The following is a 72089-nucleotide window of genomic DNA, read 5'->3' as shown; positions in this document are numbered from 1 at the left end:
CACTGCGCCACCAGGGAAGCCCCTGAACCTCTTTAAACAACCTATTTTTTATATATGTCTGCTTAAGATAATGTTGCACTATTGCGGACCCTACAAATTACAAATCCAACTCCAAATGTATGAGCAACTGTAATGGATAAGAAACTCATTTATCCAGTATTCCTTTTATACACGGAACCATATATCTTCCAGTCAACACAAGTTCTGTTCATTCAGTGGGCTGAGGTCAGCTATTTCCTTCCCCATTCCTTGCATAACCTCCTTGGTATCAACATGACCAACATATGGAGCATCTCCCTTATACTCTTTTTCCACTATAAGTCACTTGTTCATGTATCAATACCAATTAATTCCAGTCCCTTCTTGACATTTGGGAAATGATGTCAGCTGGGCTTGTTTATGCACCTGTGTTTAGCTGGCAGATCAGCTGACTGCTATATAATCTAATGTGGCCTCATTTACAAGTCTACTGGTTGACAAGGGCCACAGGAGCAACTGGGTCACCACATGCCTCTCATTATCCAGCAGGCTAGCCCAGGCTTATTCACATGGCAGCACAGGGGTTTTAAAAACAGCAACAGGGCAAATCCTGAAATGCAAGTACTTTTTAAGTCTCTGTTTGTATCATATTGTCTGTTGCCCATTAGCCAAATCAAATAACATGGTAAGCCCTAAGTCACTATGGGAAGGGGCTACCAAAGGTGTGTACAAAAAGATGTATGAACAACATGCGACATTACAGCAATCATACACCACAGCAGAGAAAAAGCCAGGATCATTTTGAAGCCTTTTGCCTAGAACAGAGGGTACATGTTTGGGGAAGCTTAGAAATTAGATTGGGACTAGATATAGATACCAGATGGTAAAATACTAGATTAAGAAATGTAAAGATTAGGGCTTCCCTGGTGGCGCAGTGGTTGAGAATCTGCCTGCCAATGCAGGGGACACGGGTTTGAGCCCTGGTCTGGGAAGATCCTACATGCCACGGAGCCTGCGCGTCTGGAGCCTGTGCTCCGCAACAAGAGAGGCCGCTACAGTGAGAGGCCCGCGCACCGCGATGAAGAGTGGCCCTCACTTGCCGCAACTAGAGAAAGCCCTCGCACAGAAACGAAGACCCAACACAGTCAAAAATAAATAAATAAATAAATAAATAAATAAATAAATAAATAAGTAAATAAATGTAAAGATTATCAGTGGAGAGCTGCAAAGTTAAAGGAGTCCTGCCCACAAGACTATACTCATTTCTGATATCAAATGCAAATTAGGGGGTTCCCAAGACCACTGTGAGACTCATTAATCTGCTAGAATGACTCATAGAACTCACTGAAAGCAGTTATACCCATGGTTATGGTGTATTACCCGTAAAGGATACAAATTTATATTCACTAAGGGAAGAACTGCATACAGCAGAGTCCAGGCAAGTTCCAGCTCTGAAACATCAAATTTTTCCCCTGTGGAACAGTGGACAGTGTTACTTTCCCTTTAGGGATGCGTGACTATACACCCAGAGTGTTGCCAATCAGAGAAGCTCACCTGAGCTTTGAGATTTTTATTGGTGTTCCATTGCATAATCATGGTTGACTGACCACATGACTGATCTCAGACTCTAGCCTCTCAAGATGGCAAGGAGATACCACATGACCCAAAGTCCCTGCACTAAATCACTCTTAGACTATCAAGGCCCCTAGGCAAACAAAGACACTCCAACAACCATGACACATTGGCTTTTTTCTCTGCAGAACCCTAACTGATACAGTAACTGTAATAATTTTAAGGAGGTCACCCTGGAAATAAAGTGAAGATTAGGATATTAAGGTAGGCAGAATAATGGGCCCCCAAAGATGTCCATATCCTAATCTCACAAACCTGTAAATATGGCAAAAGGGACTTTGTGGATGTGATAAAGTTTAGGAACCTTTAGATGAGGAGATTATCCTCTGTTATCTCAGTGAGCCCAGTCTAGTCATATTAGATCATATTAATCTCTATTTAAAAGTAGAGAATCTTTCCTGAGTGAGGAGGGTCAGAAAGATTCAAAATGAGTGAGATCTGACCCTCTATTACTGGCTTTGAAAACAGAGAAAGGAGGGCATGAGTCTAGGAATGTGACAGCCTCTAGTATTTGGAAACAACCCTTAGTTTACAGCCAGCAAGAAAATGGGGACATCAGTCCTACAACTACAAGGAACAATTAAATTCTGCTAACAACCTAAATGAGCAGAAAATAGATTCTTCCTTAGAGCCTCCAAAGAGAAGCACAGCCCTGCTGACACCTTTATTTTAGCCTTTTTACACATGTTCTAGTTCTAACCCACACACACAAGTTTAGAAGAAAAAATGTGGTGTTTTAAGCAACCAAGTTTGTGGTAATTTATTGTGGAGGCAATTGAAAGCCTAATGAAGGAGTCAGTCTTGGAATGTATGCCGCTTTCATCTTAGAAGCCAGTTTTCTAAAATTAAATATAAGTATTTGAGGCATAAGAAATAATGGAAAAGGTCCTTTTTTTACCTTTTCCTGGCACTGAGCTACTAAAACCCTTTGATTTCCTGAGCACACCTGAATTTATCTAAAGAGGTAACCTAGGGTGGGGTGCAGCTTCAGAATGGAGCTGTTCGCCAGAAAGAGCAAGTGATTAGATGGTTGGAAATTTCAGCCCCGTCCTGACCCTGGGAAGGAGAGAGGTAGGGCTACAGATTAAGCCTCATGAAAACTCTTGAACAAGGAGTTTAAATGAACTTCTATATTGGTGAATATGTTCACATGCTGGGAGGGGGGCACATCCAAGTTCTGCAGACCTCTCCCTATGTAGCTCTTTATCTTGCTATCATCTGTATTCTTGATAATATTCTTTATAATAAACTGGTAAATGTAAGTAAATGTTTCTCTGAGTTCTGTGAGCTGCTCTTGCAAATTAGTTGCCCCCAGGAAGGGATCACAGGAATTTCTGATTTATAGCCAGTTGCTCAGAGGCATATGTGACAATATGGACTTGTGATTGGTGGCTGAAATGGTGGGGTGGGGGTGGGGCAATTTTGTTGGGCTGTATGCTTAACCTGTGATGCTATCTTTTGGGTAGATAGTATCAGAATTGAGTTAGACTGTAGGATACAGTGTCCCCTGAGAATTGGATAATTGCTTAGTGGTGTTGAAAAACACATCTGAGTATTGAAGTTCATAGATATTCATAAGTGATACACCTGGAGACTTTCCAATCTTATAGTTCACCTATACCAAAGCAGCATATTAGTTTCCACATACGAAAGCTTAGAAAATATATGCTGATAGGTGTTGAATACAAGATCAGCAGAGGCCAGTAAAGAGAAGTTTCAATGCAGGTGCTGGGAAGATGTCTCAGCTCTTCCAGGAGCTGAGGCATCCACTCTCCCTCACTAATCTCCACTTGCCCAGATTGCATCTCACTCCACATCCTACTCTAGAGCCAAAAGCTGACGCGTCTTCTAAACTAATTGTATAAACCCATTCTTTTGTCCCTGTGATTGTTTCAGGGATGGCACTAACCTAAACTTAATTGAATCTCTCTGTGCATTTTTCCATCTAAAGGGATTGGTTCCCAGGTGGACCTAACTTGGAACATTAATCTTGATGTCCAGGATTTATACCTGATGGTTGGAGTAAGATAAGCTCTTTCTTCTTCTAGACCGTTTGTTGTACAAATGGGTGAACTAGAGCAGTTGAAATCATTTTACTGCCCCAGGAAAAACTACCTGAGTCTGAAACATTCATATAAAAAAAGGCAGCATCAGAGGACACAGAGCACAGAGCTAAATAAAGCAATACAAAAAACAAAAATTCTAAAGAATGCATGATAGTCTGAAATTACTTCCTTTATTATTTAAACTGGTTTCACTTGAGTTTTCAATTATTCCTATCAGCAAGCAATTTAACTTTATTATTAGATTTTTCATAAAACTTTAGGGTCACTCCTCAAGACCTGGACTTAACACATAAGAAATTTACAAATGCCAAGCATTTATTGTGAAATGGTAGTCATGGAAATAATTAGGAAAATGATAAAGGGAGTTAATTCTAGTAACTGAAGGGCTACCCATCTGTATTTTTCTCTACTTCTCCTCAAGCACCATCTCACCCAGGAAACTGTCCCTGACTTCTCAGGCTAGACTGGAGCCCAGTCCTGTGCTTCCTTAGTAACCTGTGTGTATTTACATTGTGTAATTTAATGTGAATTGGAAGTCTCTTTTGGTATAGCTATCGTTTGCATTTGAATAAACTGAACTATGTTAGGATACCAAGCACCTATTAGTGTCTGACATATACAAGGTGTTTAACAAATACTGGTTAAATTGAACTACCATTAAAAAGTGAGTATGGCCTATTTTCTACTTGCTGTGTTAAGCTAATCATCTCATGTATAGATCTATAGAAACAAATCTATAAGGCATTTGGCCAGTCCCTGAAGCTTGCCTTAGCTCTCCTGAGGTAGAGACCCTAAGAGATTTACCTGGAACTCTTAAGGTGGCTGCTTCCACATTGAGCATTTTACCACTAATTCAAGATTCTTTTATTCAGCCAGATTATTTATAGAGTGTCATCAAGAGACCTCAAAGGCATGGTTGCCCATCATACTTACATTACAAATACTTCCCACTTAGAAGAAAACCTCTAAGTCCACTTCAGTTCTATTTTGCTTTTTCAAAAAAGCCCAGAGCTACAAAGGTTTTGCATTAAAGGAGAATTAGATAAGAGGACAAGGAAGTTGTGCATCAAGTGACCTAAATCTAGACAATAGAGTGGTTTTCTCTTAGGGTTTGTTTGCTTTTATTCTATTATTGCTATCACTTCATCTTTTACTTCAAACAAATCAACCAAATAACAAATGAAAAGTCCAGATTATTAGTGAAAGGAAAGCCATTCAAACAGAGAAAGGAGGAATTATGCTTCATACTTCTTTCAGCATAAAATACTAGGAATTCCAAGTTCGTAATTCAAATGTGATGTAATAGTTCTCTACAACCATACATTAAGGGCCAATAACTTCGCTTGTTAAAAATTACATAATCATGGGACTTCCCTGGCCGTCCAGCGGTTAAGACTCCACAGCACTTCCACTGCAGGGGGCACGGGTTTGATCTCTGGTCAGGAAACTGAGATGTCACAAAAAACAAACAACAAAAAAATTACATAATCACATAGGTCTATTCTAAACTAGTAAGGAAGATATAGAAAACATGAATAATATAGAGCTAGGATTTCAGAATTCTAAAATAGAGGCTAAGATTTCAGAAGTCAAGGTCAAGATAGGAAACGGTTCGAAATCCAGTTTATATATAATAAAATGTATAAAGTACTTTCCTGAAATTTTTACTAAAAGGAACTCTTAGATTACATATATATTACTAGTGCTTTTTATTCTCCTTTGTATACTATTTTTTAGTTTTTTATAACCTCTTGGAGCTTTTTTTGTAATAGGAGAATGAATGATTATATCCTATTTTGTTTATACTGGGAAATTATATTTGCATTGAGTTTATTTGCATATTTTATAAAATTCAATAACATGGCTAATACATTAATGGTTATTTCCATTAATATTTAAAACTATTTTTAATTGTGAAAGTAAAACTTAGAAGCAAAATAAAATACAGTCACTGAGTTAAATATTTTGAGTACATGCATGAGAGGCAGAGAGAGGAGAACATCCCCAAATTCATTTAGCTCCCTTTACCTTTTATGCCTCTATAACTATTCTCATATTTCCTACCTTCTGAACTAAATTTCTCCATGTTTAAACAAAGGCTTACATTTTCCAAAACAAGCATTCTCTTTCCTTTCTGCCATCTATAAAAATGTAAATGTCAAAGGGATGATATATAATTTACAAGATAAAACGTGCCAGTGATAAACCTGGGAGTCAGACACAGAGGTCTGACATAGAAAGAGTAAGATTTTTCATGGCATGAAGTGGCATGGAATAATCAAAATGCATCTTTATCAAGTCTCGATTAAAATCACTATAATAAATGTTGAGCCAATAATTTGGAACCAACATTTACAGAGAAAAATTACCTTCATTTTTCTTTGCATTTTAACACCTTTAATGGAATATAAATCCAGCACTATTTGCTAATGAACAAATCTGTGTTAATTTAATTTGCTTGCTTTTAAGAAGGGTACACATAAAATTATTTTTTAGGAAAAGTGTTTTCCAAATTGTAATCAATTATACTCACATTTGGATCAATCAGCTTCTGCTATAAGTTGGTTTTGGGTTTTTTTGTTTGTTTGTTTTTTGTTGTTGTTTTTTATTTCACTCATTTGCTTTTATCTGACCTGACCAATTTAGACAAGATATGTTCTAACTTAACTTGGCCAATTTTAGTCAGTCTTCTTTCCTCCCCACAGGTCCTTAGACCTTGGCTCACCCTTGAATTTAAGAAAGTATTGGAATTGGGAACAGCTCCTCCTTAGTGGGGTCTCCTGAGAATTGACTGGCCTCAGGGAAAAACATTACTGAATCAACTATCAGATCATGCTATCTGTTCATCCCATTCCCCCACACCCATTTCTTTCCAGCCTAATTTAATCCTCTATGGACAAGAGTCCTTTCTGCCTAGCCTTTGAGACAAGCATAGATCTTACCCTGGGAGTGTTCTCCCTATTACAATAGTCTATTTGAATAAAATCTCTCCTTACCTACATCCAGATTTCTTTTTTCTTGACAGTCTCTAAGGTATTCTGTAGTCAGTTCCATGCCACAGTCCAGAAAATGATGCACTGGTTTCTTGGAATATCAAATGAACAGGTCAACATCTAATTTTTTAAAAAAAAGAGTTACCTTGTGCCAGGTTCTTAACACAAACTGTTTCAATAAGACTGTCTGTAGCTTTAAGATGTATCCATCTTTATTAGCCTTTTTTTTATTGATGAGAAAACTGATGGGTTTAACATCCACTTAGACGGGAGGAAGCTCTAATACCTGTGCTCAGCCACTACACTATACTTCCTCCTAACTTCCCCCCAATAATCTATTCATTCTTTTTCTTCCTCCCAGTTGTGCTATCCAGGAGAGAAATACTTCCACATCATCCCTCAAAACATTATTGTGATGGGCTTCTTCTAAAATTCTGTTTTAATTTTGGACTTGAAAATTGAACTTTTAATTCAGTTTTTAAAGTTGTAGCATTTTATTTTACCTTACATACTTGATGTTAAACTCCTTTAAAGTAGTATGCAAATCGAGTAAATCTATATGTATATTTATGTAAAATAAAATGCAAATGTGTCTACCTAGTGCCCTCATAAACAGCTGGTTGCTTTAAGATAGAAATGATATTAAGAGCCTGCTCATTTGCTATAGTTTATCCATGGGTTCCATGTGAATTGAGAAACATAACCTAATAATTCCAGGTTTGGAGTTATCAATATAATTTTGTCTTCTCCTATAAAATTTTCTTAGGTTAAAAAAGTCAGAAAAGTAAGTAAATAATATAACGATTTAGATACCATATGATTATATTAGAATTAGCAATATATATTTTTAATTGTTCAGACCTCTTATACAAATGAACTCATTTACAAAACAAAAATAGAATCACAGATGTAGAAAACAAAACTATGGTTACTGGGGGGAAGGGGTGGGGAGGGATAAGTTGGGAGATTGGGACTGACATATACACACTACTATATATAAAATAGGTAACTAATAAGGACTTACTGTATAGCACAGGGAACACTACCCAATACTCTATAAAGACCTATATGGGAAAAGAATCTAAAAAAAGGTGGGTATATGTATATGTATAACTGATTCACTTTGCTGTACACTTGAAACTAACACAACATTGTAAATCAACTATACTCCAATAAAAATTAAAAAAAAATATTTCATACCTTTTAAAACAAAGAAATAAGGTATTACAGGTAAAATAGAGGCCTTTGTTTCTCTCATCAGTCCACTTCCCCTCCATCCAGACCCAGCTTGATTTTCATAAAATTGCTTTTTTGTTTGTTTCATCAATTTTTTAAAAAAATCTTTATGCTTGCATAAACAATGCATGCCATTTCTTTGTATGTTTAAAAAATTACATCTAAGCTCTCTTTCTGTAACTTGTTTTTTCCACTCAACATTGTGTTTTGGCAATCTATCTACCTTGAAACATATAAACTTGATAATTTTGAATGCTGTGTATATGGTGCACATAGACTTGCAAATAAGTATCTATTACCATATATATGGATATTTTTCCTCAGTAGTTTACTATGAAAAGCAATATAGAAATGAATATCATTATACCTATGTTCTGTTACAAGTACGCAATACTTTTTCTAGTATATTCCTAAAATGGAATATCTATCATAGGGTGTTAATAGGTTTAATTGTGTCCCTCTAAAATTTTATGTTTAATTCCCAAACCCAAGTGTACCTTAAAATGTGACCTTATTTGCAGATTGGGTCTTCAGAGAGAAATAAAATTAAAATGAGTCATTAGGGTGGACCCTAATCCAATATGACTGGTGTCCTTATAAAAAGGGGAAATTTAGACAGAGACACCTGCACACTAGGATGACATCATGCAAAGATGAAGGCAGAGATAGGGGTGATGCTTTTAGAAGACAAGTAACACCAAAAATTGTCAGCAAACCACTGGAAGCTAGGGAAGAGGCATGGAAGAGAGAACTGTGAAACAGTAAATTTCTATTTCAGCCACCCAGCTTGCAGTGCTTCGTTATGGCAGCCCTAGAAAACTAATAGATAAGGTATGTAGTTTTTTCAACTTTACTAGACACTACTAAATATCCTTTAAATCAATTTTACTTCTATGAGCAGTGGTCATTCTTTTTTTTTTTCCCCCAATATCCATTTGGGACAACTTAACTCACCAAAGGAATCACTAGGCCTAGAAGAGCTCACCTAATAGATACTTTTAAATGATAAGGTTGGTAATGAAAGGGAGTTTTTCTCTCTCTTGCCCCTTTTCTTTAGTACTACATATACCAAGAAGTTAGAAGAATTATTGCTTTTATCCCTTATCATGGTCACTGTCTTTCTTTTCTCTGAGCAAGGATTGCAGTGACATTTTCCTTTCTTATTCAACACATAAACATTTATCATATTACTACTATATTTGCACTTTTCTAAATACTTCACAAATTTAATTTTCAAAGCACTCCTATAAGGTAGCCCCTATTGCCTCTATTTTACGGTTGGTTACAATTGGGAAAGCTGAGGCTCGGAATATATTAATACATGCCCGAGGTCATACAAAAATGAAGAGGCAGGATATGAGCCCCATTTTTCTGTACTTCAAAGCCAATTCTCTTGACCATTACTCTAAGTATTCTTAGTGCCTATGGAAGACATAGTAATGCCTGACAAGGCTGTCCATGTTCTAATTCCCAGAACATGTGAATATGTTAGGTTACAAGGCAAGTGGAGAGTTAACTATGCAATTGGTATTCAGTTTACTAATCATTTGACCCTAAAATAGAGAGATTATTCTGGATTATTTGGGGCCCACTGTAATCACAAGATATTTAAAAGTGAAAGAGGGAGGCAGAAGAAAAGTCAGAGGGAGATGTGACCATGGAAGAAAGTCACAGAAAGCTGGAATGTTGCTGGCTTTTGAAGATAGAGGAAAGAAGGCACAAGTCAAGGAATGAGGATGTCCTCCAGTAGCTGGAAAAGACATGGAAATATATTTTTCCTTAGAGCATCCAAAAAAGGACATAGCCCTGCTGGACCTTGATTTTAGCCGAGTGAGAACTTTGTCAGACTTCTGACCAACAGAGCTGTAACATAATAAATTTGTGTTGCTCTATGTCACTATGTGCAATAATTTGTTGCAGCCTCAGTAAGAAAACACAGTACTCAACACTAATTCTTTTCATTTGTAAGTGACAAAAACACATTTCTGTCTAGTTTAAGAAAATAGTAATTTATTATCCCGTATCAAGTTTAGAACAGTGCCTATGGCATAACTGGACCTTAGACTCAAATGCCTTAAGTTTCTCCATCTCTGTCTTTGTTGTTTCTCTATGTATCAGCTTCCTTCTCTTTTCCCTCATAACTTTAAGCAGATCTCCACCCTATAACCCAAGGAACACAGTCAGAGGCACAGAGTGTTGAATTGGCTGAAATTTGTTACATAGCCATCTATCCTAAAACAAACAAGGACAAAGGGGCTAGGTTGTACTAACATCTTGACTCTTTAGGAAACCATGTAGATGAACTAAAGAAAGTTATAATATGCAGTTTGGAAGACCACTCAATTGTCTTAATGTGTTTTTGTCTTGATTGGGTAGTGATACATCTTACTGCATGGCCTCCTCTGCCTGTTGAAGAAGATAGATACAACTAGAAAAATAAAATAAAATTTAAAGTAACATGGATCAGATCATTTAAGAGAATCTGGACCATTAAAATTATTGCAAGCAAAGCTTACCTACTGTATTAGGGTTTTTTTTTGCTGCCTTAGCAAATGACCACAAACTCAGTGGCTTAAGCAACATCAATTTATCTCACTGTTTTGTATGTCAGCGAACTTGGCTTGTCTGCCTCAGTCTTACTGTTACCGAGTTCAAGCTCATTGTGCTTGCTGCAGGAGTGGCCAATAAATTGAGAGAAGAGGTGTTGGGGCAAGGAACAATGACTTTATTCAGAAAGTCACCAGACCGAGAAGATGGTGGACTAGTGTCCCCAAAACCCATCTTCCCTGAGTTATATAATTCAGGCTCCTTTTATACTGAAAGGTTGTGGGGCAGGGGGGGAGGGGGGGCGCGGTAGGGGGCGGGGGCGTGTTGGCTGGTTGTTGCAAACTTCTTGGTGCAGGAATCCTTTGTTCTTGCAGCTATCCAAGAAGGTCTGTTTACAATGTTCCTATAAACCTCCAGTAAAAACAGATGTTATTCCCTGTTCTGCAACTTTTTATCTCTGTATAAAAGGAAAAGTGTTATACCTTTAAAGGTCACAGCCTTGAGAATGGACGACCCTGTATATTTCAGTCTATAGGCAACATTTCTTTTACAAAGTTGCAAAACCAGCATGACCAAGCACAGGCAACAGAGCACAGGGGTTACACCTAAAGGAATAGATTCAATAAAGAGCCAGCTCTATTACATTTCAAGTTTGAAATAAGGATATCTGCAAGGCTTGCTTCCTTTCTGGAGCCTCTTGGGGAGCATCAGTTTCCAGGGACATTCAGGTTATTGGAAGATTGAGGTCCATGTGTTTGTAGGAATGAGGTCCCTGTTTTTCTGTTTGTTTTCCGGTGGTAGTCTTTTTCAGCTTCTCAGTGGCCCCCTTCCCCCATTTTCAAAGCCAGCCAAGGAGGCCCAGTTCTTCTCATAATTTGAATCCTTTTGCCTCCCTTTTCAGCTGCATCTGTGACTAGTTTCTTCTGTCCCCCTCTTCCACTTTTAAGGGTCCATGTGACTGCTTTGAGTCCACCTGGATAAACCAGGATAATTTCCCCATTTCAATGTCAGTAACCTTAATAACATCTGAATATGAATATACAATGTATTCCCAGATTCCAGAGATTATGGGGTAGGCCCTTTTTGTTGGGGAAGCATTATTAGGCTTACCACACCATCATAAATTTAGGTCAGATTTAAGATATAGTATGACTCTATATTTTACTTAACCATGTGTGAACATTGAAATATCAATAGATTGGGACCTCTGGTAGAACTAACATGTACATTACACCAATGCCCATCTTTATCTTAAAGACATCTTAAATTTTTTCAATAGTTATATAGGTCTGTGCTTATCAAATTCTTTATTTTATAATACATTATGGTCATTTCTATTACATATCTAATTCCAATCCTAATGAGGATGATATCCAGTGTTTTAATGTGCTTCTGTAGGAAGTTACAGTGTTTTTGCAATGACATACTTTCAGACTGAGATTCACAGAAAATGCCCATTCTCCTTTGGCTTAAAAGGCCTAATTTAGCTTTAAAATGTTAAAAGGAATTATACAAGCATAGAGATAGAGTTCCACAAGACTTTTGAATCTTAGTGCTGAAATAAACTCTGAGAAAGGGATAATTGCCAACCAAAAGGAAGCGGGCTCCTCCAGGGCAGAGAAAACTCACTTCCTAGCCAAAAACTGATGGAACCCACAGAGAGAAGGAGCACCCTGGAGAAAATGGTATGCTTTTTTGGAAATAAACAATTGTCCTGTTTTGTCATTTTCAATAAGTGAATAGATTGAATCTGTTTAAACATAATGTGGTTCCAGTCTCCCAGACAATAGCATACGGAACATTTAATAATAAGACGATGTAAATAAGGAAAAGTGGTCCTCACTTGGCCGTATGGTTTTCTGTGAAAATACAATTTTTCTCAGAGTTATGTTATTCCTTGTAGATTTCAATATAGTTTATTTCTTTTGTTAATGCTATTTAACACTTCTCCAGAATATTTATGTAATTGGAAAGGCATTCCAATGATTTTATTAGAACATTCTGATAATAAATATATCAATGGGAATTAAGAAGATGTCAAGAGACTGAAAACACGTGGGTGGGCTTATTCAAAGTTCCCATGAAACTGAGTTTACGAAAGTGAAGGGCAGCTACACAAGGAAGAGAATTCTTGCAGATGCCTGAAAGTTGAACAAAGGAGACAAACACCCTGCTAACCCATTCTCAGAGTCAAAGATGGCCTCATTCCATCCCCACCCCAGACAAATATTCTATCTGTTCAAAGGATACACTAGTCTATAGGAAAGACCTATAATCAGTGTTATCAGCAGTGGTTTCGTAGACTCCAATATGCACTATTTTTAAGAATTGTTAAGTTTTTAAATTCAGATATAATTGACATGTATACTGTTGTATAAGTTTAAGGTGTACAATGTGTTGATTTGATATGGTTCAACCTTCATCCCAGTGGTAATGAGGCCCACCTGCTCTTTGATTTTTTTTTTACTTTCAAGTGATACACAGTCTTTACTGAGGTGGTAAATGTGCTCTGTTTTACTAGTTAGCTATGAAAGGATTTACTTTAAAGGAAATCATAGACATATGGGACTGGAAGAAAAGAATGACTTTCCTTTCTGGAAGGTGAATAATTTTCAATCCTGTGGTGACATTAAATTCTCATTCAATAGATTCTGAAGTTGTGGAAAATTTTTTTTAAAAATGAGTGTGAATTAAACTCTTTTGGTGATGATAAGCATTTCCATTACAGATAATCTTTACTTTTCATTTGATAGCCTTCTAAATTTTACACTGTTTAAAACTCACTTTATTTATTTATTTTTTAAAATTGAAGTATAATTGCTTTACAATGTTGTGTTAGTTTCTGCTGTACAAAGAAGTGCATCAGCTATATGTATACATATATTTTAGCACAGTAAATCTTTATTGTGCTAACATGGAAAAATCTACAAAATATGTTATTAACTAAAACAAACAAGGTTGTGCAGAGAATGCTACTAATTGTGCAGGAAAAAATATATAAAAGCTTCTATAAGTAAGCAAATTTCTGGAAGCTTACATAATAATTTGTATCAATCAGGGTCCAAACAAGAAACAGATGGCACACTCAAATTAAGGTAATTTGAAGTAGGTTTATTTACAAAGAAATTAATTACAAACCTGTGGATGGTTATAGGAAACTGAAAGAAAGGGAAAGTGCAAGATTCCTGACTACTTGCTAGAGGAATGTTATCACCAGCAAAGGGATAAGGGGAGAGGCTTCCAAATGCCCAAAAGAGGAAGAATTTTATAGAACCAGCTGTCTTTTTACGGACAATGACATCCTAAGTGGCTTTCACTGAGAGGCAGCAAGTTGAATAAGGACTTTGGCCTCACTCTTCTTTCTCCCTTCTCCAACAGGGACCCAACACACCCAACCCAAAAAAAACAATCCTGAGAGCCTGAGAAGGAGTAGGAGGTGGCAAGAGGGTCTGGAGAAACACGGAGGAAATCTGCTGTATGACTGCTAACTTTGCTTCATTTAGTGTCTCATAGTGTGAATAGCTTTTCCCTCTACATTTGTAATACTTGGTTACTTATTAAAAATTGCTTATAACAAGTGTTTGCCAGTGAAGAATTAACAACACCAACAGAGTAAATAATTTCTTTTAGAAAGTGCTTCACAGTTTGTCTTCCTTGAATTTATTCATTAATATGAAGTCTGGAATTGCACTTGAGAGAAAACATTTTAATTTTTTAAGGATATACACCATCAAAATGATTTGGAAATACTTTCATGTTATCTTCAGGGAGAGCAGAGGAATTGCTCTCATTAAGAATATCAAACTAGTTTACCAATCCGTTGCATTTGTGGGCATGGTTCCCTTAGGAGGAATAAGCATGGTGGTTACCCAATTGGTTATCCCCATTTTATAGAAGAGAAAAATACATCATGTGTGCTAAATCTGAATCCAGTTCTGCTGATAATACTAGAATATTAAGAGATTTAAAAGAAGAAAACTTGATTTCAAATCTCTCCTCTGTCACATTAATTGCATATTTTTGGCAAGTCGCTTAACTTCTCTAGGCCTAATTTTTAAAATAGAGATTACAATTAAAACATTTTCTCACAAGGGCTGAAGTGAGAATAGAGCAGTACAGTATCTGAGAAAATAACTGATGTGAACTACAGCATATTGTTTCATGAATAATGCAGTTTAGGTTTCTGTTCATCTCTCTCTCTCTCATATACACATACACGCATACATAGACTCGCACACATGTGAATTCTCACAGCCTAATCTTAGAGTTGTTATCTGGTATATTTTAACTTCTGCCAGAGTAGACGCTGACTCTACTGGTCTTGCTCACGATGTAGAGCAAGTGCAATGCTTCGTAAGGCACTGCAGCCTTCAGTAGGTTTGTTCATTGGATTGAACTTCGGAAAATGTTTTAGCAAATTCCACCAAAACAGTTTGGAAATCAAATACTTTGTGTCCTTGAGAAATGTTTGAGACATCAATTTTTCTCTTTCTCCTTGCATTCATAATTTTTCCCCTCCTTTCTTCTGTTCAGATAACAGGCTCTGAGCTGCCTTTTCTTAAGAGGCATTTTTGTCAGGAAGGAAAAGCAGTGGTCTGCATGACACTCTCCTTATTTGGCATTTGTTTGCTAAAACCAAAATCCACTGAAGCAATCAGTCTAGGTTCCTAGAGGAAGAAGACACAAAGAAACATGAACAGAAAGAAAGGATTTCTTTCAGCCTAAAGGCAAAATCAGGAAATTGGAGAAAGCAAGCTGGGGTGCAGTTCTATGGTGAGGACAATCAGTGGGGCCCCTTAATCTCATGAGTAGAGATTTTCTAAGAAAATATCAAGAATTCCAAGTGGAAAAAGTAGTGTGGTTCCAGCCTTAGCAAAGATTTGTGAGTCAGAGAGGCAGCAGGGCTGAGAGAACTAAGGAAATCTTGGAAATAAACCTGCAGTTTTCTTAGAGGGAACCAGTGCACTCTGATGACAAAGAAGTACAGGAGACACCCCAGAATTTTTTGCTGCTGCCTATGACCAAAGTTGAATTTTCTACCTGCTAAATAGGAAGGAGAATCATAGTTAAAATTGGATTGTTTTTAAAATAACTAGGTTGAAATAAAACTATTACTTGCTTGTGGAAAGTGAGTCTTATCTCATACATTTATATCAAATACAGAGTCTGTGCTTGTGACTTGAGGGCCTTAGGAAGTGAGAGTTACAGGTAAGAAAAATATCAGTTTAGGTCAAGAGCTTTATGTCCTGCTTTTCTCCGCAGGGGAATAGCTAATGGGGCACTCCAGGCTTTGGAGACATTGACCTGCAAAGGTACTTTAGCAAGCCCGCACTGAGTTTTAGACATGGCACTCAGGTGCATTTGTTCGAGTTAAATAAAGATCCCTCATGACACTATTGGGTGATTCTCTTCTATTGTACCTTTATATCATCCCTACCCATTTCTTTTCTTGAAAAGCACAGCTTTTTTGAGGCAGTTGACAAACAATATACTACATATTTAAAGGTACGATTTGATAAGATTTGACATATGTATGTACCCATAAACCCAACATGAAACTCAGAATAATAAACATATCTATCACTCCCCAAAGATCCCTCACTCCCCTTTGTGATGTCTCCCTCCTGTCCTTCCTGCCCATTTACCATCCCACCCACACCCCTCTCCCCAGGTAATGATCTGCTTTCAGCCATGATGGATTAGTTTGCGTTTTCTAGGATTTTATATGAATGTGGCTGTTCAAATGTACTCTTTTTTTGTTGTTAGACTTCTTTCACCCACCATAATGATTTTGAAATGTATCTATCTTGTTGTATGTAGCAATAATTAAATTTTTAGTAAAAATAAAGAAGCTATGAATATTTGTGTGCAGGCTGAGTATAGATATATGCTTTAACTCCCCTAGAAGTAAAATGGCTACATTATATGGTGGGTGTATGTTTACCATTTTAAGAAACTGCAAAAATTTTCTTCAAAATGGTGGGAATATTTTATATTCCCACCAGATATATATGAAAATTCCAGTTTCTCTCCATCTTCACCAACACTTGGTATGGGTACTCTTTTTTTTTTTCTTCTAATTTTAGCCATTCTAATAGGTGTGTAGGGTTATCTTACTGTGCATTTCTGTGATGATTAAGGGTGTTGCAGATCTTCTCATGTGCTTGCTTGCCATCTGTATATTTTTTTGATAAAATATCCATTTCTTTCCCCATTTTAAAAATAATTTTTGCTGTTGTGTTACTACTGAGTTTTGAGATTTTATATATATATATATATAGGTTATAAGGCCTTTATCAGATATATGATATCCAAATATTTCTTCTTGATATATGGATTGTACTTTTATTCTTCAGTGTTTTTCAAAGAGCATAAATTTTAAATTTGGTGAATTATTTATGAGTTCGTTCTTTGCAGATCATGAAATAGGAAACCAAAAATTCAAAATTAAGCTAAGCTGATTCTTTGAGATCAAAGACTCTCTGACTGTGGTCCCAGTTGTAAGACCTGGAAACGGCCCTGTATCTTGAGGACTCAGCTACAACCCTGTTTGGTTTTGGTTCTGTCACCAGCACCATGCACCAAGGGACCTGGGAGTAGTCTTACCCACCTGTACCTTGGGCAATAGGCATATGAACCTCAGTCAATGCTGTAGACCCTGAAGTGCTACTCCTTTTCAAGAGCACAAATGAATAAACGTTTTCCTTTCCTTTTAAACCAATTATGGTATAAATGATTTGATTAATGAATGCCTTATTCAACATTTATTATTTGTCAGACACTATGATATTAGATGTACAAATTATACCAAAGGTTTTGAGTCATGGATTTCATGATTTCATCTTTTTCTACTGTATTTGTTTAATTCTGCATAACTCTGAGATGTATTTGTACAAAATGGGACATATATTTGTGTGTGTATGCATCTTCCCTTGATGAGAGAGATGCTCTCCTAAAAATTATTGGTCCCTTTTAAAAAAAAACTTCAAATTAAGAGAACGACTTCATCATACTACTCATGATACCATATCATTATTGGTCCATTCACATTTCCTCTCTTTTGCTCCAACCTCCCTCCCACTTTCCTTTCATTAGTCCCTTTCTCCCTCCTTCCTTTTCTCCCTCCTTACTTCCATCCCTTCCTTCCTGGATTTCTTCCTTTATTTCCTAGATATTTTTCTTCCATTCCTCCCCAGAGACAAAAATTCTAATGTTTATTATGCATCTTTGTTTATGTGTTCTTTTAAAACACATATTGATTATATGCAAGTGTTTTTTAAATTTACGTAAGTAATATTGTGCTCTGTATCTTATTTATTTATATATTGATTGATTGATGGATTGATTGACTGGTTGATTTATCTATGTATGTATATACGTATGTATTTAACTCAGAGCTGTATTTGTAAGATCCAGCCATGCTCTGTTATGTGTGTGTTTGTTCCTTCTTCTGCTGTATGATGTGTATCCACTACATTTCTCCAATCTACTTTCCAAGTGATGGGTACCTCAATTGACTGTAATTCTTCACCACCACTCAGGACACTGTATTGAACATCCTAATAAATGCCCACTTCTGAACTTGTGTAAGAAATTCTACATTATGAATTCCCAGGAGTAGAATTGCTAGGATAAAATATATGCATTAGAGCAATTTGACTGTGTCCTGGCAGGTTGTCATGTAGAATAGATTTCACAATCTATAGTGCTACCATCTGTGCTTGAGAGTTGCTATATTCTAACAGCCATCCACATACTTAGAATTGTCCTGTTTTTAAAGTTTTGCCAGAGAAATAGGTATAAGCTAATATCTCATTGTTACTTGCATTTGCATGTTTCTGATTTCTAAAGACATTGTGCATCTCTTCCTATCTTATTAACACTTTAGTATTTCTCTTCTGTAAATTACCATTTATAACCTTTGCTCATGTGTTCCTTGGAACTGCTGCATAATTCTTTTTGATTGACAAGATCTCCTTAATTTGGAGGGGTAGGAATATTCAATAATTGTGAATTTTGGAAATGCAAATATTGTCTCCCATTTTGGCATTCTTCTAACAATTTTTTCTATAGTGTTCTTCATTGACAGAAGTTATTATTTGTGATGGGATTCAATTAATCCTTTTTAAAAAGCTTTATTGGTGAGAAGTTTTGCATAAGAATGCCTTCTCCCTAGGGAAGAAATAATTTTCACATTTTCTTGTACTAACTTCATAGTTTTATCTTTCACTTTTAGGTAATTAATTCAATAGGAGCTACCTGGTGTCACATAAAGATAGAATGTTAGTTTGTTTTTTTTTTTTCATACTGTGAGCCAATTTTTATAGACTGAACAACCCACCCTCGTCCTTTTGATTTGCAGCAACATATTTACGGCATTTTATGCCCCTATACATATGGTTCTGTCTCTAAGTCCTTTAATCAATGCCCCCAACCAAACAACACTGTTTTTATTACTAGGGCTTTGTGGTATGTCCTAGTTATTTATCTCTGGCATAGAAAAATGCCATTAATTTTTATAATTTGATCTTTTATGTCTTAGACTTCCTTATATATTTTCCAACTCTATCCTTTCCTTAAGTTATCTGGGAGTTTTTCAATCTGATATTCCAATCCACTAATTTCTTCTTTACTGTATCCTAACTATTATGAGCTCCATCTACTTTGTTTTTATTTCAACCATTACATTTTTATATATAACATCTCAAATTGTTTATTTTCATTGCTAGCATCTTTATTTTCTTTAAAAAATGTTTGTCTCTCTGTTGCAATAATTTTGCTTCAAATCTTTCTGTGGGCCAATTACTTTTATGGTGTTTGTCTTCCTCAGATATCTAGTTTTTGGTCTATGGACTTAAGTTGCCTTCAGGTTGTCAGATATGGTCTGCTAATATGGATTGAATAAGGCTTCAAAGTCAGAACTCTTTTTTTTTTTTTTTTTTGGTGACAATTTTAGCCACTTTGATTATTCCCATTTTCTATCAGGCCATCAGGAAAATCTTATGGTCAGGGTTGAAGCAATAATACCCAAGGGGTACTAAATCCTCACCTGTTTTTGTCAACTCCAGGCTTTTCAATGCACAGATATAACCCAAGGAAACTACTACAAATGGCTTAGGTAATTGTTGTGGGGTTTTGTTCTAAAGATATAAAGTTACTAGGGGCCAAGATGGGAACAAAATGTAAAACATTTCTTCAAGCTATTTTCTCCCTGCAGGCTCCAGGTGTGTTCTTTTCCAGTTTGCAGTCACATATGCCTAAACACCTTGGTGTAAGAAAACACTTAGTCACTGTATAATTGTTTTAATTGTGTTGTTGGTTGGTTACTCATATTTTATTGTTATTGTTTGTTTGATTGATTAGTTCTTGGAGTCCATGTTTCCCTCCTGTCTTTAATTTTCCCAGAGTTGAGATTTGAGGAGGGAGTCATAAACTGCTTTGTGCCATCTTTGCTTGAAACTTGAGCTTTCTCCTTAATCATCTTTCTTATGATATTCATGCCAACTAGTCAAGGCAGAAAAAGTAGCTTATTTCACCATATACTCATAAACTTTTAATAAATTTGAATTCACTCTTACTTCATTTTGAGTTTATTTTTTAATCCCCAATTGTGGGTTTTTTTTCTTATTTTTAAGTAATATTTTATCCTCAGTTGTTCTCATAGTACCTGTCATGCCATATAAAAATTAAGGTGCATCTTCAATAACAATAATGATAATAATTGTAATCAGTATTTTGTTCTCAAGAATTATCTCATTTAGTCCTCCTATCAACCTATTAGTTTAGGTGTTATTTTTACCATTTCTTTGAGTGAAGAAATTATTAGAAAACTAAAGTTTCCTGGATCCCAGATTGATGTGCAAAAAGCTCTGAGAATTGCCCCAGAATCTGAGCTTGTAACCAACCACTACAGTCTTACTTTCTGATGCTAAGTAAATGCTGGCAAACATTTACTGGTAATAAGTAAGAATGTTAAAAAAGAAGCTAAAAGAGAAAAAAAAAAAGAACAAGCAAAGAAAGTTCATTTTCTTTACCTCAGTTTGCCATAGATCACAGTTCAAAACGTTTCTAAGCTCTCTCTCCCAACAGAATTAATCTACTTTGCCTTATTGACTTTATTCTCTCTCATGCTACCTGCTGGGCCAGCACCAGAGGCATATGAAAACAGAGACCTATCCTACCAGTCTTGATGAAGATGAAGTCTTCATACTAAGATCCAGGACCAATTAATTACACCAGGAATGCCCTGGTGTTCGTATACATGTTTATAGAGTATTGCATGCTGATAGGAACCGCTGTTCTACCATTGAATGTCATATACATTATTCATAACACATGGCAGTAAAACTGAATAATTAATATCTCAATATCACTGATAATCTACCCTCTTCTTCCACATGCCAATATAAAATTTGGAAATTCTTTTTGATGTATGCCCAAAGCGCATATCATACTGTGCAAGAGTTCTGCATTCTGAAAGATATATGCATTCACTATAAATCTGAAACATAGCTATTGTGAGTCTTATAACTCAGCAATTATTTCTTCCAAGATCCCTTAAATAAAAATGAGAAAGTTTACCTATATACTTTTTTGAAAATTGGAGAGTTGGTGCAAGTCTAGTAGAGTATTCATTTTAAAAGAATGGTTATTGAACTTAATGCTACAGCTTAATATATGTGAAGAAATTTTACCCTCTTGACAGTGCAATTTAAAAGCTGCCTTGTTACAGAATTAGACTGGTAAAAATTATAGGAAGGGATTTTTCAGGAAGGGATAGATCTCTCAGTTTTTAAATGACTCTCTGTGCCTGAGAATTAATATCTTTTTAAAAAAGGAGTTGGGCAGGGAGAACTTTTTCCTTCCTCAAGTAGATAAAAGTAGCATATCAGTTATTATTATATTAAAATCTAAGATTTAAGTTAAAAGATATTATCTGCTCCTTTTTAGCCAGTATCACCTTTTACCATTCATTAATATATCTATCACCATCAGTTAATATTCATTGAATACTTAAAGCGTTGATGTCACTCTAGCAAGAGATCTGATCCCTCCAGAATACTGACTTTTGATCTAGAGTCAAATAAGCTACTATTGTAATCATGAGATCACAGTTAATTACAGGAATAGTATGAATTATATATTTGTAAGAAACCGTCAGCGTTTCCTGAATTCCAATTGTGTATAAGGCACAGTCTGGTGTACTTATTATTCTCATATCTAGTTCGGATTACAATTGAAATTAAAAAGGCAGAAAATACGAAGGAATAGAGAGGGACTAGAAATGGAAACCCAAAATAGCACCCTTGTCAAAATGACTTTAAATTAGGGTGACAGGCAAAAAAAAAATAAAAATAGACATATGGAAATAGCCAAGTTGATTAAAAAATGGATTTCTGAATTAGTGCTATTTGGAGGTTAATGTCAAATTCTGATTCTGTTCTGTCATATTAGGAAATGTGTCATATATATATAATGGCACCCCAGGCCATTTAATGTCCTTTATCTAATGGCACCCAGGTTTCCCAGGGAGGTATTTTCATTCCTCTTGAGAGCCCAAAAGCCCAAGTCACCCCCAATAGAAAATCATCCCCAATATGACCAAGACATGATTCTTTCAACTGGTATGTACAAGAGAGCTCCCTGCTGTTCTCAGCATTGTAAGTGTCATTGTTGCTTACTCTCCCTGAAGTTGTAGAGGTGTTTTCTTTTTTTCCATTAACAAGAGAACATTTCAATTCAGTTGGTGTTCCTTTAGTTACCGAGGGGGCATTACCACCAACGTTAGCACTTTGAAATGGTTACAGTCAAGTGTTAGATCACAATCCTCATACCATTACTGAGGAGTAATGGTTTTCAAACAATACCACTGTAAAAGAGAGCCTGGGAATTGCCTGGGAAAGGAGAGGTGGGAAAGTAGCTCTATTGAAAGGTAAGAACCTCCTGTGACTGAAAAACTTCCTTTACTCGTTGACTGAACCCCAAATACCTTTCCTATTGACAAGCTAAAGGTATTTCTGAGAACGGGGTAGTCAAGTAACAAAAATTCATTTCCTCAAAACTGAAGTGAATTGCTAAAGCTGCTGCTTGAAAGAATGACCTCTCCACAAGACAGGGTAAGAAAGTTTAGCTATGTTCCTTCTCCAACTTTGTATAGTTAGCAGAACTGTCAGCCATTCCTGGCATCACTAGGAATAGCCTCTTTGAGCAAGAAAGGGAGAAGAGGTCCAATACTCTAGTATGATCCTGTGGAGAATCATTAAATACTTATTACTGCTCTCTTGGTCATTCAGCTTCATCATTTCCCAAATAATTTAGGTCTTTGTAAGGAATATATGGATAATTGCATGAGTTTAATTTAACATTTTACTTTTCACATAAGTGTAAAAATATAAGGTGTCAATGCCCCAAGTGATTCCCCATGGGGCTCTAATATGTTTACCAGATACTTGTACTATGCCATAGACTGATGGACAGTGTCTCCAGGTTGACACTTCTTCCTGTTATTTTGCACAGGTTGGCTCAAAAAGGTTAAAAAAAAGTGACAGTTAAACATTTCAGCATTCCTTGATCCAACTCAAAGCAAAGCTTAGAATTTGATTCACATTTTTTCCATTGTATGAATATGGATTCTCAGTATTAACTACGGTTTTCCATTATAATCCAAAGGACATTACGTCTGTTATTCTTAAAAAGAAAAAAAAAATAATCACATAAAACCATATGATAACATTAACCAGTTTCTCATACATAAATCCACCAGAATGACAGCAGTATGCATATCTAATCTTCGTGCATTTGTCTGGTTTTGCAATGAAGAGGTATGTCTTGATGGATTTGATTATATTTTCCAAATTTTATAATTGTTTCCTAGACATTAGAGAAGACAAGTACTCTCAGACTACTAAGAAATGAAATGAAGCTATTTCATCAAAATATTTAGGAATGATAAAAAAAAAAATCAATCACCTGAAAACTGTTGGTAATTCAGTCAACAAATGCTGATATGCATTAAGCATTTTGCTATGGGCTGGCTATATACAATAGTCTACACAGACCTGAACTATGATCCTTTCTAAGAACAAAGCACTCAGAATAGAATTTCATGATTATTAACATTCTGGATTTTAAAATTGTATTCTTCCTCTTGTTGACTATATTAATTAAATAGCTTGGACACCATTCCCAAATTCTTACTTAACTGTAACTTCCCCATTCAAGGCATTCTCTGAATCTGTATTAGTAACCAAATTGTTGCATGTTAGTCATGAAATGGCACAGCAATTTTTACCTACTCTTTTTTTGCTAAGATCCTTTCCGGGTTTAAATTTCTAAGGTGGACAAGGATAAGCATCGGCAAAAGTAAATTGAAGGTGATATTAAGCTAGTTTTTTTGTGCTAATTACTATGCTTCCGTAACGAAGGTCACCTCAATGACATTTAAAGTGGAAATGAAAGGTTAAGTTTGGGGTGAGGGCACATCAGTGTCAATGAAGAGATCCAGGGCTCCTGAGGAAAGTTTTCATTAGAGTTTAACATAAATCAGTCAGTCTTACCCAAGACTTTTTCTTCCAGAGGTTAAGTGAGGTACTCACTTATGATGGTGAGTACTATATGAGTTTGATCTTGAGCTCTCTTGACATGATTTTTGAGACAAATTATCAGTAAAGTGGCATGGTCAGGAGAAAGGCATCAAGGAGAACAGGGAAGGCTAATTTAATTGCCTTTGTTCCTCAGTGACATAGCTTAAATTGAGCTTGCATTTCTGAGAGCACAGGGATATTTGCATGCTTGGATTTTCATAAATGGAAAATGAACTCAAAGCACTTGGCCTACAGATAATGTATCACTTTATATTTGAAGGACAAAAAATACAAGAGGGAGTCAAGGGAATCTGAAAATTCCTGTTTTTTTCTCTCATTTTCTCCTGATTTTTTGGGGGGGATGGTGTCAAGGTTTAGTTTAAATGTAAAATAAAATACAGTGAATACAGTACAAAGGCTAAAAAAATGGGAAATCAAAATACATACCCTAAACCTATGTTCTTGAGGAAGAGCAATAAATAGCACTATAGGTAAAGGAAATCATTTCACTTCCTGATGATTCATTTATTGATGAATTAAACAAAGACATATTAAAGATCCTTTGAAACTGGTTTGTACCCAGATAAATTCTGGCTCTAAAATGTTATACAGAAGACACTTTTTCTATATGACTGAATTTACAAAAAATCAGGGAAATATCAGGATAATGATCCTAAGCTGTTCTAGGAAAATAAGGAAAAATTGGAATATTTCCAGTAGTATTCAAAGACTGAAAAACTTGGAACTCTTTCCACTAAAAATCTGGTAGTACTGTGTTCCTGGAAGTGGACGTAATTAGAACACTTTTAAAAAAAAGCAATTTACACTCCTGACTTCCAAATCATCCAGTAAATTTAGATGTTATTTGAGTTGACTTCTTCTGCACTTCTTGTAGCTTGTTCTCCCTAAAGTTTCCTATCTATGATCATTGTTTGAAATTTTATTAGTATTCAATTTCATCTAAGTAATGAAAAGTTAATAAAGCTATTATAAATATAATGAAAACTATAACTTTGCTATAGAGGTAAATAATTGTTTGTGAAACATGAATCATAATTCAGTGGAGTTTTTGAGCAATATAAATTTATAAAATTCAAATAAATGAAACATCAATAAGTGTTGCAACTTGAAAAAAGAACAATAAATAGCATCCCTTTTTTTTCTCCCTGCTCCAGTTGGAATCAACTGAGAGACACAGGGATCAGATAGATGGAGATCAAAAGACCACCAAGAATACTGATAAAGCCTAAATTGAAGAAATTGTCTTTCAGTTTGTTAACCATGTGGACTTGCTCAGATTATACCCTGAAATTGAACTTGCTCACCCAGTTTCAGCTGGGGCTAGAAACTTACAAGACTTCTCCACGGGGTCCTGCCCCTGTAAAATTTTAAGGAAGGTGATGCAGAGAGCATGTGCTTTCCTCTAGCAGGTGTATCAGAGAGAGAGAACGGGGCTGGGTCACACTTGTTAGTTCTCTTCTCTCAGTCTCATCCATGAGAACAGTGACGCTTCCTCCTGTGGTCAAAAGTGAATCTAAGGACAGAGAGAGGTCCATATTTTACTCTATTGGAAGAATTATTTTTTTACTGGAATTAAATAACAATAACCTCTTGAGTTTTGGAATGAAGTAGATTTGGAATGAAGTAGATGAACTATCTGAATATTTTCAGTTTTGCCCACGTAGTCTCAGTTTGACTTTTAGAGTAAGTAGTGATAGGATAGTAGCTGCTTCATGTCACCTTCTCACATGAACACTCCTTGAACTGTATTACAAAAGGAGACAGCAATTAATCAATATTTTAGCCATTGTTATTAAATGCTTAACAGCTAACCATATAACTCTAGACTCCTTTGTCTGCTGTGCTAAGTATATGCCAAGAGGAAGGAATGAGATATGCAACATAGATTGCACATTTAAAAGTTGTCTCTGCAAATTAAAACTACAGTGAGGTACCACCTCACACCAGTCAGAATGGCCATCATTAAAAACTCTACAAATAACAAGTGCTGGAGAAGGTGTGGAGAAAAGGGAACCCTCCTACAAGGTTGGTGGGAATGTAAGTTGGTATAGCCACTATGGAAAACAGTATGGAGGTTCCTCAGAAAACTAAAAATAGAATTACCATATGATCCAGCAATCCCACTCCTGGGCATATATCCAGACAAAATTCATCCAAAAACATACATGCACCCCTATGTTCATAGCAGCACCATTCACAATAGCCAAGACATAGAAACAACCTAAATGTCCATCAACAGATGAATGGATAAAGAAGATGTGGTGCATATATACAATGAAATACTATTCAGCCATAAAAAAGAACAAAATAATGCCATTTGCAGAAACATGGATGCAACTAGAGATAATCATACTAGGTGAAGTAAGTCAGAAAGAGAAAGACAAATACCATATGATATCACTTATATGTGGAATCTAAAATACAACACAAATGAACCTAACTATGAAGCAGAAACAGACTCACAGAGAACAGACATGCTTGCCAAGAGGGAGGGGGTTGGGGAGGGATGGAGTGGGAGGTTAGGGTTAGCAGATATAAGCTATTATATATGGAATGGATAAACAACAAGGTCCTACTGTATAGCACAGAGAACTATGTTCAATATCCTCTGATAAACCATATAGAAAAGAATATTTTAAAAAATATCCTTATAATCTGTCCCCATGGGCTTTTGCTGCTCTTGTATGTTTGATGGATCGAGGAAAGGTGAGACAAAGGTGTTGAAGGCGATGAGGAAAGTCTATGCTGCTTCACTAAGAATAATTACAATAAAACTCCATTATTTCTCAGGTGAGATTTTGAATAGAGACAACAAGATAATATTCTTTTAAAAACAATGCTGGGATAGGAGACTTATCTCTTAATGTATATTCTTTTGAGTGGTAGGAGGGATGAGTTTCAAGTGTGCAACACTATGAAAAGTACAAAAAACAGAAAACAAATGTGAAACATTTAAGGTTTATTAATCTTTTGGTTGTCGTATTAAATTGTAAGAGCATGACAGATATAGAAATCATCTTTTATGTTGTACGTAGAGCTCATTAAAGCTAAACAGATATGACATATCCATATTGCTTGGCTAGACTATCAGTGCAAAAGTAGATGCTGTATGAGCAATACATATACAAGACAATTGTTAATCTAAGTGAAAAACTGACACCACAGTGGTGAGAAATGATGTTGCTGTACCATAGACTTTGAGATGGGAAGATATTTGAGGCAAAATCCTAGCTCTTATTGGATTGAATGAAGATATTGTTTCACTTCCCTGTAAAAAAATAATTTATTTTCATGTTCTTGATTGTGTATCAATCATTCCAGGGTTTATAACATAGACAATGATTTAGAAAGAGTGAAATCTATGATATAGAATCATAAGAGTTGTAATGAAAGCACAGATCTCCACAGTAATAGGAAGACACATCTATTCTATTTTGCATTTATTCTATTCTGGGTGTTACTTAGCAGAACCACTTAGCTCCAACACTAAGTGACTTTTTCCAGCTTAGTCTTTATCAGTGGATGAGATGACATTTGGCCTCCATCTCCTTTTCCTTTGGTTTAGACATCAATTTAAAACATCTGGGCAAGGAAGAGAAGTGTTATTTATTGAGATGCATCAGAGACTTCAGCTCTTTTTATATATACATATTTGTCTTTCAATAAACCACTTTCAATACCTACGAGCATTCATCAACACATGTACCCAAATACATACTTACAAACACGTATTTTTTTATAGATTAACAAAATAACTTAAAAACTTGAAAGTCTGTATATTTTGAATCGTTTCTTATTTGGAAAGAATTGAATATTACTTTTTTCCCCTTATCAATGAAATGGGATCAGAATATAATCTCAGAGCTAAAATTAATGACCCAGAAGTAGAATGTGATTATGTTTTTTTCGCCCAATTTAACCTATGTCATACTGTGGCATATTAAAACTAATTTTTTTGCATAAATTTTTTCATCTTAGTATTTTCTGAATTTGGGCCTATTTTTATTTTAAAAAGCTTACTTATTTGGCTTCTGAAATCTTGAAATTCAGAAGATTTGGGATGATCACTGATACTCCAATTATAAATTATCTTTATATTTTAAAAAAATTATTAATGTCTGCTTGTTGCAATTTCAGCTAGTAGTTAATCTAATTGTTTAAAAAGAAATACATCTATGTAGTTGTGTGTGCTTAGCTTTCAGTCTGTCTGTTCACATATTTCTTTGGCGGCTCCCATTATAAGCTCTCAGAGAGCATTATAAGCAAAATGAAAAAATTAATCAAATACAACTTCCAGCTTGTGGCCTTCTCCTCATGCTTCACTTCTGGAAGAGAAATGTTATTCTTTCAGTTTGTTGAGACTACCCTACTCTTGGCCCTTGTTCTAGGGTCCTTTACTTAGCATATTAACATCAGTTCAGTCTTGTTGAGTATTGATTTTTTTTTTTTTTTTTGAGTATTGGTTTTTGAGGCTGCTCAACTTCATCCAGCATTAGTGTCCAACAGCACCATGTCCAACTGCAAAAGCAGTCTGAGATAAGCCTAAAACGTCATTGGAATCTCTAGAGCAATATCCAGAGGTAATCGGCCACTACTCCTCTATATCCTTACTTGAACAAAATGGCACAAAAATGGTAGCATTGCCACTAAACAGTGAGTAAAATGCTGAGGGAGTTACCTACATTCAAGTGTCTTACATAATACAACTCCTGCAGCTAAACGTTTAATAGGAAGTGATCCAAAACTGGAGACACATGTTCAAACCCCAAGGCTATTCTAATTCTTAATATGATCCTTGGCAATTATTTAAATTATTTCAGGCTAAGTTGGTTCATTTAAAAAGAGCGGAGAGGTGGGCTGTTTATAATAGCTATTGTGTATTGAGTACTATGTCTAGACTTCTCTATATTATTTATATCCATTATATCATTTAATTCTAATGATAATTGAGTGAGAGATGTATTAGTATTATTCCATTTTACATTTGAAGAAATTGAGTCCTGGAGAAGGTAAAATATTCTCGTGGGTGTATACCCAGTAAATGGTGGTGGCAGAACACAAATTCAGGTCTGTCTCTCTTCAAAGTCTGTGCTACAGGGATAAGGCTCTAGTTGGTGTTAATATTCTATGATTACCAGTTATTTGGGTGATGTGTGTTCTCCATGGGAAGTAATAAAGGGTCTTGACACGCAGGATGATCTAGAATCTCTTGCATTACTTACGTAGTTTAAGGCATGAGGAATAGTATTTTTCTTAATAGGCTATAAGCTAGATGTATTTTCATCTGTATCCTTTCTTTTAGATTGGAAGCTTATTGTAGCCCTGTTTCTGGAATAAATATGGTACAGGACTTAGTATATTACAGTGCCTGAATATAATTTGGGGATAATTGAAACAGGCAAGGAAATCATCCCTGATTAAATTAGTAAATGGCTGTCTGGAGAACCATTATAATTTATGAGGATTTGTTGCTCAGAGTGTAAATAATACCAGTGACAGCATTTCCTCAGAGAACAGAAGATCAAATCTGTTGCAAAGTAAGTGCCAATACTTCCTCTCAAAAACACAGTGGAAGAGACAGAAGTAATAAATGATGCTGCATTCATCTCGATGCTTATGACCCTCCTGGTTGCTTAAGAGCAAAGGGACAGCACTTAATTCTTGCAGTGTAGTTCAACTACATATTCCTGCTGCCTACAACAGCCTCCCATTCTCAGAGGATAGCTGGATGCGGTAAGTGTCTACATAAGTGAACCCCATATAATCACATCTGCCATTTTTGGCATATAGAGAAATCTTTGCCAATTTCATGTAATAATCTTTTTATTTACCTTGTAATAATAATGATGATAACAATCTCCATGGTATAAATTACAGCAATACTGTGTTTATGTCACTTAGAATAATGTGAGGTACTTTGCAATTAGCATTTTTGAGTGTCTGCTAATGCAGCTTGCTTGTTGAAAATTATAATTTGTGGTCCTCTATTTCAGAGCTAACCTCCAAATCCAAGGTGCAGATTCTAGCCAATTTAATTCCACCTTTAGCTCTCCTACAGCATGTAAATTGAAAGCTAGGCAGCTTGTCACTCAAATGAGTTATTAAAAATTGATACCCTTCATCTCATCACTTTAAACTCTGGTAGTGTCAGCACTTATTAAGAAAAATTTATGAAATAAGAACAGCTATTGGTCAAATGTTAATCTTATATACTGGTGTTGCCATTTTAATTAATACATGTCCTTCTTTAAAGAGGCATTTGTTATATGAAGTAAATTATTGTTCTATTCATCTAGCAATATCTGGCCCTTATTGATATCTTATTACATAGCCTTAATGATCACTTGACATTTAGTATTTCCTAGCTAACAGTGGAATGCAATGATTCATATCTCTCGAATGGGTTATAAACTCCTAGAAGGAAGTCATTACGTTCTACATTCATTTTATTAATTGATTAATTAATCTGACACAAAGTTAGAACGTAGTAGGATTAGTAAATACCAGCAGATTGATGAACCAAAGTTCATACTTAATAGGCATAGCAGTGTATATTTGTTACTTGTATTTTTTGTGATAAATTTGACATAAAATGAAGTAATATGTGTAAAACACACAATACAGTGCCTGCAATAAAATAGATGATGTAATATATATGCTTTCCTTTTATTCCCGTCCTTAACTTTATGTTCTCATAAAAGTGTGAGTATGGAAAACATGCACACACAATTTTCTCTCTTGGCAAGATGTTTGCTTTTGTGTAGGCACAACAGATACATCGGGATGGCTTCATTACAGGTAGTACTTATAATAAACTTTGCGTATGCTCAATTCTGTTTGTAATAGCCAACTTAGAAACTCATATATACGCAGGCTAAGAAAGTAAGAAAGAAGAATAATATCCATGTATTTCATCGGGAAAAAAGCGTCACAATGAATTGCTTTCTTAGGAGATAATGTAACACAGGTCCAGCTTCAGAAAAAAAAAAAGCCTGCTGGCTCCTCATTTTGCATTTTACATCAATTTGTCCAAATTTTGTTTGGTTGATTGCACTGAATTGTCACGTTTTTGAAAAACAGCAACAGATTAAAAGAAAGCTCTCTGCAGGAGAAAAAATATGCTTCAGGGAAGAAGAGCATAAAAGGAGAGAAGGCATTATTAATATGCCTAATTATATGAATATTCTCTTTATAATTTGTTTTGTTTAGTGCCCAGTGGCACCTTTTTGAACTCACTTTGTTGGTAACACACTTAATAGATTACTGAGTAATCAAAGCAGTTCTTATCACACAAAATTAGAATATACTTGCCACAAGGAAACAAAATAATAAACAAACAAACATACACAGAGGTCAGCAATAGTTGAGAATTAATTCCACTTCCTCGGATGCTATGTGTGCAATAATTCAAAGTAAATGATAATATATTATACTCCAAGTCCATAACCTTAGAAAATAAAATCCTAGTTGGTGCTTGACTTACACAAGCCAAACAAGCTTACAGTGCATGGGTCTGTGTTGTTTGGCAAGTAGTCAATAAAACTGTACCTTATGACTTTCTCTCCTGAAGGTTCTAATCAAAACAATTTATTTCAGGCATGTAAACCCTGTTTTTCAGACCGCAGCTATTGTCAGCAGGTGCAGCAGCAGCAGCAATAGCAGATGCAATTTTGGGATTGAGAGTCTCAGAGCTCCCCCATCTGTCTCAGTAATGGTTGGATTTCGTACTAGATCAATACACCATGTCAACTAGAGAGCAAGGATTTCCCCCCTAACCTTTATAATAGCAACTTCCCTGCATCCAATCTTGCATAGCATAAAAGCAATATCCGAGGATATTATGCAAAGGATCTGGAGCTAATAGAGCGAGGAGGACATTAGCTACCAGGACACTGTGGGAGGCCAACTGTTCAGAAATTACAGCCTGTTTGATATCTTAAACCTCAGCTACAAAAAGAGAGTGTCTTTTCATGCTAGATGTTAACTTGCTTGCTTCTATGAGCACAGGACAGTGGGTAAAGACAAGAAAGAGATCTGTAAACAAAGCCACCATCTATTTTTGTGTAAGAATAATCTGGCTGCTCTGGTTGGTTCTCTGGATGTATTTCTCATCAGCGGTGGGAGAGGAGAATTGAATGTGATGTGTTTGTCTTAGTAAAAGGTATTACCAGACCTGGGGGGAGACAAAGTGTTTTGCTTTGTTTCTGCTCCAGTTCTCTGCTGAGAAAGAAAACCAAGAGGATTCAGTTCTTTTCCTTGCAATGGACTTGGAGCTGCCATGACTCACAGCTCAGAGCCGTAATGAGCCGATCGCTGTGTACCACTGCCCCTTAGTGGTTGGCCAATAGCAAACCTTTTTAACACCTACTGAACATCACAGGCTTATAGGTAAATAGAGAATGCAGGCTCTCCTCTCTGTTTCCTAAAGCAGGCAACAAAGACAATGTTCACAGCCACCCCTTTTAAGATGATGTTTTGTTTCTCTTTGTCGGGTAATGCAGAGGAAAGGGTAAGTACTCTGGGGTCGGAGATCGGAGACTGTATCTCCCTGCTGTAAGATCTTGGGGAATTTGCTTAACCTCTCTCAGCTTCTTTATTTTCTCCTTCCAAAATGGAATAAGCAACTGCCTACCTAAATTGATGCTGTAAGATTAATTGAGTTAATGCAGGTAAACAACTAGCAAAACATCTGACATGGCTTGGCCTCCATGATGATGATAATTATTGTAATAAAAATGTATGAAGCACATGATCCTCCCACAATTTTGTAAGACCAAGAAAATGTGGACATGTCAGATAAACATCACTGTAGTCTCTATGAAATTACTTATATAGCCTGCCTTGATGGGTAACTCTAGGAACAATATATCACGATGATTCCTGCTTTCAGTCCAAATTACACATTGTAGAGGAACAAAATTTGCCACCCAAAAATGTGGCTCTTAGGCATGAGGGTTGTTTTGGGCTGGTTATTTCTGAGAAACAGTAGACTCAGGAAGTTTTTCTTTTTACTTCCTCCTTTTTTTTTTTTGGTTTCCCAGTGCATATAAAATTTATATTTACACTCTACTGTAATCTATTAAGTATGCAACAGCATTATGTCTAAACAAATGTATATACTTTAATTAAAATATTCTTTATTGCTAAAAATTTCCAACCATCAACTGAGCCTTCAGCAAGTCATAATCTTCTTTCTAGTAGAAGATCCTGCATCAGTGTTGATAACTGCTGACTGTTCAGGGTGTGGCTGCTGAAGGCTGGGACGGCTACGGCAATTTCTTAAAATAAGACAACTATGAAGTTTGCCACATTGATTGACTCTTCCTTTCATGAATGATTTCTCAGTAGCATGCATTTTACCCATAGTAGAACTTTTTTCAAAATTGGAGTCAATCCTTTCAAATCCTGCTGTTGCTTTGTCAACTATGTTTAAGCCATATTCTAAATCTTTTGTTGTCATGTCAACAATCTTATACAGCATCTTCACCAGGAGTAGATTCGATCTCAAGGAACCACTTTCTTGCCTCATTCATATGAAGCAACTCCTCATCCGTGAAAGTCTTATCATGAGATGGCAGCCATTCAGCCACGTCTTCAGGCTCCACTTCTAACTCTAGATCTCTTGCTATTTCTACCACACCTGCAGCTATTTCCTCCACTGAAATCTTGAATCCCTCAAAGTCATTCATAAGGGTTGGAGTCCATTTCTTCTAAACTCCTGTTAATGTTGATATTTTGACCTCTTCCCTGGAAAGTCACGAATGTTGAATATTCTTAATGGCATCTAGAATGGTGACTCCTTTCCATAGGTTTGCAATTTACTTTGTCCAGATCCACTGGAGGAATCACAATCTATGGTAGCTATAGCCTTATTTTTTTTTTAACATCTTTATTGGAGTATAATTGCTTTACAATGTTGTGTTAGTTTCTGCTGTATAACGAAGTGAATTGGAGAGACCTTCAAGATGGTGGTGGAATAAGATGTGGAGATCACCTCCTTCCCCACAAATACATCAGAAATACATCTACATGTGGAACAACTCCTTCACAACACATACTGAATGCTGGCAGAAGACCTCAGACATCCCAAAAGGCAAGAAACTCCCCATGTACCTGGGTAGGGAAAAAGAAAAAAGGAAAAACAGAGACGATAGAATAGGGATGGGTCCTGCACCTCTGGGAGGAAGCTGTGAAGGAGGAAAGGTTTCCACACACTAGGAAGCCCCTTCACTGGCGGAGACGAGAGGTGGCAGGGGGGAAGCTTCGGAGCCACCGAGGAGAACGCAGCAATAGGGGTGCAGAGGGCAAAGCGTAGAGAGATTCCCGCACAGAGGATTGGTGCCAACCAGCACTCACCAGCCTGAGAGGCTAGTCTGCTCACCTGCTGGGGCGGCTGGGGGCTGGGAGCTGAGGCTCCGGCTTCAGAGGTCAGATCCCAGGGAGAGGACTGAGGTTGGGTGTGTGAACACAGCCTGAAGGGGGCTAGTGCACCACAGCTAGCCAGGAGGGAGTCTGGGAAAAGGTCCGTACCTGCCGAAGAGGCAAGAGACCATTGTTTTGGGGTGCACGAGGAGAGGGGATTCAGAGCACCACCACTCACTCCCTTCTGGCTTGCAGAGTTTCTGCTGAAAGACCAGCTGTTAACCTTATGGGGATTCCCTTTTATGTTATTTGTTGTTTTTCCCTTGCTGCTTTTAATATTTTTTCTTTGTATTTAATTTTTGATAGTTGGATTAATATGTGTCTTGGCATGTTTCTCCTTGGATTTATCCTGTATGGGACTCTCCTCACTTCCTGGACTTGATTTACTATTTCCTTTCCCATGTTAGGGAAGTTTTCAACTATAATCTCTTCATATGTTTTCTCAGTCCCTTTCTTTTTCTCTTCTTCTTCTGGGACCCCTATAATTCGAATGTTGGTGCATTTAATGTTGTCCCAGAGGGCTCTCAGATTGTCCTCAATTCTTTTCATTCTTTTTGCTTTATTCTGCTCTGCAGTATTTATTTCCACTATTTTATCTTCCAGGTCACTTATCCGTTCTTCTGCCTCAGTTATTCTGCTATTGATTCCTTCTAGAGAATTTTTAATTTCACTTATTGTGTTGTTCATCATTGTTTGTTTGCTCTTTAGTTCTGCTAGGTCCTTGTTAAACATTTCTTGTATCTTCGTCATTCTATTTCCAAGATTTTGGATCATCTTTACTATCATTACTCTGAATTCTTTTTCAGGTAGACTGCCTATTTCCTCTTCATTTGTTTGGTCTGGTGGGTTTTTACCTTGCTCCTTCATCTGCTGCATATTTCTCTGTCTTCTCATTTTGCTTATCTTACTGGGTTTGGGGTATCATTTTCTCAGGCTGTAAGTTCATAGTTCATGTTGTTTTTGGTGTTTGCCCCCAGTGGGTAAGGTTGGTTCAGTGGCTTGTGTAGGCTTCCTGGTGGAGGGGTCTGATTCCTGTGTTCTGGTGGGTGTTGCTGGATCTTGTCTTTCTGGTGGGCAGGGGCACGTCCCGTGGTGTTTTGGGGTGTCTGTGAACTTAGTATGATTTTAGGCAGTCTCTGCTAATGGGTGGTGTTTGTTCCTGTGTTGTTTGGCATGGGGCATCCAGCACTGGAGTTTGCTGGCCATTGGGTGGAGCTGGGTCTTAGCGTTGAGACGGAGATCTTTGGGAGAGCTCTCGCCAATTGACATTACATGGGGCTGGGAGGTCTCCAGGGGTCCAATGTCCTGTTCTCGGCTCTCCCACCTCAGAGGCTCAGGCCTGACACCAGGCTGGAGCACCAAGACCCTTTCAGCCACATAGCTCAGAAGAAAAGGGAGGAAAAATGAAATTAAAAATAATTTTTAAAATAATATTAAATTTAAAAAAATTTTAATAAAAAAATAATTATAAAAAAGAAGAGGGCAAACAAATCCACCAATGATAACAAGCACTAAACACTAAACTAATATAAACATAAAATCAGAAACAAATCAGTCGCAGACAGAAAATCCCAGGTCTACAGTGACTCCCAAAGTCCACCGCCACGATTTTGGGATGATTCCTTGTCTATTCAGGTATTCCACAGATGCAGGGTACATCAAGTTGATTATGGGGATTTAATCCGCTGCTCCTGAGGCTGCTGGGAGAGATTTCCCTTTCTCTTCTTTGTTTGCACAGCTCCTGGGGTTCAGCTTTGGATTTGGACCCGCCTCTGCGTGTAGGTTGCCCTCAGGCATCTGTTCCCCCCCCACCCAAAAAGGAGGGGATTAAAGCAGCAGCTGATTGCTGTTGCTCAGCTGTTGCTCATTCAGGCTGGGTTGGGGGGGAGGGAGAGGTACGGTAGTTATAACTGGAATGCAGGGTGAGCCTGCAGCAGCAGAGGCCAGCAGGATGTTGCAAGAGCCTGGGGGCGCCATGTGTTCTCCCGGGAAAGTTGTCCCTGGATCACGGGACCCTGGCAGTGGCAGGCTGCACAGGCTCCCGGGAGGGGAGGTGTGGATAGTGACCTGTGCTTGCACACAGCATTCTTGGTGGCTGCAGCAGCAGCATTAGTGTTTCATGCCCGTCTCTGGGGTCCAAGCTGATAGCCGTGGCTCACACCCATCTCTGAAGCTCTTTTATGTGGTGCTCTGCCTTCTGTGAGCAGACAGGGAAAGAATCCCCTCTGCTCACACACCCCGAAACAATGGTCTCTTGCCTCTTAGGCAGGTCCAGACTTTTTCCCAGACTCCCTCCGGGCTAGCTGTGGTGCACTAGCCCCCTTCAGGCTGTGTTCACGCCGCCAACCCCAGTCCTCTCCCTACGATCTGACCTCCGAAGCCCGAGCCTCAGCTCCCAGCCCCCACCCGCCCCAGCGGGTTAGCAGACAAGCCTCTCGGGCTGGTGAGTGCTGGTCGGCACTGATCCTCTGTGCAGGAATCTCTCCGCTTTGCCCTCCGCACTCCTGTGGCTGCGCTCTCCTCCGTGCCTCCGAAGCTACCCTCCTCTGCCACCCGCAGTCTCCGCCCCCGAAGGGGCTTCCTAGTGTGTGGAAACCTTTCCTCCTTCACAGCTCCCTCTCACTGGTGCAGGTCCCATCCTTATTCTTTTGTCTCTGTTGTTTCTTTTTTCTTTTGCCCTACCCAGGTATGTGGGTATTTTCTTGCCTTTTGAGAAGTCTGAGGACTTCTGCTAGCGTTCAGTAGGTGTTCTGTAGGAGTTGTTCCACATGTAGATGTATTTTTGATGTATTTGTGGGGAGGAAGGTGATCTCCACATCTTACTCCTCCGCCATCTTGAAGGTCCCCAGCTCTTACCTCCTCCTTAATTTTTAAAATAATTTAGATGGGGAGTGTGTGCCAGGAAGTGAGCTATTATGAAAGATAACTTCTTTTTACATCAGCAAGACTCCTCTGTATGACAAGGGAAACATTTGCATACCAAACATTTACGCTTCCCACCTCCCTGTCGATTGTCTTCCTCCCCTTTGAAGTCCTAGACCCACATCTCCTTCTCCTTAGCTCAGGATAGCATATAAGCCTCAATTGCCTGTCTGTGGGTCTCATATTCTTATGCGGCCTGTGTATACACATTATCAAATTTGTTTTTCTCCCGTTAATCTGTCTTATGTTAATTTGGTTATTAGACCAGCCAAAGAACCAAGAAGGGTAGAGAAAATATTTTTTCTCCCTTACAACATCAATTTAGTTGTTGTGGTTTGTGGGTTAGATTATGGTTTTTCTGAAATAGGATTTTAATTAAATGCTTCACATATCTGTTGGTAGCCTACCATCCTGTATAGTCATTGCGCATAGAAAAAAATAAGTAATATCAATGGTTTCAAGAAGCAGCTCCTAACTTAGCAGAAGAGACAGATAGGTAAACTTACCTAGATAGAAATTCGACTTTGCTAAATTAAAGATGTGTAGTAAGTGCAATCATATTATAGAGGAGACAGTTGTTGGCAACCTCAAAGTAGTTTTCATAGGGAAGGTGATATTTTTAGCAGTACTTGAAATAATAATTTTACAGTTGGATAAACAAGAGGAAAATATTCCAAGTAGGAAGAATAGCAAAGGTAAGTACTTTAAAAAAATGAAGTATTTAAAGAATAATTTAAAAATTTAGTGTGGCAAAAGCATGAGCCATGTGTTAGGAATAATTACCAATAAAGGTGAACAGGATAGATTTTGAAGAGCCACAAACACCATGCTAAAGTTTTACATCCTATGTACTATAAGCAATAAGGAGTCACAAGGGAACATACTTTGGTTTGGTTTTGGTTTAATTGTATTCTGCCCAGACAATAACTGGTCTCTGAAGATACCTTGAACATCCCTCTGGGATCATTCTGTATGTGAAGTAAAACCTTTTGCTACGTTATGAAGATGTAAAAATTATAAAGTATCACGGAAAGAAGAATGTTATTCCCCCAAAATCCATAGGATAATATGTCAGCTTGTCAGCTATACCTACAAATTTACCCAAGTATCTGTCTATTTCTATTAGTATCATTAATAAAACCCAGATCCAACACACCATCATTTCTCACCTAGACTACTGCACTGGCTATAATCATTTTAAAACATAAGCCAACCACTTGAACTCCCTTGTTTAAAACTTTCTTTAATTCTTAATTTCATTGAAAATACAATAGAAACTTTTATTTATGTCTCACAAGGTTTTTATAACATCCTCAAACTCACCACATACCCATGCTTCTATGCAGTCACTCTTCTTCAGCAACACAGGTTTTTCTTGTTCTTCTAACAGCTAAACTCTTTTCTACCACAGGGTCTTTATTCTCTTTTACCTTTCCTGGAACACAGATCTTCTGTATATTTGAATGTTCCACCCCTTCACTTCATCAAAGTTTTTGTTCAAAGACTTCTATTAGGGAGATTGGTCCTGACCATAAACTGAAAAGTAGCTCCTTTTCTCAGTCATCATTCTCTAGTCTCTATCATTTCATGCCATTTTACTTCCTTTTGGCATTTATTGCAAGCATAAATTATTGTAATTTTTACTTATTTATTTGTAATCATCTGTCATATCAGTGAGAGCAGTCTCTTTTATTTACCTTTGCTTCTCCAGTGCTGTAAAGAGTGCAGGCATGTGTGTTTATAAAATGTTTGTTGAATGAATGAATGAATGACTTACTAAAGCCAAAGTCACATGAGAATAAAAGTGAAACAGAAAGCAACTGAGATGCTAAATCCAAAAGCAGAAGGAAAAAAAAAAAAAAGACAGAGAGATGACTAAAGAGGAAAGCATAAGCATCACATGTATTAATAGGAAAGAAAAAAACAAAAGAGACATAGCTGGTGTCCAAATGGCTATGTTTACAGTCAATGGCCATTTAAATTCATTACATCAGCGATAAGTGGGAGCATTTGGAATTAATCGTCCTCTCTGTGACTGCACAGGCTCTGGGGGACCTGCTGAAGGAAGTGTGAGAGATCTTCATAAGCAGCCTATGCATGGACTCACGGGTGGCTGGAGGAAGAGGCAATGTGTGCTTAGTAGCACAGCAGCGGCAGCTGGAAAGTCAATGCCACATTGCAGGATCCCCCCACAGATCTTATAGCAGAGCTCTGGTGAATACAGGAGCAGGAATTATCTATAAGAAACCCTGCCATTAGGAGATGTGGTCCTAATTTTAACAAGCTGGGTTTTATATCTGCTCCCTGACAGAGAAAAGAGAGAGGGGAGGCAATGAGGTGAAGACCGGAAGTCTTGGAATAAAAAAGATACTATGTTTGTTGTTACTTTGAGAATTCTGTCAGGTGGGTAATTCCAAAGCCAGTAAAATCAAAAGGAAGAAACAAGGTCAGAATTAGACCAGTAGGTACTTGAGGTGTGTTCAGACTATTGGTTTAAGTATTCCTCTAAACCACCTATTTAAGGCAGATGTTGATGCTAGCTAGAGCTGTTTCTCTAGGTGTGAAACAAGTTCCTTCAAATGAGAAGGGAAAACTACAAAATCTAGGATCTGGTGGTTCATGTAAAAAGGTAGCAAATACTTGAATTCTAGTTGTATTTTTTGTTTGTTTGTTTCTTTCCTGAGGCAACTGATAATATTGTCTGCAAATGACTAACATTATATATACATATATATATTCACATATATATATATATATAAAATTAACAGTGCTAGTCATCACACAAACTTTCCTACAGACACTCTATTTGGCTGAGCTACCTGTAGGAAGAGCTGCCAGCTGGGGAAATGGATCTGTGTGGCCCAGAATGCTAATATAAATGCTGATCTCCTGAATCTGTGAGAACCACATGGAATGAATAGTAACACAGGGTATTGTAGGTTTTACGCAGGAAAAAAAAATGCCTGTGATTAGAGATAATTCATGGGGAATAAAAGAATGTGGAGGCAGAATGACAGACTTAGTACAGGAAAATAAATTAAGGTTGAGAAAAAGTAAGATAAAAAGAGATTTGGCAAGACGCTGAAATGCTTTTAAATCCATGCAAATAACCGACAAGGGGAAACGAATAAGTTGAAAGAATAAAACAATGTGTTTTAGAGCAAGACAAAAAGATCAGCTACAGGGACAAAACATTAAAAAACCTTTACAAGTTATCTGAGAGTACGAAATTACTTGAAAATGTTCTCAAGTATGTATGCAAAAAACAATAACCAAGCAAAGAACATTAATTGAGCAAACAAGGAAAAATCAGAGCGACCTGGGTTAGCAATATTATGCAAATAAAATGGAGGGATTCTGCTTTAAAAAAAAAGAATTCATTATAAATCTTGAATGAAGCATTTGGGAAAGATTTTTTACTTTATGCCGTTTAAAGTTTGCACAAAACAGGTACTGATCAAATTCTCATGCATCACACTATAGAGAAACAGCGTGACAATCTTCAATTCTGAGAGGCTGGGTGCTGGACCTCTAGTGCTGAAACATCATAGACTCTATATCGTGTCCCCCAAGGGGCTAAATATGAGTTATTAATCTGGAGTTTCTATGGATGTGTTTTGTATATGGGGAGGCTGAAGATTTGTGAATAATTTAAAACCATAAACTGTAGGAGAGCAGGGCCTATTGCTGTCATCTTTTTTTTTTTTTTTCAAAAAAGTCCTCAACTTTAGTTTCAAAAGCACTGAATGGTTACCAAATGATGATATAAAAGCTTAATGTAATGATGATATAAAAGCTTAATGTAACATTTGTAGATCATAATACATACATAGCATAACATATATAGATCACATATATGTTTATGAAATGTATATATAGTTATTACATATTATCTATATATTATTATCAATAAGCATTAGTTTATGTTTTTATATAATCATTTGGTCATCATTCATATATATAATAACTTGTGGAATTGAGAATCAATTTTAAATCCCCAGCGAACAGTGGATTGTTTTGGGAACTACGTACCTGATGCAATAAGGAGTCATCAATAAAGGTACTCAATGGATAGATAACTATCTCCAAAAGCACACTGAAATAGCAGTGTTTTCTTTCCTCTCTCAAACATGATGATGTTGTATCTAATACAACCAGTTTATTTTGCTCAAATTATAATCTGTCTTTATTAATTAAAGGCAACATAGTTTCATCATTCACTTAGTCACTATTTCAACAGTTTGAGATTAAATTATTAAGTGTTATATATATTTGTGTTTCTATTTTGCTAGAGTTTCTTTTTCTTGGAATGGCCAGCCATAATTTTCATCTGGAAAAAGCTTGCCTCTCTAAAGGCATGAAATCTCATACAGAAAAATGAAGGTCTTGATTCAGCTGTCTGTAAAACCATATAGCTTATTAAACTGAACTGCTATTGTGTTGCAACAGCATGATAATTAATCATGGGACAAGGCTAAAAGCCCAGAACAGGGAAGCTTTCTGTTCTTAGTGCAGTCAAAATGGGTGAAGTGGGCATGGTATTCATTAAAAACTTGAAGAAGTGGTATCCACTAATTTTTTTTTAATCAAATACTGGACTTAGAATGTGGGTAATAAGTTTAAACAAATACAACATAAGCACAGTTGCATGAAATCTGGAACAAACATTTTAAGATTGGATCCTTGCCCTATTTCAGTTACAAAATAAATATCTTCATATCCTCTGCATTGTAGAGAAAATGTATGGGAAATTTTCTGGGGTCTACTGTATGGAAACTGAGACGATTCTGATAATTTTCTGTTACCCAAATATGAATTTGGGCAGACCTCTGCAGACTATCTCATATGTTAACATTTTCCCTTATAACACATCCCTTTGTTTTGTTTGTTTTTTAAATTTACTTATTTATTTAGTTTTGGATTGCATTGGGTCTTTGTTGTTGCGTTCAGGCTTCCTCTAGTTGTGGCAAGTGGGGACTACTCTTTGTTGTGGTGCAGGGGTTCCTCATTGCAGTGGCTTCTCTTGTTGCGGAGCACAGGCTCTAGGCAAGTGGGCTTCAGTAATTGTAGCATGCGGGTTCAATAGTTGTGGCATGCAGGCCCTAGAGCACGCAGGCTCAGTAGTTGAGGCGCACGGGCTTAGTTGCTCTGCGGCATGTGGGATCTTCCCGGACCAGGGATCAAACCCATGTCCCCTGCATTGGCAGGCAGACTCTTAACCACTGCTGACACCAGGGAAATCCCCTTCCCTTTGTTTTTAAACTCTAAATTTTGTCTTATGCACAGGTCTCTCAATACAATGATATTCAGTCAGTGCTTAAATAGGAACAATTTGTATTTGCTTCCCTCAAATTTATTTCCTGTTATAAAACATTTGTAACAAAAGCATATGAGAGAAAATTCTTGACTTTTACATTTCAAGTATAATTTGTAGACTGTCATATTTATATAGGGAAAATTTGAAATGCCCGTGGATTCCCAACAATTGGAAAGTGTGTTTTGCTTATTGTGGGCTTAAGAGATGCATTCTGGCAAAATGCACCATATATGACACTTTCTCTGCTATATTGTTCTCGTCTGAGCATGACTTCACTATGTCTTTGTGTATAGCCCTTGTTTTTGTCTATTATGATAAAATGAGTCCCAAAGAAGTTGAGAAATTATTAAAGAAGATTGTACAAAATGAAGCAAAGCAGATGAGAAAAGTCCATGTCTCTGCATATAAGACAACTGTTTGTTAATAACCGTATTAATATTTTGGATACCAAGTGGCAATGTTTAAAGCAATTTACATGTTTAGCTGATAGTTTCGTACTTCTTTTCTGGCATTTTACACAATTTATCTACATTTGTGGATAGTGTTTGCACATTTTAAAGATACATGTAGCGCTTTATAATGTTTCTCATTTAAACTAATGAGAAATTGGGCCCTATTAGGATTTTAGGGTAGAAAGTCTGACTCTCAGTAGAGGATTACTAACTTTAAGTGGGTGATGAGTGATTTTGGTCCTTCTAAGGCTCTGAATTGTCAAGTAGCCTCATGGATGCTTTTCCTTGGAATCTGGCATCATTTTTAGGCAGATTTCAGCCTCTTCAAGGTTGCTCTTGTTTCACCATGATTAGGGCAACATTACATCTTAGGAGACACAGCTGTGAATCCCTCCCACTCTACAGCTGCAAGTAATGAGATAGTAAAGGGAGATTGGACAGGACTGAAAGGAAGATCTCTGAACATGGAAGTTAGTTTAATACTTAGCCTCCTCTAATATTGACCTAGAGCCCAGGACAATAGCTTATTTTACCCATGAGACTTCGTACATTTTGATAAGACATTTACTAACAGAGGAGTTGTGTCATTTGGAAAGCAAGAGTAGGTATACTTGACTACACTTAGGTAAAATCTAAGAAAATATACACATAAACTCTTCATGAGAGGTGAGCAGTTTAACCTCAAATTATTTTTAAAAACATAGTTGAATAAATGGTTAAATTAGTTAATGGCAAAATTAAAATGTTTACTTTTAACAAAAATGCATACATTAGATTTGAAAAGAAGACTTTATTTTAAAGGTCAAACCAATACAGACATCTATTTCCTGCACTTGGCATTCCCTATTGTGAGCGCATTTCCATAGATGTCTGTACTTTTCAAAGTATATATTTTTATCATGCACAGTGGCTTGCAGAGGGAGGAAAGAACATTCTATTTCTTGATTATGCAAATAATGACATTTTCTTATATTCTTTTCAATAATGGGTCAAAATCAAGCAAATAAAGAATAAGTGTTTAGGGGGCTTCCCTGGTGGCGCAGTGGTTGAGAGTCTGCCTGCCAATGCAGGGGACACGGGTTCGAGCCCTGGTCTGGGAAGATCCCACATGCCACGGAGCAACTAGGCCCGTGAGCCACAATTACGGAGCCTGCGCGTCTGGAGCCTGTGCTCCGCAACAAGAGAGGCCGCGATAGTGAGAGGCCCGCGCATCGCAATGAAGAGTGGCCCCCACTTGCCGTAACTAGAGAAAGCCCTCGCACAGAAACGAAGACCCAACACAGCCATAAATAAATAAATAAATAAATAAATAAATAAATAAATAAATGGATCATCACATTAAATAAATAAATAAATAAATGTTTAAAATCTGAAAAAAAATCACTTGTCTGTATTGACACCACTGTGTAATATGGATAGTGATGACTCATATTTCAGTACCACCCTCATGGGCTATTCAAATTTGACTTTCTTTCTCTCCTTTCCTTCTTCCTTTCCCTTCCCTTCTCATCCCTTTCTTTCCCCTCCCTTCCCTTCCATTCCGTTCCGTTCCATTCCCTTCTTCTGCCTTCCTGCTTTCCTGCCTTCTTTCCTTTTCTCATGCTCATTCTTACATTTGCTGTCTCCCCTCTCACTCTCAAATGTAATTCTGTGCCTTGGAAACAGAGATTCCTATCCCCATCATTGAAAGTACATTTCTAACTCTTCTGCAGCATCATGGCTTTCAAAACAAGGCTCTTTTTTTTTTTTAATGTAAATGTTCAAATAAAATTAGCTTCAGTATTTGAATTGCCATTACTGTTGGTAAATGAACTTTTATAAATGTTTTATCACGAAGAGCATTTGCATCCAAATAAGGAAAGACTAAGCTTCAATATCCATTCTATTTGGTTGGCAATCTCTCAAACAGTTTCCTATTGGAAAATTGTTCAGGGCACTTGATGAATGATTTCACTTAGTTACACTAGATGGGTTAGCACACCTTGTAGTATTCAGAGTTTTATTGGCAAGGAATATTAAGTTCATCTTTTCTACATTTATAATTTCCCTTCTGTTTTCTTCAAGTTCTTACTTAGATCAGCGGTTCTCAAAATTATTCAGTTGGTTTAGCAGCTGCAAGTCACAGTGCTCTTTGTGAAACACCACTGAAATACTGAGATACCCAGGATAAAGCACCTTTAAATTACAAATACACAATTTTGTGGCATATAAAATATCATTTTACATACATATGGGATTGATAAGAAACAACAAGAGTTGATGTTCTAAGACAAATATATTTGGAAGTAAAACATAAAATTAAAAAAAAAATTATCTCCATTAGGTATTTTTCTACAAATTGGGAAAAGACTCATTATTCAATTATAGGAGTAGAACACCTTGATCCTGGTAATGGAAAATGTTCTGCACAATAATTATTTAAAAACCATCTTCCTACAGACTTTGAAAAAAGACCAGGCAAGTAAAGAACATGTACATGACTATAATCAACATGAAAACTGGCTGGATATTTAAATGTACAAAATTCATGCTACACTGCATGATGTATGATCTGAACAGATTGTTTTAAGCAAATATAAGTTAATTCCATTAAAACTTTTAGTTGGTATTAATATTGTCTGCATATTTAGATGTTTCTTGGACAATAACTTATAGATAAGCAGTAGTCCTATAGTTTTATCTTTCTGTAAAAAGATAAAATAAAATGAAACAACAATCTAACAAGTATGCACAAACTCATTAAATAACTGAAATATATTTTTTAAAGAAATGTCTTTGTCATATAGTACAAAGAATGCAGAGGAGATATATTCATACAGGCTGCTATTTTGTGACTTGATTACTGGTACAAGATATTCTCAGATCATCACAGTCATAGAAGAAGGTTCGGGCAAAAATCCATCATCTATTCCTTCTATAAAGGGTTGGTAAATTTAGGAGAATTTAAAGTTGAGTTTTTTCTTTATCGGTAGTCTGCATCAGGCTTAATTTCTCAAGATGGTGATCAAATAATTAAGAAATACAGTTCTTGTTCACATAGGTTGTAGAGAGATTAGGTACACAAAAAACTGAGAAAAAGATTAGGATGGGGCTTCCCTGGTGGCGCAGTGGTTAAGAATCTGCCTGCCAAAGCAGGGGACACGGGTTCGAGCCCTGGTCTGGGAAGATCCCACATGCCGCGGAGCAGCTGGGCCCGTGAGCCACAACTACTGAGCCTGCGCGCCTGGAGCCTGTGCTCTGCAACAAGAGAGGCCGCGATAGTGAGAGGCCTGCGCACTGCGATGAAGAGTGGCCCCCACTTGCCATAACTACAGAAGGCCCTCGCACAGAAACGAAGACCCAACACAGCCATAAATAAATAAATAAATAAAATTAAAAAAAAAAAAGAAAAAAAAATCCTAGGCATTGGGTTAGCCCAGTGTTTGCACGTATATTAAAAAAAAAAAAAAAGATTAGTATATATATATATATATGTACACACATATGTATGTATATATATATCTATTTTACTACTAAGAACTGGTTGATTGATAAGTATCAACTATAAAATGGAATATTAAAAAAATAGAATTACAGTTATTTGGCCTGAAAAATATAACTGAAAATAAGTAATTTAATTTTGCAAATGATGAAGCCAAAGCTTAGAGAGGATATGTGACATTTCCAAAATATCAGTGTGGGAAGGGATCTGTTTACACAATGTATAAACAGACATTTCCTCAAAGAAGATAGACAAATGGCCAATAAGCACGTGAAAATATGCTCAATATAATTAGTCATTAGGGAAATGAAAACCAAAACTACAATGAGATATCATATCATGCCCATTAAGATGGCTTCTATCAAAACAAAAACAAACACAGAAACAAACAGAAAAACCCAGAAAGTATCAAGTTTTGGTGAGGATGTGGAGAAATCAAAACCTTTATACACTGTTGGTGGGAATGTAAAATGGTACAGCTGCTGTGGAAAACAATACGGTGGTTCCTCAAAAAATTACAAATAGAATTACCATATGATCCAGCAATTCCACTTCTGGGTATATGCCCAAAGGAGTTGAAAGCTGGGTCTCAAAGAGACACTTGTACTCTCATATTTAGCAGCATTCATTGTTCACAGTAACTAAAATGTGGAAGCAACCCAAGGGTCCGTCAACACATGAACAGACAAGTAAAATGTGATACGTACACACAATGGAATATTAATCAGCCTTAAAATGGAAGGGGATTTTGACTTATGCTACAACATGGATGAACTTTGATGACATTATGCTAAGTAAAATAAGCCAGTCACAAGAAGACAAATACTGCATAATTCCCCTTATGGGAGGTATGTAGAGTCATCAAAATCACAGAGACAAAAATAGAATGGTGCTTGTTAGGGGCTGGGAGGAGGGGGGAATGAAGAGTTATTGCTTAATGGGTATAGAGTTTCAGTTTTACAAGATGAAAATAGTTAATAGCATGGACAATGGTGATGGTTGCGCAACATCATGAGTATATTTAATACTATTGAATTAAACACTTAAATGGTTAAGGTGGTAAATTTATGTTATTTGCATTTTACCACAATAATAAAAAATTGGGGAAAAAAAGATCCTATGGTGCATACCGAGAAGAAAGAAATCAAATAAAACATGGTCTCTGCTCATAAAAAGCTTATAGCTTATTAATGGAAAAAGTGCAAGTACAGAAATAACTAGAATACACCAATCTAAGATGTGGGACTTCAGCCTGGTGACTTTTTATTCTATCACGTCGTCTCCTAATCATTAGAAATGGGTGATGATTGAGAACTCTGACAAGAGGCTGGTACCTCTGGCTACAATGGGCATTAGCAGATGTGTCTGCCTTTGAGGTTCACAGTTGTTCAGAACGGGTGTGGAGTCACAGAGCAAGATAACTTTCCCAGAAGAAAACATGGACTGTTTCAAAATCTTCTTACAATTAAGTCTGAATTTCGTTTAATAAGCAAACACCTCCCTAACACCTTGTCCTAAAGTTCCTCTTTAGTAAAACCTGGCATTGTAAAGAATTAGAGTTGTAATGTGGGAATAAATACACCCTCATATTATTACATTTTATTTATTCTTCATGAATATTGACTAATATCATTTGAGATATTTCTACACACTGTTTTTCAAACTATAGGAATGATATATAAATAGAGATTAGAGAATTTTAAATGCAGATTAACTCAAAATCTTTTAATTATAAGCAAGTATATTTCTACATTAAAATTGAGGTAAGATCCCATTTGAATTTTGACCTCATGAAAGAGTTGCTATACAACTAAATATAGATTACATAAACTCACTTGCAGAGTAAAAGGGAGGGCTAAGAGAGTATTTCTTCAATATATCCATATTTGGAAGTATAGAATATTCCATTGAAGAAGGCACAAGAATAGCTTAAACCTTGAAAGTTCAGGGTGGAATTTCATTTTATTCTCTGCTTTCATTTAAGTCCCACTCTCACATTATCAAGGGTGAGAAATACAGGCCACTCCCACAGGAGGTCTTGCTATCTGGAGATCTTATGGCAGAGCTTCAATACAATACTAGCCAGTGTTCCGAGATGCAAAAAATAAATCAAAACTAAATTTGGATTATATAAGCAGAAAGGGGGTTTACTGATAGAACACTGAAGGGTGTGACTTCAGAATGGCAGTGTGAAGAGTTCTACAAAACTGTCACCCAGTGAAATAACCACTAATGGTGAAAATCATAAAAAAATTAAAGTATCTATAAATGGTCCTAAGGGCATATAATAAATGAAGAAACTAAATCTTAGTAAGAATAACAAGAGTCTGTGGCAGTTGAGCACAGTTCCCCACATCCTACCGCCTCCTGCACAGCAGCTCAGCAGATGGAAGCACCGCTCTGGGCTCTGGGTCCTGGGCCCTGGGTGTGTGTTGCCAAGAAGATGGAGGCTTTCTTTTCCCCCAGCTCCCAACCAAGGGCTACCATGACTCAAAAGCTGCAGTACACCATGTTTCCCACGTCCTTTCATCTTGGCATTGTAGAAGCTGGACTCCAGGTGAGTGACTCTGAGAGTTCAGGGGATTGTAAGATGTGCGATGGGGGGCTTTACCCCACACAGGTCTAGAATACTGGAACTGGAGAATACCCAGGGCATGCCTAGGGTGGAGACTGCATGCTGCGAGAGGCAAGCAGAGAAAAGCAGAGGCTGCCACCACCCTGAACACCCCACGTCACTCTGAGAGAAGTGGGCCACTGTCCCTGTTCCTAACTCAGAGATTTTGTGTAGGCATAGAGATAGACCATAAGAATAGAGAGTTCTCAAGCCCTTTCCAAAGGAATTGACTTCATTTTGAACAGAGTACGGGAAATTAAAATCTAAGGGCAGTATTAAACACAGTGGAGATTTTGGTGGTAAGCAACTAGAAGGAGTTTGGTAGGTCAAAGGGTGCAGCAAGCTAGCTGTAGGCCAGCTAGTTCACCAGAGAAAACTAGCAAAAGATTCAGCTGAGAAGAGCAGTCCTAGAGTCTGAACAAGTCTCAAAGACTGGTCTCAAAAAACTAACCCCTAAAAGTGGGAACAAACCAAATATCTATTAGCTGATAAACAGAAAATAAAATATGTGTATTCTTAAAATGGGATATTATTTTGTGAAAGAAAAATGAAGTAATGATACATGTTACAACATGGATGAACGTTGAAGACATGATGCTAAATGAAAGAAGCGAGCCACAAAATATCATGTATTGTATGTTTCCATTTACATGAAATATCCAGAATAGACAAATCTATAGAGACAGAAAGTGCCTAGGACTGAAGAAGGTGTTAGGGTTGTGGTGGAATGACTGCTATGAGGTACAGGATTTCTTTTTGGGGTGATGAAAATATTCTAAAATTGATGTGGTGATTATTGTACAACTCTATGAATATACCAAAAACCACTGAACTGTATATTTTAAACAAGTGAATTGCACGGTATGTGAATTGTATCTCAATAAAGCTGTTATGTATATATTATTTAAGTAGATATTTGGTGGTTCCCGTTATTGCTGGGATGATTGGAGAAACAGGCTATGAAAGGATTGAGAAGAAAAGGTAGCCAGACTACTGGAACCACAGCTGGAATGAATTTATAACATCTGAGACTATTAAACGCCTGGCCACTGCAGTCTGCCCTGCCACTACCAGTTTTCCTTGGATATTATATTGCAAGGACTTCTGTCATTGGTACCACCATTGAAAGAGATTCTGCACTCTCTTTGTTGTTTGTCTCACTAGCTCCCATGTCAAAGCATTGAGATGGCTCATCTAATTGGTTAAGCTTACATTACATGCCTTACTGAGCATGAAATGTAAATAGAAAGTCATCTGCTCTCTTGTATTAGGAGTGAGCTTTGGGTCCTTATCAGGCAACAGTCCTTCAAGCATAGGAAAAGAACTCAATGTTGGGCAGATTAAGATGACAAATATACAATAATAAATAAATATAAAATACAACATATATATAGTATTTATATAAATATATCCTAAAATGAAAATAACTAACACATATACTTCTTACCATGTACAAGACAAGGTACCATTCCAAGAGCTTTACATATTTTAACTCACTTATTTTTTGCATCAACTATGTGAAGTAGGTAGTTTTATCATACTTCATTGTTTTCCAGATGAGGAAATTGAGACCCAGAGAGATAATGTAAACATTTCCATGATCACTTAACTAGCAAGTAGCAGAGACAGGATTTGAAACCAGAGTGCCTCTGGAGACTAGGCTCTAACCACTGCTATGTGGAACTCCCTGCCTGTGAATAACAAAGGTCTTTGGATTCACTTCAGCTCTCCTAGATGGATCATGATCTATATTCAGAAACATGCTTTTTCTGCCAGGCATATCCATTGAAAAAAGCCAGATTAATTTAGCACTCTATTATTTTACTTCTTCAGGGTTCTTTTTGATGCTAGGGAAGGGAGTAGGTAGCAAAAGTGAGTACAATATAACCTTCACTCTTAACAAACTTACAGTAGAAATGGATTCATGCTAAATGAGTACATAAAACTTAATTAAATAAGGTCTTTGCTTTCCAAGAGATGAAAACTGAAAACCCTGTTTCAAAATAAATATCAAGTGGAAGTACACTATATATAAAATAAAATAAAAATATAATGAGTTTGATTCAAGCTTGGGTTTTGAAATTTGAACCTATACTCATTTACTCCTCTCCCTGGTCCTCTAAGACAATTTCTGCAACACCTCTGAGGAAACCCTCAGCTCCCTGAATTTCAGTTTGAAAATCCTAAATTATGACAAATTCAGAAAGAAATGGAAAAACAAAGATTTATTGGACTTTCTAGGAAAAGAGATAGCACTGAGTTAAGGGGAATTCAAAAGCAATCTTTAAGGAGGATGGAATTTGAGCTAAGCCTTGACAGATGCAGATGGGTGGTGGTGATGAACTAGGAAGAGGACTATTATGACCATAGATTCACAAGCAGTGTTCAGGAAACAGTGGATGATCTAGTTTTGTTTGAACACAGGTCATATGCACAGGGCACTCGGAAGTTTGGTCAGATAGACTGACTCAATGTTATAGACCATGAGCTGCCAAAGGACAATAGGCTTAAGATGGAAAGTAACAAGAAATCATTAAGTTTGTTAATTAGAGAGTGATATTATCAGAACTATGTTTTATGTTTTAGGATTTAATAGTGTGTGTGTGTGTGTGTGTGTGTGTGTGCTTGTTTTGTGTGTGTGATGGTTTTCAATGGTGGCAGAAAGGAGAAATAGAGACCGGCGAGAAGAGTGTTGCAGAATACTGCTAATGAAACTTAGTTAAATGGGAAAGAAAGGAGAAATGTTCACTGGATTGACGAGTGGATGAAAAATTAACAAAAGAATGAATAAATGCATGATGTAGTACAGAGGCAGAATCCATATAATTGGATCCGTTTTGACAACATGAGAGAAAAGTCGGATGTTGATGTCAAGAGTTTATTTAAAATGAAGATATCTATCTAGGGTAATGCTCATATAATTAACAAATCAAGAAGATGAAAAAAGGAGTGACGGTTTTGAGGTAGATATCATATATTTGTTTGATCTAGTCAGATAAGGTTATATTGGAGCATCTTTATGCTGATGTCAAAAAGTTGAAATTACAAATCTGAACTTTAAGAGAGATTTCAGACTATAAAATCTGATAATATATACACAGAGAAAATAAATTAAACTGTAGGAATAGATTCAGAATATGATCTGAAGAAATTAAAAAGAGAGAGAAGTTCTGAAAAATGAGGACTTCTAGGGGATAAAAGTATGAAAAATATCAGAATAGTTAGATAGAAGACATGACTCAAGTTTGCAATGAGCCTAGAAGCCCTGAATGAGAATTTAAAGAACTGATTTGCAAAGTAGGTTAGAAAAGAGCATCAAATATTGCAGAAATTAAGGATTTTATACGACAAGTGATCAACTCTGCTGAATAAAAAACATCATTTGGACTGTATAAAACCTTGTCAAAGCACCCTTAGCAATAGCATATTGGAAAAAAGAAGAATCCCTCCAGCTAGTTTTGAGACTTTTAGGCTTTGAAAACCTTACTTTATGATTAACCAAAGTGCGTAATTTCTTCATTGAGTTTATGTTAGGTCACATGAAATAGGCCTAAAGTTTTGGAATTATTCTGCGGTTTTGAACAAAATTAACATGAATATTTTTTGAAAGATATGCTTATAAAAATGTGCCGTTTTCTGAAGACATTGAAGAGCAATGTTGAGGTTTTATTTCACACGTATGAGATCTTCCAGTTACTCAAATAGAATAGATGTCCAGTAAATGTTTCTCACAAACATCCTAAATATGATGATAACCAGTGCCTCTTATGTTGACATGCTGAGTCATTCTATTTATTCTATTTCTTTTTGCTTGAAATAGCAATAATATAGTAAGTATTTTCTATTTAGATATTAGGCTTCATACTGTTCACACCATGTTTAAGGATCATGAAGAAAAACAAATCTGAACTAAAAATAAGCCACTGCGTAAATTTTCTAGGGCAAAAGGAAGAAAAGACAAGTCTCTCTCTCTTTCTCTCACTCTCACTCTCTCTCTGTCTCTCTCTCTCTCTCTCTCACACACACACACAAAAGCATAGCTAAGATTTTAAAATTTTGTTTTACAGCTTATTTTTAGTAGTGTGTAGATAAAGCTAATCTTCCAAGTCTACCATGAGGGTTGAGTTAATATATACAAACATGATTTACAAATTATAAAACACTCTAAAACCATTGTTCTACTAATCATATTAAAATTTGCATAAGTCAACAAGAGAGTATTTCTTAATCCAACATAGTAGATCATGAAAGAGAAAGTAGCACTAATGATGATTTCAGTTGCTATAGTCCTTATAATTCTACTCATTTTGTCTTAGTTGTTGCTCACGTTCATCCCATGAAGAAGTAAAAACTTAGATGCTATTATTTTTCTAATTGTTTAAATGACAAAATTAATATCTACATGTAGTCATTTTCAAACATCACATAATTATCAAGATAGAAAAAAACAAAAATATGCTGGACTATGTATCAGTATTTTGTGCCCCCAAAGTAACTTTCTCAAGGTCAGAAATCAAGTGACAGGGATTATACTTTGATCTCTTGCCATTCACCACATATAATATTTCTTGAATTCATATCTACGTCTGGATTTTTTTCTGTCAAAATCAATATTTTTTCAAAACAAAATTATTAAAACTGACTTTCAGACATTTTATTTAATTCAGTAAAGATTTACTGAAAGCTTAGAATGTTCAAGGTAGATGTTTAAGATATTGTGATTAATTAAAAATCAATAGTGTATGTTTCCCCACTGCTATCTCCCCTCCTCCCATAATATCACAGGGATTCTTAAGTTAGTAAATAAGGTAAGTACTTATAAATTGTTAATAAGTCAGACTTGCATAAATAGTGTAATAAATATTCATACAAAGTGCTATAGGAGTGAGGGGGATAAAAATGAGAAATTTATGCTGATGGAAGTGACGTGGGAAGGTGTCTTGGATCAGGTAGAATTTGATAATGGCATGGCAGGGAAGTAAATGTAGACAGGAAGATAAAGAATAGAGGATGTGGATGGCATTCTTCAATGGCCAAACTCAAGTGAAAACTTCAGGGATCTGAGATTATACTCAGAAAATTCACCACAACATCTATCCATAGAATTGCCTAAGGTGTGTTGAGCAAAGAGCACCTTGAGAGAAATATTTTGAACACTTGTTATAGACACATGTATGTGGGGCAGTCACATCAAATAAGTAGGAGGGTACATTTGAAAAGAAAAAAAATCAAATTACATAGAGGTGGTATAAATTAATAGCACTGATTGTAAAACAAAATATTATGCTAACTAAAATAAACAGTTATGTAATTGCCTTGACACATAAACTTAATAAACTCTTCATCTCAGATCTGCCTCTTTTCTGCTAAAAATGAAAGGAGATTTTATCTGATGTCATTGAAGCCTAATTTTAATAGGCATCATTGGAAAATACATAGCCATTTATCTTTTCTTAACCATGAGGCAAAAATACATCTTTTTGAAAAATTGTGCATAAATCAAAGAATATTGGGCAGCTGCATACCTGACAATTTAGAGAACTTGGAAGTATTTCAGGACCTTAAATAACTATGTCCCAGGTCTTCTGATTTATCTTTGAAGGTTTATTAACAGAGGTATATTCCATTTTATGCAGATTTTATATTCTTTGTAATATTGCAGTTAATCTCACAGAATTGAATTGTAGTTTTATAAAAGAATGATGCAGAACTTAGAATTTAATACCAAAGAATAAGAAAATTGTGTGCCTTTTAAATGTTATAATAAGTGCTCTGCATAAATAACAAATGGCTTCCATAATATTTGGATGTTCTATGCTGATATTTCCCAACTCTTTTCTTACTTAAAAACCAATGACTGCTTTTCCTAAAGTTCCCTTGTATCAGGTGGCTTCTCTGTCCAGTAACCAGTTTGGCTCTCCATTGCCCAACCACATTGAACCCTCTTTCTAACAATCAAAACCCTGTAAAATATGAACACGTGTTTCCTAATTATTTTTTCCCTCCCTCAAGTCTTTATCATTCACATGATTTCAAATGAGACTATATTCCACACCACTTTCAGTATAGGTCAAGCCTACTTATGTATTTGGCCATCACGAACACCTAGTCCGCTGATCTCTACTATCTGAAGTTCTCCTATTATTCAAGACCCACCTCTGTTTCACTAGGTCTTTTTAAGGAGATTATTAACTGACTACTAATTAAAGGCAGAGCACATTTAAATATTATCCTTGCCTTTAAGGATCTTATAGTTCAATCAGAGCAAATCAAAAGAATACATAAGTAAGACTGCTAATACTTAGACTTCTCTGATGAAGGAATTCTGTGGCATGAACATGATGGCAAGTCAAAGCTGTATGTATATGAGTAGCTATATTCCAGGAGGCAAAGGGTCTATTTTCAGGCAGGATGTTGGACACATGAACACCGAATGGCCTCCCCAGCTCTACCCCTAATAGTACAGACTGTGCTATAAAAAAATTATTATTTGAAATACAAATGTAACTGGTATCCTGTATTTTTATTTTCTAAATCTGGCAACCCTATTGACAAATGAGTGACATTATATCAGAAATGAAATTTTTGACTTTACCATCACACTCTACCCAGATCAGGGTATCTCAGCCTTAATGTTATTAACATATGGGGCCAGATTATTCTTTGTTGGGGGTTGGTTGTTCTATGCATTGTAGAGTAAATAGCAGTATTCCGAGCCTCTACCCACTAGATGCCAGTAGCATCCGCCCCATTGTGACAGCCAAAAAATGTCTCCAGATATTGCCTAGTTTCCCCTGAGAGCAACTTTGTGTGTGTGAAGCTATAAGTTTTCATAAAAAAATACTGAAAGTATGCCACAGTGTCTATATATTCATCTGAAGAGTATAAGGATGGAGTTCTGAGAAAAACGGGTCTTAACACTACAGAAAATAAATGTGGTCCTTAAATTGTTCAAAGGAAACATTTAAAAAAAATGTTAAGAGTTAAATATAAGAGTTAAAGATAAATTGATTTAATGATCAGGATTATTCAGGCCAAATCTTTCTCTTTCAGTTAGATACTTGCAGCAAACAAACAAAATAAGTGGCACACATGGAGTTGTTTAAAATAGTTGCACTTTATTCAGTGTGTAACATAAATTTCTAGCTAATCTACTTGCTGATACATTTGATTGTTAAGAGCAGACCATGAAAAAGCCTTCTGTTGTATGGTCCTGCTTGGAAAGCTATTGACTCGATACTCAGCACCCAAAGCAGTTTGGGTGCAAAATATTTAGTCTGACAGAAGATACTTACAGATCATGAGATGCATGCCCTACACACTTCTACATTTGCACGTGGCCTACTGAGATGCAAATAGACTATTCTGTGGCTCATTTTTCTTGGATAAAGTCATGATAAAACTTCTGTGGTGAGCTAAGGTGCAATTTAAGATGATTGAAATAACAAGAATGCCTGCTGAGGTCTGTTTTAATTCAGTGAGAAAAACAGCTGTGGGGTAAGGATAAATGATAGAGGCAAGGGATGCGATGGGGTTTGTTCCTATTTATGTTACTATCAAAGAAGAGGGTGTAAACTCCAGGAGAGATACTTCGTCTGTTTCCATCTTTGTTGTATTTCCCAAAAGAACTTAGAATGGTACCTGGCCCATAGAAGGTGCTCAATAATATATTTATTATGAATAAATTAATGGATGAATGAATGAATGAAGACAACAGATGGAGCTGACATAGTCATATCTGATATCGTTAATTAGGCACCCTGTCCGATTAGAGATAGTACTTTGTTTGGCAGATTAGCATCACCTTGCTTACACAGTTGTATTGATTAAAAGAGAAATAAAACTCTTAACATTACTATACTTAATAAGTGATTACGCTCTTATCAGAATTAATATTATCATTCATTAAGACAGACTGTAGGGCTCTAATTTCAACCAGCCATGCTAAGTTTGGTAAGTGGTATTCTGTATCTCAGGATTTAGGTGTATGAATAGATAAGACATAAAATATAGCAGGCATTTACTGGCAAATGATGAGCGACTTCCAGATGGAAAGAGAAAGAGAGAGAGAAAGGAAAAGAGAGAGAGAGAGAGAGAGAAAGAGAGAACTTGAGAACCTGATAAAGAAGTTATTTAGTTATTTGAGGGGAAAATTATGTGCTTCATATTAAATATTGCAAAAAAAAGCAGGAGCAAATTTTGCCTTTAAAAATGCCTGGACAGTGTTCTGGGTGTACTGCTCCTACTTTTCTAAAGTTGATAGGATTTTGGTAGCGCCTGGCAATTTTGCATAATACAGCAATTAGCTGTGCTCTAGCCTCAGATATTTTAAAGGAAAAGTAATTTCTCAAATACTAATGTTAATGAGATTGATGAAACCAGTTTTATCATTTTGAAAACATCTGTTGGGCCATGACTAATTGGAAAAAGAATAGTGATCAAAATTTTTGAAACATCTCCTTCATATTTTATTATAAAGAAGCAATTACCCTATAGAAGTGTAAAATGCATATAGAACACAATTATGGGTTTTTTATTATTCAGATTTCAATACAAATATTCAAAGACAAAAAATTAAATGTATATCATTGGTTTAAAAATCCTGCTTGCTGCTCCATTTTCCCCTTCACATCTAAATTAGAACAGACATTGTATATTTTCAATAGCAGAGGAATGTCTTCCTCCACAGGCACTAAATTTGTGCTTTTATTTTCAGCCCTGCACTGCAAGACATTAATATTACCAATCTGGCAGTATAGTATGAAACTGGGCAAATCTCATAGTGGTGCCATCCTGTGATAGTCTCTTAAACTCTGAGGCTCAATTTCCTTATCTGTAAAATGGGAATAACAATGACTCCTAGGATTAAATGTAATGATGTTTACAAATGGTTTAGGACCATGTTTGGCACATAGTAATTGACAGGAAGCTACTGTTATGTGGTTTTCCAAACAATTTCAATCCAGATATCAAAATAATCTTTTGGTTTTAAGTAAACACTTTCTGCTATTATGTAAATCTTTATGGTCTGATATATCAATGTGTTTCTTGTTTTTTTTTTAATTATATGGTAATGCAAATATAAACTTAGATATACATTGTACAAGGGATCAGTGTTGCTGTTTGCTGAGCCCTAAATCCGTTCAAGTCAATACATTTAGTTCCAGACAACTAAGATTTATGGAGCAAGCATCAAATGCCAAGAATTATGCTCAGCACGGTATAGATAAAGATAAGCAAAATTCCAAAGAACTCAGTCTTGGTTGTGAAATAGAAGCAATCATTTTACTTTAATATGTAGAGCAAAATTTAGCTTTTTTCTCCCAACTATAAAACCTAGACCCTGGGCTTTACCTCTGTATATCAGAAAGGCACATTTGAGTGTGTGCTTGTGTGTGTGTGTGCGTGCACACATGTGTGTATGCTTTCTTTTGTTTCTTTAATAATGGAAGCTGCCCTTTCAAAGATGAAAGTTATCTCTATTCCTAGAGCAACTGATGAAAACAGAGGCAGCTTTTAAAACATCAATTCTTTTCCATCCAACTCTATATCAGCAAATGCATTCATTTAACCACCAAGTATTTATTGAGCACCTACCTACTTGACATTCTGATAAAAGCTGGGAGATACAAAGATACAAAGAAGTAAAACAGGAAAGACTCCACTCTTTCAGAGTTCAGACTCTACTGTATCTACAAATATACATCATATAAACATGCACACATATCAAATATATACATACATATAAAACAGGCCTTTCCTCCATCCCACAACTTAAAATTTTAACAAAAGAGAAGAAGAAAAAGTAAAATGTTTGCACACACTCAGTATATCTGCAAACTTCTCATGAGAAAGCATCCATTCATTTGTGAAATAAGTATTTATTGTGCAGCTTGTATTTGCCAGACACTTTGCTGAGTACTGGTTACAAAGAGACAGAAAAGACCTTGTCCTTGGCTCAAGTTGATCTCAGGCTCTCACTCTAGGCGCAAACAACAACTGGTGAAGAACATTAAACCCTGGAGTTTGACACCCCTCCCCCATGTCCATCACCTCTCATTGACTTATTCTTATGTAACTTATATAACTCTCAACTCTTGAGAGTCACTGATTTTGAAGCGGGAGCTAGACAATGGAAGTAAATAAATGCAATAAAATGCTAGAGGTTTTATGAGAGAAACGTTTACAAAGTTCAACAGTATCACAAGTGTTGGTTTGAATAATTTAATCTTGCATAAGGAAGGTGTTTGACATACCTGGAATAAATGAATGGACCTTTGAAATAAAATTTGAAAGGTAAGTAAAATAGTCCAGCCTGTTTCCCTAGGCTATTGGTTTTGAAGAAGAGGCAGGCATTTAGAAAGTGGGAGTTATGCCGTCCGTCCGAGGTTAAAATAAAACATAGATGAAACAACATGGCACTTTCCGAGAACTTCAAGTGGTGTGCTGTGAGTAGAAAGTAGTTGTTAAAGAAAGTGGAGAAATAGACATGAGCCTGATTTTACACACATGCGTGTGCGCGCACGTGCACACACACAGATATTTATTCCATGGACTGAAGAGTGTGGGCTTTTTCTAATGGGTGATATTGAATTATTTTAAATTGGTAATAAAACAATTAAACTTGCATTTTTGAAAGATTTCCATGGAAGCTGCATTAGAGGGATGTAAAATTGCAAATCAAAATTGCAGATGACGATTTCAACAATCTTGTTGAGTCAGATAATAAAAATATCAAGGAGGGAAAACCCAAACATTCAAAAATTCAATTAGTTTTGTTAGACAAATGCAATACAGCAATAAAAAATATTTTGTTCTCTTAGATGGAAAAGTACACTTGATAGTCTTCTACACCAGATTTGACATTCAGTTGCTGAGGGCTTGCCATATAGAATCTGTGGAAACCAGTTCTCTGATTTCTTCCTTTGCCAATGTAAAGGCAGAATGTAAAAACTTTTGGCAAACATTCGTTTCAACCAAACTTTGCGTGTTAAACATCTCAGCTGAAAAATGTCTTGTTATGCTATATTCTTATTCACAGCTTTCTAAACAAAAGGTCAAATATTTTATTTTTAAGTTGTCACATAACAGCTGCAAAAAATTTTAAGTAACTGGCAACTTGTGCATAAAAAGTTGAAACTTAAAAGTATCTGCTTATACAAAGGCTAATAAATCTGTAAATTTTGTCTGAATGTGAATTTTGCTTACTTATCAAGATTCTTGGACTGTTAGTTTAATCCATAGGGTAGTAGAATTCTCTAGGCTATTTTTCTTTCTATATTAAGAGCGTTCCTCAGACAAATACTAATTCAGCATAAAGATAATGATTTCAAGGAATAAGTCCTAGAGAAAAATAAGTTTGGATAGTATAGAAAAAATGTTAAATTTCTAGTGAGTGTGGAGAACATTTAAAAAATTTAACAATGCTTGGGCGTGCTTAAGGTTATAAATTATAGAATCAATCTTTAAAAGTGACTAAATATTTTAAAATTTATTCTGCTTTAATGATTATTAGAAATATTTAAAAACCATTTCTAATCTGGCATCAGTGTCTTGTAATCTATTCATGGGACTTGATCACTTTCTCAAAGAGTAACTTGAAATACATAAATGGAGCCCTTACCCTTAAAAAAATAAAAAGAAACAGAAAAAAATGTAGGTTTATACGAGATAGCAAAATAAAAGTAACAGTAATCATTTTTCCCCCAGCTATTATCATGGTCAGTTGTTAATTAGTAAACTCATGGAAACCTGAACAGTCTTGCCTCTATCACCAAATATCTTACAATTCCTTTTCATATTTCAGTGTTACCTCAATCTCTCTTAATACCATCTCTTTCACCAACATTGGAACTCATGATTTTTCTTAGTCTCCTTTACTGTTTTTTTTTTTCTCCTCTTCTCACATTTTAAAAGTACACAATTACATTAACTAACATTGCTTTCATAAATGTATTCCCTGGTCAACATTGCCAATTCAGTTCACAGAATCAGAAATTTTTGTCCAATTTTGGAATAAAATTTTCATCCATCTACAACTTAACCCCATTATGTAGTTGATGCCAGAATCCCATTCATACCAAAAACTCACTCAAAGAAGTCTTTGCTTATTTCTTGATCTCTAATTACAGTGAACTCAGGGTTTCCTTCAAAACAGTCAATTCCACCTTAGAATACTAATTTAGAAAGTTTTGCTTATATAGAAATATAGTTGTTTTTCCTAAATTTTATATACTTTATTAGCTTACTTGGGCTGCCATAATGAAATACCACATAAAGAGTGGCTTACACAACAGAAATTTAGTATTCACATTTCTAAAGGCTGGAAGTCCAAGGTCAAGACACTGGCAAGGAAAGTTTCATTCTCGGGCTTCTCCTCTTAGCTTGTAGGTGGTCACCATCTCACTGTGAGCTCACATGACCTCTTCTTTGTGTGTGCATAGGGAGAGAGAGAAAAAGAATGAGAGAGAGAAGGGAGAGAGAGCTCTCTGGTGACTCTTTTCATAAAGACATCAATCCTATGGGATCAGGGTCCCATCCTTATGACCTCATTTAACCTTAATTATTTCCTTACCCCAAATATAACAACAATGAAGATTAAGTCATCAACATATGAATTTGGGGGGGGACACAAACACTCAGTCCATAACATATACTAGTTAGACCCCTTGAAGCTATATGGAAAAGTGTATTTTAGATACCCTATAACTACTACAATTATTTAAAACATGAGATATTCTTTGGTTTTCACACACCTCCCAGTGGCTACAATTGTTCTTCCTAGAATATCTCATTGGTACACTTCTTACAGCATTAGCTATTAATTCACATGTTTCTTTTCCATTTGAGGACCCATGAAAAGTTCTGAACACTGCTTCCCTAACTCACTCTCCCCATATCCAAGAATAAGTAAGTATAATAGAAAACAGGTCAGTGAATTTTCCACAGAGAATGTTTTACAAAAAAATAAAATTTTTCACGGAAAGTAATCTAAAAGAAGTCTCCCCCTGTGCTGCATAAAAGATTAAGGTGCCATGTTTTTGGAATATTGATGAGAAAAGGATGAAAATGTTCACTCTGAGAAGCTGTTTTCTTCCATCCCAAAGCTGGTAGCTGGCAGTCTGGCATCTTAGTTTACATCCTGGACATTAAACCCAGGCTGTAAATATACCTAATGGGGTTTTCAGTAGTTTTGTTTATCTCCCTGAGGACAGAAGAAACCTGCTGCGTAGAAATGTCAGATCTTAAACCTTGTCTCTGTGAGCTGTTTTTATTCATGTTCCATGTTGTGTTTCTCTGATTCACACACAAAAGTCAACTTCAAAAGCTATTTGTCATATTTGAAATTCCTAAGTAGTTAAGCTTTAGTTTGAAGAACCACCTGGAAAAGTGTAGACAGGCAGTACATCCAGCACATTAAACCCAGACTATGAATATCTAACATTTTTTGTATCACAATTTTGTATTCCAGAAAACCAAGCAAACTTGGCATTATATAACCTCATAAACATAAAATAGTGTTATATTACATAACATTATAAAATGTTACTTTCTTCATGTTCTCCTGTGAATTGATTTCATGCTTACCATTGTATTATTTTTAATAACTGTAGAAATTCTATGACATAATTAACAACTTTTCATATGCAGAGATTCTGGGTGATGTATAAAATTAGTCCTGAGTTTCAAGCATAACAAATACGTTTTGTTCATACATTATCAAGGTCAGGGTTTTGGGGTTTAATATGATGCCCTCATTTGAATTCTTAGACTCTAACAATCATTTATATCACTGATTTATCCTCAGTGATAGATCAGAGTTGCTTAGCTTAGACATAGAGTAATAGAATGTTATCGTTGCAAGCACCTCAAGGTAAATTTTGAGATAACTGATTTTGCAGAAGTGTCTTAGAAAATGAGGTCATGAAGCTAATGAGTAGCAAAGCCAAGGAATGAACCTAGCATTTCGATAGGTTAATACAGTAATCTGCCCTGGACTCTGACTCAAAATTTCTAATCCCCAGCATAGTAGGCTATTCCCTTTTCTTTTCTTTTTTCAGAATCACTTATTGGTTTCTAACATACTATAAAATTATTTATTTATTGCTTATTGTAATGGTCCATTTTCCCTTATACAATGTAAGTACAATAAGGCAGGACTTTTTATGTGTCTTACTTACTGATACATTCTAAGTGGCTAGCAAGTGATCAATAAATATTTATTTAAAGAATGAATGAGTTAATAGTGCCTAAGATATATAAAACTGTAGACACCATTCATTATCTTATTTCACATGTATTTATTTGGTGCCTACTTGTTCCAAATACTGTCCTATACATTGGATTTAAGATAATAAAGAAAACCAACATGGTCTCTTCAGTCACGGTACTTACAATGTATTGAGAAGGCTGAATATTACACAAGTAAACATCATAATTAATAAGCGACATTTTTAAGTCAAACCCAGTTGTCATTTATGTCAGTTCACATACAGTTCATACTGTGATATTGCTTTATTAGATTATTAAATAATCCTTCTTATTACAGAAAGTCAAATGGATTATTGAGATGGTAGAAATAGCAGCACATTCAAGGCTTTTGTGCAATTATTTTTGTTTGTCTAGGCATGGCCTTAATGTCAAACTCTACCATGACTGCATTTTTATATCAATGCTATTTCCATCTATATACCATAACTCTGGTACCCTGAATGCACTCTCATCCGTTAAATGTCAATCAGAGGTTAAGGGAGGATTTGTTCTGTTCTACCAAAGGCAATATTTTACCTGAGAACCTCATCTTATATATCTGGATACCAAGATCACCAATCCTGGCCAACTTCTCTTTCAAAACATCAAGTACTAAAAGATTACACTTAGAGGAAATTCTAAAGTCATTAAATCTATCTCTGAAGCAAATCTTTACAGTTGTGACTGGCATGTTTTTAAAATGCCCTTTCAATATTTACCTAAATTATTTCATAGAGTTTCTCTCTCTCTCTCTCTCTCTCTCATCTTTAATTTTCATCAATCAGTTACTCTGGAAATGACATTGATAATATCTTAATTACAAACTTAATAAACCAATAATGCTCATGTTTTCAAGTAAAGCATTGACATGAGTTCTTGTAACATTGGGAAGAATCAAATGACTATTATTTGTGATTGATTAAACAAATTATTGAAAGTTTTCAATCACTTGATTATGAGCAAAGAGTTTATTTAATGTTGTATACAATATGGTCATAATTAGTGAAACTTTTCTTCTATTTTTTTGCAGCAGAAAATATGGGATGATTCTAAACTCAATATTATGAGAAATGGATGTCTTAACTAGACATTTGTAGATGAGGCTAGCTACGTAATTCTGAGAAGAAATAAAAATAAATAATTTGCCCATAGTCTAATATTAATAGATGAAGGCAGATAGTGAATCCATGCTAATTGTAACTATTCATGACAATATCATTATATGTTCACTAAATATGAGCTATAAGTCTTTGTTGTTCACAGATATAAAGAAAATGTTATTCATTAAGGAATTTGTAAGCAACCCAGATTTGATATGTAATTTTTAGACAAAGTTAAAACTGCTAAAATCATTTGTAAAAATAATTTGTAGGGAATTCCCTGGCAGTCTAGTGGTTAGGACTGGGCACTTTCACTGCTGGGGGCCCAGGTTTGATCCCAGGTTGGGGAACTAAGATCCCATAAGCCCCACAGCCAAAAAACAAACAAACAAAAATATGTAGAGTAAATGTGAGTCTTTTAAATTTAGAAGGTAATTAAATATCATGCATTTCCTCAGAAAACATTTAGCATGAATATAAATATAATGCTCTCTCTCTCCACACATATATATACATATATATAAAACCATAAAGATATATGGAAAGTAAATATATAGCATTGAACATAATTTGGAATATTGTCATCAATGGAATTTGAAATAAAATATTTTGTCACACCGCTAAATGTATAACTGGTAGGTATATATTTAGATATCTAGATGGAGGACATTATAAATGGTAGTGGTATAATATAACAAATTTACACATATAGGACATGCTATTACTATAAGGTTTACAAACTGAAGATCTAAATAAATCTGAAGTTTATATAAATGTATTTTCCAGATATTTAAAACTTAAAGGGATTAAAAAAATTGTTCACATGTTGGTGTATTTGTATTCCTACTTGTTATTTCTTGGAGGCTAACTACTGTTGTTACACAAATGTCACCTAGAATCCATCATGGTGGTTTGGGAAGACATGATATGACATAGCCAGCAGTTAACTCCTTAGTTAATATTATTAGCCCCATGCAACTCCACTACTCAAAACATTTTAATTCTGAATTATTAAGTACTACAAAATATCTATACTAATGATCAAAATCTCTCACTACCATTTAATTTAAATTTTAAAAATTAAATTTGAAAAATAAAGGCTTATGTTGCAAGTTTCAGGTGAAATGAGTTCTGGCTCTGGCAGATAAAAATAAACACACTTAGGGACTTCCCTGATGGCCCAGTAAAAATAAACACACTTAGGGACTTCCCTGATGGCCCAGTGGTTAAGAATCCGCACTTCCAGTGCAGGGGACACAGGCTCGATCCCTAGTCTGGGAGCTAAGATCCTGCATGCTGCGCGGTAAGGCTGAAAATAAAAATAAAAATAAACACACTTAAATTTCATGTTATAATATACATAGACTAATTCTACGATGTTATTTTCTCATTCTAACCACTTACCATATATAGCATGATGTATAAGGTAAAAAAACAACTTGAGCAAGTCCCATTATGACAATAGCTTAATACCAAGAATATTTTTCTGCTGCTTTCATTTAAAAACATCTTTTCAAAATGTGTGAAATATTGCAGTACTTGGATAGCACAGACAGCCTATAAAATGTGACTCTGATTGATTATTACTGGGAAGTAAATATTCACCTGCCCCCTGATCTCCATGGAGGGAATATACTTTCCCATCTCGTGGGTGTTGTACTTGGCCTTGTGACTTGCTTTCAGCAAGTGAAATGTGAGTAGGCATGACATATAGCGTGTGGGCTCTTGCTCAATATTACTTAGCTTCTTGGCTGCTCTCATCTGCAGTAAAAAAAAAGCACACTCCATGCGGTAGTTGCTTTTTCTTCCTGGGTGGGTGAATGAGGATGTGTGAACAGACCTGGAGCAAGCCTGTGCCTGGAGCAGAGCATCTGGTGCTGGTCCGCAGGTCTAAGGATGAGAGATGAACGTGTGTAGTTGTAAGCCATTGAGATTCTGGCAGTATTATCTAAGCAAAAACTGATGAAAGAGTATCTCACAATAAAAACAACAGCAAAACAAAATAAAATAGAAAAACCACAACATCCTTTGAATTGTCATAGAACACGGATTAATACTATAAAATTATATGGAAAATTGTATGGCCTAAAAGTTTATAATGGGGCTATGTGAAGACTAAAATGAGTTATTTGACTTAAAGTACATAATTTAGCTTGTTTTTTCGTAGGTTATTTGCCCCATCAGCTTATATTTATTTAAAGCACAGCTGCAAAGAAAAATGAATGCATTTATTCAATGCTCATTTAATAAATATTTATTGTGACTACTGTAGTTGTTTCTGGTGGGTTCAAACGAAAAAAGAGAAAGAAAAGGGGGAAAAAAAACCCTATGGTATGTAAAATTAAAGATTGCTGTTTTCCATTCCAGATAACAAATGTTTGTCCATGTTCTCTTCTTATAATTAGAGCTATTTGAATATTGATAGATATAGTAGACATTTAAATGAGACCGTGAGAACATTTTGCTATAGTCAATACTGATTTATTTTATAAATATCTAATAGTTTAGAGTAGTTGCATTAATAATAATGAAGATAATGAGCACTGTGTGTTTATTTGAATTATCTCATTTAGTATTTACAACAATTCATTGTAGGCAGGCACTATTACTATATGTATTTTCTAAAGTAAGAAATGGAAGTTAAAGTGATATAATTGATTTTCCCAAATATAATCTGTAGGATTGCGATGAAGTTGCAGTTTGAACCAATTTCCTTTGATTCTCTGATTGTTCTGATCACTCACTGAAGAATTATTTTCCCTTGACATGGTGGCAGCAAGTGAGCCATTCTGAGCAGCTAGTAAGTATCTGATGAATAACCAACCATGATATTAATTAAGCTTCATAAAATCTTTTCATTTGCACAAATATATCCTAATTTCTACATGGTAATTCAAGACCCTTAAAATTCAAATTTAACTCTACAGTTCAAGAACCATTTCAACAGGTTGAGCTTTTTTTTCTTTTCCACTCAAAAACTATGATTTGTGCTCTTATGCAGTTTTCTTCATGTTCCTCTTGTAAGGACAGAGCCAATGCTAACATTATTACCTTAATTAAGAGCATTTTACAGACTTCTACAGCTCTATGAGGCTTAGAAAGAATCAAATTTTACTTCCTCGTTTTATGGAAATAAAATAGAAGTCTCGCGACCTCATATAGTGTTTTTTAAATACAGCTATCATAGAATTTTTTTAAACTTTTGTGTTGACTTCACGGAAAGCAATTTATATATTTCCCAGTTGTACTCTGAGTAGATTTAGCTACTTTAATTCCAGTCCCATTATGAAACGTCCCTCAGAAAATAGCATGAACATGGAGTTGAATGGGAGAATAGTGGAAAATTGGTTCAACTCGCAACCCACAGCAGTATAACTGCATCTAAAAAGTCGCCATTAGACTTCAGCTCCTGGTGACATGTATTTTCAATTTCTAATATCTGGTTCTTTCTCACTTGGAACCAAAATCTGGCTCCCTGAAATATCACCTACTGATCATTGATTTTCCAATTGGAATCAATGTAAAATTGATTCCTCTGTACAACGGAACTTCATTAATTTGAAATCACTGAGAATGTTTCTAAGCTAAAGTCTCTTAAATTCCTCTACTGCATCTCATTATAAGCCATTATATCTTAGGTCCTGTCCTTGCTGATTAACCTGTTAGAGATTCTTAAGTTTGTCAAAATCCTCCATGATATAGGGTGCTGTTTACCAAAAGAGCACTCAGAATATAGTGAGAATATATTGTAGTGTAAAGTTGCACAGCCTTGTATTATATAAACATTGATTCAAAATCATCATGCAGCTTTTTTAACCCCTCACAAGAAAAGCTGTTAAATAACCTCTTTGCCCCCAGAACTAAAAAATATTAATAAAATAAATGAAAAGGTAAAAAGTACAAGTATTGTTGAACAATATAATTTTTCATATTCACTCACTGCTCTGTCTCCCTTGGTATTTGGGTAGCAAATTTTAAAACTGTATATTTAAAAAGGGAAAGAACACTAAGACAAGCATGACCATGCTTTTGACATTTGTTCCAGAAATCCAGTTTTAGTACAGGACAACTCTAACTCAACTTGACAAATGGTGTTTTCAATTTCAATTTCAAATTTTCAATTACAAAAAATGAGGGATTTTAAAAAAAATTTGGGCTTAGTAAAATGACTAGGTCAAGCCTGCACAGCTGGCTAGCCAGAGGGCCATCTGCACTATTCATATCCTGCCATGTTTCTGGCTACAGTTTGGTACTTCTTGTTGGCAATCACCCGCTCCTCTGTAAGACAATGGATCCTGTGGCTGGCTATGATACTGACAAGAGTGTCAGTGATCCCAGACATCTCTTGATCAATTGAGTTGGTGTAATTGGCCAGATCTCAGGAGACTGAGCCTAGTGAATAGCGGAGGGTACGTGGATTAACTCTGTACCTTCATGATGTCTCAAGTCTGGATGAATTTTAACAAACCTTCTGAGTTTCAGTCACCACAACCATCTTGTCCCACAAGACACAAACACCCAGAAGTTTCTCCTGACCCCTTTTGAGACATAATGCTGGCAAGTTAATAGAGTTATATATAGAGTTAATAGCTACTTGTGACCTGTTACAATTTCCTCATTATTGCAAAGCATGTTGGTTTGGTTTTCCTGTAAGTTCTTAATCTTCTCTTGGTATTAGTTATTGGGGTACATGATAATTCACCTTGAATTTGTCCCTTGTCAGGTATTTGCCAACCTTTTTAGACACTGGACTCTTATTTCTAAATCTAGTTACAACCTGAATTATCTGTGACTCAGGGAAGGAGGTGGATAGGCAGAATAAGGCATTATTTTAGTATTTCTTTATGAGTTTTGTTTTATTTTTTAGTATTTATTTAATGCTTCTCCTCAGCTTGCTCTTTTCTTAGGTATATGTTGTTTTCATTTTTCTTCAGGGACTCTATTTTTCCTAAGATTTAATCATTTTTATGGCTTTCATTATTGACTAAAAAGCAGGACACATAAACACAATATTTCTTGTACTTAACATTTGACAAAAATGCAGTGTTTGATGACCTACCGTAACACTCCCAACTCAAGTGTTATTTCTCTAGGAAAACCAATATTTCAAGGGAAATATAAGGGACCAGTAAGAATATGAAACATTAGCTGATTCATAGTGCCAGTTTTCATATTCATAGGATCTTCTGACTACAGGAGATATTAGTGATAGTGGCTAAAATATATGTGGCATATAAGCTCAAGTACTCTCTAAGTACTCCCTGTACTTAGTGGTCCTTCAGCTCATTTGAAGTCTTAGGTTAGGAGAGTCTTATCATTCTTAAAGAAGTCTATTTTCTCCAGATAGCTCTGTATATTAGAAATTCATTTTAGTGTTATTTCTCTTTATTTCTTTGTGACTTTTTTTTTTACTCTTTACATACCCCTTGGTGTCACAGAGGGGGAAACAATCTAATTCTCCTTTCTCATGATTACGTATCATTTCACCACTGAGTCTTCATATTTCCTAACCTAAAAGTTTTCATATATTTGTCCTTCATTCGTTAATGAAATATTTGTATTACTATTATATAAAAAAATAAAAGAACATAGTTTAAGAAGACATACTCTGGACCTAATTCTCTGGGAGCTGCACTGTTTTACAAGCTATATGAATATGGGCAAATTATTTAACCTTTCTGTCTCAATTTTCTCTCCTGTAAAATGTAAATAATAGGATAATTATGATAATACCCTCCTTATTAGATAAGCAGGAGGATTAAATTACTATACCAAAATAATAGATATATATAAATGAATCACTCTGCTGTACACATGAAACTAACACAACATTGTGAATCAACTGTATTCCAATATAAAATAAAAATTAAAAACAAAAAAACAAAAAAGAAAAAATATTACTATACCCAATAACTGCCAAAATATATTATTTTAAAATGCATATAGAACATTTTAAAGATTCACTCATATTGACTCATAAAGCATGTATCAAACATTTTAAAAAAATGAAATCATTAGGTTATGATATCTGAAACCAGAAGATTTAACCAAATAAAAAATAATAAACATATACTCTGAAAATTCTTTCATAAATGTTTGGAAATTAAGTAACACAGTTCTAAATAACCCATGAGTCAAATGGATTACAGTTATATTGGAGACTTGGTCATAATTGAAATTAGTAAGAATTTTGAGCTGAAAGATGATAAAATATATTATAATTGTGGAAAGGCATTAAGGTCATGAAGAGAAAAAAATATTTAACTTCAAATGCATATATTTAAAAAGAAGAAAGGCTGAAAATCAGTTATCTAATAATCCATTACAAGAAGGTAATAAAATAATTGCAAATTATTTTGAATGAAAGAGAAGGAAAATAATAATAAACAGCTTAAATTAATAAACAGAAAAAATAGACTCTCCAAAAGAAAATTTGAGTGCTTTAAAAAATTAGCAAAATAATCCCTGTCAAAACTGAGAACAGTTGTTGTTGTGTAGGCAAAAGGAATTATAATGATTGGGCCTGGGATGTAAACTGAGCAAGTCAAGTAAGAATATTGGGAAGAATGAAGGATGCATTTTTCCCTGACCTACCCACTACTCTTGCAAATCACTCCAATATACACTGCTTTATATCGTAGTCCCAAAGCACAGAGCTAGGAGGATGATGTCTACTCTTCCTTACTCCCATTGATAATCCTAAATTATTATTTAATAGCAATTATGGGCATCTACAAATATATGGAGTTCTTTCTCTTTATCTTCAATCAATGGTTTACAATTTTTACTAACTCACAGATTAAGCACTTGAATAAACAATCTGACATTTCTCATAAAATCATTCTGGACTCACAATTCTTTTTTCCCTCCTTTTTTCCCTCCCTTTCCCCTTTGTCCGTTGGTTCCTTCCTTCCATCACTCCTTCCTTCTTTCTTCCCTGATTTCTTTCTTTACTTCCTTCAACAAAGATTTAAGGTGCATGCAACATTTGACAGGGGCCTGGGGATTTAAAATTGAACAGAGGAGTCCCTGCCCTCAAGAAACTTACAGCCAGTGAGGATAGTGCAAGTAGAAAGAGGAAGGATGAATCGCATACTTCTTGCAGCATCATCTCTTTAAATGTATCATCACAATAACCCTCTAAGATAGGTACTAATTCACTTCCATTTTACAAATTAAAATAACTAAAGTGAAGGAAGATAAAGACTTTATGTATGATTATACTGAAAATGAGTACTAGCTCTCCCTTGGGGCAGCCCTGCACGCTGGCTGCTGGTATCATTTCTAGACAAGTTGGAGAGCAAAGAAAGGTTCCTGGTTCTTTGAGCTTCAGGTCCTGTCTGAATGGGGGTTGTTTGCTGTCTGCTCTTTTCTTCTCCCCGTACAAGGAGATAGCCGTGTGGTTGACAGGGTCTTGGTGCTCCGGCCAGCTGTCAGTCCTGAGCCTCTAAGGAGGGAGAGCCAAGTTCAGGAC

This window comes from Eubalaena glacialis, chromosome 5 (genome assembly GCF_028564815.1).
Source record: "Eubalaena glacialis isolate mEubGla1 chromosome 5, mEubGla1.1.hap2.+ XY, whole genome shotgun sequence".
In the NCBI taxonomy this organism is placed as follows: Eukaryota; Metazoa; Chordata; class Mammalia; order Artiodactyla; family Balaenidae; genus Eubalaena; species Eubalaena glacialis.
The sequence above is the reverse complement of the archived record's forward strand: the minus strand, read 5'-3'. Positions refer to the sequence as shown.